This window comes from Cnephaeus nilssonii (genome assembly GCF_951640355.1).
Source record: "Cnephaeus nilssonii genome assembly, chromosome: 4".
NCBI classification, from domain to species: domain Eukaryota; kingdom Metazoa; phylum Chordata; class Mammalia; order Chiroptera; family Vespertilionidae; genus Cnephaeus; species Cnephaeus nilssonii.
Window position 1 is genome coordinate 32,942,032 of NC_137075.1, and position 65,610 is coordinate 33,007,641.

Consider the following 65,610-nt stretch of genomic DNA (forward strand, 5'->3'; position numbering starts at 1 on the left):
ACTGGCAGAGAATTAGAAGGGGTTGAACTCTCAACCTTTGAAATCTCTTAATACTTGCTGAGTGGTCAAGGAGCAAAGTAGAAAAGACTGCTGATTGAACTTTACCCCATTTGTTTTTTTGTTTTGTTTTTTAAAAAATTTTTTCTTTATTGATTAAGGTATTACATATGTATCCTTATCGCCCCATGGCCCCCACCCCCACCCCCCACCCCCACTCATGCCCTCACCCCCCTGTTGTCTGTGTCCATTGGTTAGGCTTATATGCATGCATACAAGTCCTTTGGTTGATTTCTCTCCCTTACCCCCACCCTCCCCTACCTTCCCTCTGAGGTTTGAACTTTACCCCATTTGGAAAAGCCTTTGCTACTATAGCTCAAACATCCATGTTTTAAAGAAGTATTTATTTTCCTAAAAAGTAAAAATATTTTGGAACATATTCCAAAAAAGTGAGGCCAAATTTCTGTACTTAGTGGTTAGCTTGGGGAATTTTTAGACCTGCTTTAAAATCAAGTACTTTTGCATAATGTATTTAATACAGGTGAAAAATGATTTTATTTTAGATTTATTGTGTTGTCTGTTGTATTCTTCTTGCTGTTTTTTCGAAGTACTTTACAGTTATAAATAGACATCATTGCTCTCACTCTTAAGGCAGCAATTTCTGGGTGAAATTATTCAGGGAAGCCAAGACACAATCTTAATATGGTTATAAATTAGTCATCCCTTAAGATCAACAACCTGTTCATGAACAGAGAGGCGCTGACAACTCCCCACCCCTTTCCGGTCTGCCTTTCAGGTAATTTATAGATGCAAAAAATATTGGAAGCTGTGAAAGGCCCCATTCTACCAGATTTTTGTGTCATTCTTTCCTGGGACCAAGGTGGGACAGTCATTTTATTCCTGTCTTGTCTAACATTAAACAAAAACTGTGAACAGTGGGACTATTACCTCTTCTTGGTGAGCTTGTTTCCACTATACTCTTCACAGTTCACAATCATACTAAAGGAACTTCTTTTCCATTACTTTTAATTCTTTCCATGTCCCACCCCTACTGGTGGATTTCCTCCTGCCTGCAGAAACTTGAAGATGATGTCCTTACAACGTTCTCTCCAGCACCCTCAAATGATCCAGACATAAATATTTCAGTGCCTTCGCCAGTGACTTTCAGAGGGCATGAAAGTGTCGGCACCAGTCCCTTATTTCTAAAGCTGTCTGATCTGTAGCGCAATACTAGCTATTGGATTCTCCCACAACGGCTGACACGGAGAAAAGGAGAAGATTACAAGGAGAACTATTTAAATTGAAAAGGAGGGAGGAGACGGAGGATGGAGAGGAATGGAAGAGAGAGGGCGGAGCTAGCTGAGCACATAAAATCGCACCAGGGGAGGAAGCACGTTTGTGTGTGCCCGAGCCACGCTCCCGCGACCAGGAGAGATGGGGCAGGCTGTGCCGTGAGCACGGAGATCAGAAGAGGGAAAACGAGGACAAGAAGACAAGCGAGACAGAGGAGGACATCTGGAAGAATCGGAAGGCAGAAGCCCAGGAGAGGAAAAGAAACCCGCAGCAGGTGGAAACAAGATCCAGAGCAAACCAGTCGGATCCACAGTTGTTTTCCTTCCAGAGAAGTGGCGGAGGATTGCCCTTTTCCCCTTCAGTTAGTGAACAGTACTTTTATCCTCCTCAAAGAAAAGGCTAAGGGGAGGCAAACACCTGTTTTCTTAAGGGGAGCGCTGAGGGAAATCCAGACTCTCTCTTCTTTAAGCGTCTGAAATAAGCCACTGCCTGGTATACATTGCAGAACCATCCTGTTTTCCGAAGATCTACATCCCTCCCAGGAGAATTCCAGCCGGAGTAGCTGGTACAGTTTTATTTTTTGTATTTAAATATCTATGTCTCTTCTTTCTCCTCCCTTTTAGCAACACTTTCCTTGTTCATAAGCACGAGTGACAAGGAAGTGTCAATGTAGAGTAGAAATATTTCCCATTTTCTCTTTTATCTGCCTGTGTCTTTTTAAGAGGGAAGGGGTGGTTCTTCTATTGGAAAAGGACATTTTAGTTGGAAAGGCTCGCTCTATAAATATATTCACACCCGTTCGCCTTTAGAAAGAGAGATATCTTTCGGAGGCTGAAATCCTACTGAGAACGATGGAAAAAGGAGCCAGGCACCGAACCAACGCTGAAAAGAACCTCCCAGGGGGGAGCCAGTCAGAGACTGGGTCCGGAGAGGGCGGGGTGGCCCTGAAGAAGGAGATCGGATTGGTCAGTGCTTGCGGCATCATTGTAGGTGAGTACAGCTCCCTCTCCCACCACCCTCTTCCCTCCCTTCCCCCCTGCCCCCCTTGGTGGTCCTCCTGCAGAAACTTAACCCTTCTGAAATACTATTTATGTTTCCTATTCTCTTAGAAAATGATTGTCAGTCACCTGTGCTGCAACCTACTCCTGGCTAGTGAAGGTTTGTCCAAACCAAGCTGAATAGTTTTGTCCGGTGCTCACAGAATAGAGAGGCAAATAGGGATCACACACCTGGCCGCTGGTCAGCGTTGCCTGGGAGCATGCTGAAAAAAATACGCCTTTGGGCTCCCCACGTGGAGGTTCCCATTCAGTAGGCTTCAGGTGGGGCCAGGGACCCTGAATCTTAACAAGCTTTGTGCAGCCATCTCCTCAGCAGACTCTGGACTCGCTTTTGAGGCATGTTAGTAGATACTTGGTTATTTTATGTTACATGAAACTACGGGCCTACAGGATGTGTAATAATAAAAATAGCTACGACGGCCGTCATAACGCTTTGCCTTTCTATAGCTTTTCCACTTTACGCACTTTGCGAAGTGAATGCGACAGGGCTCTTGTTCCCATTGCACAGATGAGGAAATAACTTACGCAAGAAGAGACAGGTTGCGTCTTTTTGTAAGTGTATAGTTTGCACTTTCTCTAGTTGCCTAGTGAAGTCCCCTGCCTCCTAAACCTGTGGGTTCTTTTTTTTTTTTAATTTTTGTGAGTTTATTTTAGCCAAACTGTCGACAATTGGCAGGAAACAGAATCTCAATGGATTGGGATATAGCCTGTGGGTTCTTGAAAGGAATTGGGAGTAACTAGAATGTGGAGTCAGAGAGGAACTGATGGGTGAAATGCACCCCAGCTTAGAGGCTTTGAAGGTGGGGAGCCTGGGTGTCCCAGAGAGTGCAGTGCAGGCCACTTCAACCCCCTAACTATACTCAGCAGGGCGTCCCAGGTGCAGCTTCATCTCTAGAAAACACACCCTCCTCTTTCCGAGAGGCTCTGGGTTTGGCTGGGCAATGGCGCTTTACTGTCGTCACTTCAGGGCGTGAGAGTTTCTCCTGCTGTCTTTGGCAGAGGGCTTTACTTCTCCCCATGGAAACGGGTGCGAGACAGACAAGCTGGGTATACTGCATCATCTTGTTGTTAATCGCCCCCCCCCCCAATTTATTTTTAGAGAGAGTGGAAGGGAGGGAGAGAGAGAGAAAGAAACATCAATGTGTTGTCTCCCCCCACCCCCCACCCCCACCCCACGCCTTGCCAAGTACGTGCCCTCCACCGGGATTCAAACCCAAGACCATTCGGTGCACGGGTCCATGCTCTAACCACTGGGCACACCTGCCAGGGCTCTCCAGAGTTCTTTTTGACGCCTCATTGTGCCATGGTGCCCACGAACCAATTTCTCTGGATGACCGGATGGTCCATTTATTAGCACAGAGACATTTTTGGCACCTGTGCAATAGTGACACTGGAGAACACCCTTGAAATAAAATAAAATCAGTACAGCATTCAGATAATCCTCTTCACCTCTACACCCAGACTTCAGTGATATTGTCATCTCCACCCTGCTTTTAAAATAGAATTCCACTTTATCTAATTCTCTGACTCTGGGAGGTTTTCCAGGTATCTACAGTTATAAGAAAAGCAATGTTATTTTAAAAATTATAGTCATGATCTGAATCTCTCATTACCCTTTCTTTGCCTCTCCTTAATCCCAATTGCTCTAAAAAATGAGATCAGCAAAGTACTCCATTTGTGCAGCACGTGCCAATTTATGTTATATAAATAGCAGAGCCTGTTACCTCAGTTGGACTGATAGGATTAAGCACTTTCCTCTCTTTGGGAAGGCTCTGATTCATACACAGATGTGCACACCCACATGCACACAGGCACAACTGCCTTCTTCCTGCCTCAGCTTTGCTCACCCACACGTACATATGTGGAGGTTTTCAAGGGCAGAGGATATTTTCCTGTATACTCAGATTGGTTTATCTCTTTCTTTAACATTTTTCTAAGACTATGAGAAATGTGAGTGTTTGGGTATAAAAAGTACAACTTGAGTGAATGTTGCTAACTGACTTATCCACAACCTCATGGATGGCAGTATGGTGAAAAGAGATGCCAGATGTGTGATTTCAGAGAAATCTGGCTATTTTTCCAAAGTGAGAGAATCCTTTTAGTTACTAGGCACTATTCTACATCTAAGCTAGGATGAGATGCAAATTTCCCTTTTAGGATGATATGGGGTCAAAATCCTTTCAATTGTTGAGTTACAAGTGTTCAAACAGCTGCCTTATCCTTCTCTGGAGGAGTTTCTGAGTGGATGATAGTTATTCAAGTTTTATCAAGACCAAATGCAAAAAATAAATGCATTTCCTACACAGAATTCAGTGTTCAACATCAACACTACAGAAGAAATAGAATTAGAAGGCAAAAAGAGAAAGGAAATTTCCTAAGTGAATCAGATAATGCAATATGTGAAAGTAGCAATTGTCTCAAGTCTATCTATCTCATACCCAATTGACTTAGAGGGATAAGTGAAAGTATATTTCATACAAGCTCATAAAACTTCATTCACAATCATCACTGATGACCTAAAGTACAGGGTGCCCCCCCCAAATCTATACACACTTTGAATGATTATATATAGTCAGTGTTTATTAACATTTAAGTGAGTTATCAGCTGTTAAAGTGTATGTATATTTTTTGGGACACCCTATAGAAATAACAGAATGGCAGATGCTATAGGAATATATAATGAACTAATAGAAGACTCATGCCCTAGAGTCTCTTAGGGAGATGAAATTCATATGCATTAAACAGAGAACATTGAACATGCATTATATAATTGAGTTGTGTAAGAGATGAAGGAAGGCAGTTAGGTGAATGGTGGAAGCACAAAGAGAGAGAGGGTCTCACCCAGAACTAGATTAAAAAGCATCTTGAAGGATGTGAAAAAGATGGAGTAGAGAAGATGATTTGGGGAGATTTTGTAGGTAAAGGGGCAATAACCAAACTGTTATTTTCTGGAGAAAAAAAACCTGAACTGTTACTTCTTATTCATCTCTGAGTCTTTAGTATTTAGCAGAGTGTCTGACACAGAACATTACTTAAATGATTATTGAATTTAATTGACTCTTGGACAAAAGTCTGAAGACAGTAATAAAAAGTGTTTATCTGAAGGGCTGTTGGGAAACTGGCTTGAAAATCTTTAAGATAGGAATAATTTCATCAACCTGGACATTTAGGTTGTCCCATTTTCTTTCTTTTTAATTCTCACCTGAGGCTATTTTTCCCCCCTATTGATTCTGGAGAGAGAGAGGAAAGAAACAAACATCGATGTGAGAGAAACATGGATCAGTTGCTTCCCATACATGCCTTGACTGGGGATTGAATCCAAAACCTGGGTATGTGCTCTCACCCGGAATCAAACTCACAACCCTTTGTTGCACTGGATGATGCTCTAACCACTGAGCACGCCAGCTAGGGCAGGTGGTACCATTTTCATTCTTTAACATCACCTTTGCCTTAAGCCCGTGGTCGGCAAACTGTGGCTCGCGAGCCACATGCGGCTCTTTGGCCCCTTGAGTGTGGCTCTTCCACAAAATACCACGGCCTGGGCGAGTCTATTTTGAAGAAGTGGCGTTAGAAGAAGTTTAAGTTTAAAAAATTTGGCTCTCAAAAGAAATTTCAATCGTTGTACTGTTGATATTTGGCTCTGTTGATTAATGAGTTTGCCAACCACTGCCTTAAGCTAAACAAGCTATTGCTCTCCATGTACTTGGTTAAGAAAACCTGTTGGCAATAGATGAACTTAGATTTCTCCATGAATGTAAAGAGAATGTGAAGGAGCAGCAAAATCCATTTATTAATTATACCAAAGCTACTGTTAATAGCTTCCATTATGAAACACTTATTATATGCCAGGTACTCATCCAATTACCTAACATGCATTATACATTACCTTATTTATCCCTCACAATAACCCTGAGGTAGACACTTATTAACCCTTCCTCCAGATAAGAAAATAGAGGTTCAGAGGGAGAAAGTCCCAAGGTGGTGAAGGTCACACAGCTGAAAAGTACGGAAGCCAAGATTCAAACCTAAAGCTTGTCTGAATCCTGAATCGAGCTTTTAAGCATTATTCTCCGCTATTTCTGTTTTTATGTCCTAAAAAGTGTGTTTTCCTTTAGACTCAGGGCAGACGTCCTTATCATTTCTATAGATGAAGCAGTTAGTGTTGTATTCCCAGTGAGGAAGTGTCCCAGGGTAAGGGGATGTTGGGCAATCAGCTGGGGTGGGAGAAGGTAGTATTCCTGGTGCAATCACAGGAAGACTTGGAGGGAGGTGTGTTGCTCAGCTACTACAGGATCTGGCCAGCACAGAAAACATTCCCGTGAACTCTCCCACAGGCTCATCATTCCTCTCACGACCAGCAGTCTTCCCATCAAAGAGAGGCCCAGAGTTCCTGGCTGTTTACATCATTTTATACCAGTTACATATTTAGGTACATGCTTAGAATCTAGGTCTGAAGGCCACCAGGCCAATTGCAGAGCCTAAAGAAAAATATTCATACTATGTTCGACCGTTCTGTTTTTAGTACAGTGTGTGTTTATGGGGGAACTTGATCTATTTGCTGCAGAGCAATACTGGATGTGGGTCTAGCTACTAGACCGCGGTCTCCCAACCAAAAAGATGTTTAAAAACAGTATTGATTGAGCTCTAACTAAGTGCTGCTTCCTGTGCTTTAAGCTCCGTATGTATATTACCTTATCTAATCCTGACCACAATCCCATGGAAGTAGATATTATAACTATCTCTATTTTAACTATGGGGAAGAGCTGGTAATTTGCCCAAGGTCACACAACTGATTACTGTGATGGTCTGACTCCATGGCCAAAGCTCTTAGCCATTCCCCATTTCTCACTGGTAACCAAGAGGGGAGGGAGAGAGGCTGGTGTGTATTGTGTGGTGGAAGAATGGACAATGGAGGATCATAACCTAGAGCAGTGATGGGCAACCTTTTGAGCTTGGTGTGTCAAACTTCGCCAAAAAACTGAGCATAACTCGGGTAGTGTGTCACTTTGAGGAAAAAACATTATTTTGCAAATGTTTCATCCTCAGGAGCAGCAAATATTTCATCCTCGGCATGCGGCCGCCTCAGTGGCCGCGCGTCATCAGAAATGGCTACGCGTGTCAGTGCTGACACGCGTGTCATAGGTTCGCCATCACTGACCTAGAGGTTGGAGTCTGGAAAGATCATGGATGTTTCTGATACGGAAAAATTTGGGGAAATTTTTTTGTCAATAAAAAAGTTTGGCTATAATTATAACCATACTGCAATGGCACTGGGCTAATTTGGAAAATTTTCAAGCCCAAAAGATTTTCAGACCCATGTGTTTTACACCACTTTAGAAGATTTTACATTTTAGAGTCTAATAGAATCTATTATGGTATATTAGCTTTCTAATCCCCAAAATGTCTATTGGATGTTAACCAGGGGGATGGAGTGTGAAAACTGCTTCTTGAGTTTTTACTTCAATTATTTTTTTTATACATGGAGAGATTAGGATTTGGTTCATTCAGGATGAAAACATGTTTAAAAATCTGATTGTTCTTAAAGGAAAGTCTGAGACAGAAGCCAACAAGGAGGCTTGTCAAAACAAACACATCTTGGTGGATAGAGAAAGGCTACACCCAACAGCGTAATCATAAGAAGTAGCTACCATTTGCTGAGCACTACTATGCATCAGACATGTAGTACCTGATCAGTGCTTTAAGCATAGTCTCATCTAATTCCATGAAATAAGTAGTGTTATTAAAAGGAAGGGTTTGAGTGAATAAGTAATTGGGCGAAGGCAGAGTCAGGATTCTCACCGAGGTCACTGAACTCTGAGGCTACTGGGCTTAACCAAAATGCTTCACAACCTGGAACTCTGGGTGGCTGGAGCCAGGAATCCTGTTACATGCTTCTTGCCCCCAGCAACTAGGGCACTCAAGGATCAATCTGTGGCCTACTACTCGCAGGGCTACAATATGTTCTCTCAAAAAGCAAAGTTATACAGATGAGTGACTAACAGGAGATGATAGGGCTGGGGAAAGTAAGTAGGAATCCAGCAGGTAAAAAATTGTGCCTATCTTCGTCCTCCTGAAAGCAAGAGATAAATCTCCCATGTGAAAGGTTACCTCCCTGCACCAGAAGGGGGAAGGACATTCTAATCACCTGAGACAAGGAATGTGGGGCTGAGAAATTTGTGCAAACCAACCCTTATCGTCCTAGTCACCTCTTTAACATTTACTATGCCTAGCCCAAACCCCTAGGCCTGGTCAATTCCTCACAAGTTTATTGTCCAAAAGGTATAAAAGCTCCCTGCTCTGGTCATTTCTTCAGGTCATTATTCTCTTGTCAAGGCTACCACGTACATAACAAAAATTAATACAATTTGTGTGTTTTTCTCCTGTTTTAAAAAAATGTGTCTAAGAAGCAGAACTAAACAGCCCATTTTATTTAGGAAAACCACAAAAACACCCGTACCCAGGTCAGATGACCTTCTTGGAGAGGCTGGCCCCATACAGTATATTACTTTTCTGAACCGGCTCCTTGAAGCAGCATAGAGGTTCAGGGCAGACTGGTTGGGGCTGCTCAGGTTGCCTGGCTACCAAGGTTTTCTGCTTTCCTCTGAGGGTTAATCCAGCAACATGGCTGCCTACTAAGAAATGCCTCAGGAATTTCTGTTGTTTTGTTGTTGTTACTGTTTGGAGTGGTGAGGGGGTGTTTAAAAAAAAAAAAAAGGCAGGCATGAGCAAATAATTTTAAGAATATATTCTTTTTTAAAAAATATATATATTTTATTGATTTTTTACAGAGAGGAAGAGAGAGGGATAGCGAGTTAGAAACATCGATGAGAGAGAAACATCGATCAGCTGCCTCCTGCACACCTCCTACTGGGGATGTGCCCGCAACCAAGGTACATGCCCTTGACCGGAATCGAACCCGGGACCCTTGAGTCCGCAGGCCGACGCTCTATCCACTGAGCCAAACCGGTTTCGGCAAGAATATATTCTGAGCTACCTAAAACAATAATAATTCAGGAGCAGGGCCCTAGAAACTGTTCCATTCCCGTTTTTAACTCCTGGTTGAGCATACAGAGCATCCTTGTTCCTCTCCCAGAACGTTCCTGTAGAGAAGTCACCCCCACCCGCTGGTGACCTGGAAATGGCAAGTTGCAGCCTGTTTCCTGGCACAGGGATGGGAGCTGCTGGTCATAGGACTCAAGATCTGTCCATAGTTTCACATTCAACAAGCCCTTTTTGAGCACATTATATGCGAGGCCCTGGGCTGCTAGGTTCAATTCCTGATCAGGGCACATGCCCAGTGTGCCGTCTCAATTCCCAGTGGGGTGTGTGCTGGGAAGCAGCTAATCAATGATTCTGATCATTGATGTTTCTATCTCTTCCTCTCCCTCTCTGAAATCAATAAAAAATATATTTTTAAAAGAAGTGAAATTATCCTTCAACTCTATTTTAAGCTGTTTTATTTATAGAAGAAATAAAGTGTGAGCCAGAAAGCTTTATCGATTATATTTCATCCCTCATTCTTTGTCACAGTCACAAGTCTTCCCATTGGTTTGCTCCCTGCTTTAAATATTCTCACCATTAGCAGTGACTTCCAGGGAGAAGGTTTTACAATATGCCTTAAAGTATTCAGGGCAACCTCACACTGAACTGTGAAGGCAGATTACCCAGAGGGAGTACCACTGATGCAGAAATATTTCTGTACTTTTCTCAACTATATATAGATTTTTAAAGGTGCCTTTTTGTACATCTTTGAAAGACATAAATGCTTTAGCTGCTTCTTTAGAGTACAATTCTGCCTAGGGTGTTTAGTAAGCAACTGATATAGGCAGATCAGGTTGCATTAGGGAAAAGGAGGCATTTGTTATGTGGGGCCTGATGCTGGAAGTAGAAAGCGTATAATTATTTTTTCCATAACTTGTGTCAGTGTGTTGTAGAAAGGGAGGAAACATCCATAATACAGTAGAGGAGGAAGGACTTTGGAGATGGTATTTGGTTTGTAAACTGCTTCCTTATGTACAAGCTTTTAACCTGGGACAAGTTGATTATCAATTTACTTACCTGTAAAATGGAAGTTTCTCGTGGAATATTAAAATAAAGCTGGTGTCCTATGGTATATGTTCAATATATATTAGTTTTTTTCCCTCTCCTTAAGCTCATCCTCCACCCCACCCCCACTCCTGGTTCAGAAATTTCTATTAGACTGCCCAGGTGAGGAAAACTGGCCAGTTCAGCCCAAGTGCGACCTGCTTATCAACCAGCCAATGCTTTTCCTCTCTGTTGATTTGAGTCAACTTACTAATCAGCATTCATCTTGTGCTTCTCCTTTTCCAGGAAGCTTTGTTTGAATAGCCCACGCCAGAGACCTTTTCCATTCCTAATGCAATGTCTTGTCATACTCGCAATTGATCTCATGCAACTTACACTCTACCTGGTCTACGTGGACAGCTCTGTGTCCACGTACATGTCTTCACTTCTCCACACAATTTCTTGATGACAGGGACTAAGTCTTACTCATTTTCACATACCCACATATTCAGCCTGGCACGTGGTAAGTGCTTAGAAAGTATTTGTTGAATAATAGTAGTCAGTCAAAAACAAATCATCCACTGGGGATATGTTTCCCAACAATGTTAATATGCTTAATGCTATTGAACTATACACTTAAAAATTATTAAGATGGTAAATTTAATGTTATATATTTTACCATAGTAAAAAAAGTTTCAGCTTAAAAACGAGTTATTCCCGTGAACAATACATTTTTGTGCTTGAAAAACAAACACCCACATTAGTGAAATTTAAATTTGAAAAGGACAATCGTGATTTTCCAGATGATGGCGTTGAGGCATGAAAGTGAAGCAGAGTTTCTCAACCTCGGCACTAGTACCTTTGGGGGCAGATACTTCTTTGTCATGGAGGGCTGTCCAGTGCATTGTAGGATGTTCAGCAGCATTCCTTGCCTCTACCTACTAGATTCCAGTAGGGACAGCCAAAAGTGTCTCCAGACATTGCCAACTGTCCCCTAGGGGTGGGAGAAAGATGCAGAATTGCCCCTGGATGCGAACCACTGAGGTAGACAAAGCCTTTCACGGTTGGCGCCTGGTTCCCCAACCAGACAGGGAGACGCTAGAGGCCAGATGTAAATCTTTAATGGACATATTTGAGGGCCCAGCACTCTTAGCCCCGCAGGCCAGGATGCCTGTCTTTCAGTGGTTGGTGGGTAGTGGCTGGCTCCCTCTATTTTGTTAAAAGTCCATGTGTGAACAAGTGCTTCCCAATTACCTTTTAAAGCAAGCATGTACAGAGTGGGTGTACAATAAATACTGCTTGAGATGTAATTACATGTTGGCTGCCCACCTGAGGCATCTAAAAATTATACCTAGACAAACAGACAAATGACTCAGAGGATACTTCATGGTCCTGGCTCTGCAGTGCTATTTTGGAGCCAAACCTCAGATTCTTCTAGGGATGGTCTCTATTCCCACTGCTATAAATCCTAGCATTTTGTAGAATATAAAGTGTTCCCACACAAATGTGATCTTTGATCCCCACAACAACCATGTGAGGTAGGCAGGGCAGAAACAATTTTTCCCACTCAGCAGATAAAGGAAAAAGTCAGGTCACATGGCATATGAGTGGCAAAGCAAGGATTCAATGGCTTCTCCGACTCTAAGTCTAGTGTCCTTTTCACTTTTCAGTAAGAAATTTTAGATAGCAGAGTCCTGCAGCACATTCCACATCTGTGTTCTGTAGTAGATGGCAACTCCTAGAGCATATGTCAGAGTCTTGACCTGCTCTCACCAGGGTGAGAGGCATGGTGAGCTTCCAGGCCTGCTGTCAGGATCAAAGGCTGGCTTCAACCTACTAGACCCTGCTTCCACACTGCTCCCCGAGTCCTGAAAGTCCTCAGATCCTCCCAGCCACTTTAAGGGAGAAGCGCAAAGAAGGTTCACCTCAGCTTTCTCTGGACGTTGTGAAAATAGACAGAACCTCCAAACCCTAGGAGGAGTTCTGGTTAGATTTCACGATTAGCATGAATTTGTAAGGAAGGCCAAAGCCTTTGGGATCTGAGGGTCTGTTGGGCATTAGAAGTCTGTAATTCCATGTCCCAGGAAATTATTTCATGGCTATAGCATTCCAGTGTGGACAGGCCTGGATGTGAGTAAAGCCTTTGATAGGAGTCACAGGTGGAGAAGTTAGGGGTTCTTCATAGCCAATGTAGACTTTCTCAATTCCAGCAATGTTTCTAGTGAAGACTTGCCCACTGATACAAATTGGCCCCCTTTTGATGGAGTGGTTTGCTTGGTTTTTCTTTCCCAGAACAAGCCAAAACGGGCCTCATTGTCTAGGCATCCTAGGACTCATTTCTCATTAAAGATCTGTGTGATAAGATGATTATTTTATTAATTGGGGTGGGTGAAAAAGGGGGTTAAAACCTGATCTCCAGTACCTTGGCTATACCAAATGGGTGGCCATCTCATTCTTGAATGGTTTTGTAGACACTGAGTCAAAGTGTAAAACAATGGAGAAAAAAAAATCCCATCTTAATAAACTTTCTTCCCACCTTTCATCAAGCAAGTTTCAGAGTCTAGGTGGAAGTCCTTTCCCAGTTTTCCTTTTTCAAAGCCACTCCAGAAAAATCTCCTTTAGACAGTGTCCAAGCTTAAAAGCCCTGCAGCTAAAGTGTGTGTTGTGCAATTTCTATAGGAGAGGCAACATGGGATAGTTGAGGAGATCCTGGGCCAGGAGTCCAAGGCCTTGGCCTCTCACCCAGGCTTTGCTACATATGCAGTATTTGACTTAGATCAAGTCTCCTCACCTCTCTGAACCTCAGTCTTTGAAAAGGAAGATAAGAATAATAGTACCTGACCTATGCACCTAAGAAAATACTTATGAGAGTCAAGCAAGGTAATGGATGTGAATGTTTTGTAAATCACCACTAAAGGTGGTATTGCAATAGAAGAAAGGAATCTGATCTGTGTTCCAATTTTGGGGGGGTTTGTTGTTATTAATTCTAACCCTAGGATATTTTTCCATTGAATTTTAGAGAGAGTGGAAGGGAGGGGGAGAGACGGAAAGAAATATTGATGTGAAAGAGACACATCAATTGGTTGCCTCCTACACACTCCCTGAGCAGGACCGGGGATCTAGCTAGCAACTGAGGTATGTGCCCTTGACCAGAATCGAACCCAGGGTCCTTCAGTCTGCAGGCTGACGCTCTATCCACTGAGCCAAACCGGCTAGAGCATGTGTTCCATTTTTTAAATAAGCATTTCCTGTGAACCATTCTCATTGCCTATAGAGTGGAACACACAAAACTATTTTCAGGAAAAAGCTTGAAGCTGGAACAGATTTAGGTTCTAATCCAGTTGTTACTAACTCACTCTATGATGTAGGCAAATAACTACCTGAGTCTGTTTCTTCATCCATAAAATAGGGATAATAATATCTTCCTCATTTTCCCCATTTGGAAAATGGGAATATAGTTGCTCTACTTTCTTCCCCTACAAATTGGAGATAGTAGTGATAGCCAGTCTATTCTGCTCAGAAGTGAAATAACTGTGTTGCTTTACTCATTTGCCTGCAATATACACTTGACATATTTCATGAGATTTGGAGGTTCCAAAGGAACAGGTATATTAAATTGCTCTGTGAGATAAGTTCTAGATTGATGTCAGACATCTTTCATTTGGTAAATATTTGTGGAGTGTCTACTAAGTGGCACTTCACAGGTGAGGGGAAGCAATATAGTTCCTTTTCTCATGGAGCTTACAGTCTAGTGGGGGAGATAAATATTAATCAAGGTATTACACTAAAAATTGATATAGTAGGCATTACTCTTGAGTAAAAGTAATATGAATATTCTTTCAGCTCCAGAACATAGCTGTGCTGTGAATGACATTCCTCCCCTTGCAGAAGCTCCAGAGGCCGCTAATGTGGAGGAAATGTTAACTGATTCTGGTTTTGTAGGTAGCGGCTTCATAGAATCTGGGAGAGGCATTCTTTTCCTTTCTGTTCCTTAGAATAAATTTAAAAAATTGTAAGCATTTATCATTGTAATTTTAATTTGGTCAAATTAATATTGTTGGAGGGAGGAGAGAGCCCAATTTGTATGAAATGAAGATTCTTATCTCAATGCTAACCTATTGCGACTCTCACCATCATTCCAGCAACTCCATGGAAAGACATGTTTGTTACCCAAGAATGCTGTAAGAGGAGGCAAGCAGTGGTCACCCCCTGCAATGGGCTGTTGGTGTTGCACATCCCACCTTCCAGCGGCTCCCTCCACAGGGGACGAGGGAAGGAGCACACACTCTAGAAATGTCAGTGCAAACCAGAGAACAGAAGTGCTTCTGATTCCCATTGCAGAATTTGTTTTCCAAGAACCCTTAGTAGAACATTAACATGCTTTATTCTTGAGAAGATGGGCTCTTTTCAATAACACCCATTCCCACTTCCTCCTTGCGACAGCCATTCCTGGCTCTGGGAAATGCCTAGTTGTTCCCTAACCTCCCTTTCAGCACTTTCAAGACCAAAGTCAAACCTGGTTTTGCTCTTGTAATGATTGCTTTTTTTAACCTCTTGAGCTAGTTTTTTAACCCGAGTTGTATTGCTCTCTTCTTGGCTGGCTTTGAAATGACCTACAGATCACTCTTCTGATAAATACCTGCTAAGCAAGGAATTTACTATCATCTTTCAGCGCTTGTTCTCAGTTCCCAGCAGCATATTTAATTCTGCATTTGATGGGTCACTTGACAGGGTGACCGAGTCTTGAGTCCCGGGATACTAGTGCCTTTTAGTCTCCATTAGCCCAACATTCCTGCAAAGCACAAATGCGGACTGTTTAGACACCTCTCCCCCCTCCCCCCATTACTCATTTCATGCTGCAATTTTTTAGTTTGTAAAGGGGCAGCTTATTTTGCATCCTAGAGGAATAGGACACTATTGTTTTTAGAATGTAAATCTTCTCTTCTCTTTCCCTTTGGCTGAAATAACTGGATGTATGACCTGGGATTAAAAATTGAATTTTGGTTTAGAAGTGAGATTCAGGACTGGATTGAGATTGAATTATGGCTGAGGTCTGAAAGACTGTTTTTGAAAGCTGAGCATAAAACTCTATACTCTGCATCTGGTTCAGCTAAGCACTAGTTCCACATCACTAGAGGGATATGGTGGGAATCTGAGATGTCCTCAGAACACTGTCAGATCCAACTGGCCTCATAATTACTCTGCATTTCTACCTGGATCCACCTAGCTTCTGCTTCCTCCTTCAGGCCTTTAGTGGTGTGGCTGGGGTGGGGTTCAAAGGTAGCTTTCAAAGCATCGGTTCAATAGACCCTGATCCCATCTTAAATCGTAAGAAGTAGACAAAAGGGAGTTTAGGAAGGAGCATGTAGTTGCTTCCTCCACACTCCTACTCCTCCTCTGTCCAATATACACATTCAGTCCTTGCTGCTGGCCTCACCTCTCTGGAGAAGCCCAGCCTCTTGGGGACAACAGAAGTGGGTTAATGGAAAAGTGCTGGGTTAAGTTTTTCCATTAAACTTAGAGACTGACTTCTACATCCAGTTTTACTTGTCAGTAGCTGTGGAATTTGGAGAAAACCACTTAGCCCCTCTTAGTTTCTTAGTTTGTAAAAATAGAGAAATACCTAGGTCCTGGGCAGATAACTCAGTTGGTTAGAGCATCTTCCCAATAAGCCAAGGTTTTGGGTTCAATCCCCGATCAGGGCGCATACAAGAAGCAACCAATGAATGCATAAATAAGTAGAACAACAAACAAATCTTTCTCTCTTTCTCTCTCTCCCCCTTCCTCTCTCTTTCTCTCTCTCTCAAATCAATAAATTAAAAAAATATTTAAACAACAAAATCTTGCTCACTTTATAAATAAATAAAATAAATAAAATTTCTTCCTCTTCCTGAATTTCATAATGTTGTTGTGAGGGTCACATGAAACAGTGGAGGAGAACGACCTTTGGAAGAATATAGTGCTGAGGCTTTCTACTGATTGCACGCCTATAAACCACTTCCAAATGACTAGGACTGTTTTTATAGGGTTTATTTCTATTTCTCACCAAGGGTGGAGCTGTCATGTTTAGGGTAGAGGCTAGCCTCCAGGAGTGCTATCCATGCTCATGGGTCTAGAAAACCCACAGTCATGGAGTGTGACCACACTCTGTCTCTTTGGCTTACTTTTTTTTAAAAAAATAAACTTTATTGATTTTTTACAGAGAGGAAGGGAGAGGGATAGAGAGTTAGAAACATCGATCAGCTGCCTCCTGCACACCTCCCACTGGGGATGTGCCCACAACCAAGGTACGTGCCCTTGACCGGAATCGAACCTGGGACCTTTCAGTCCGCAGGCCGACGTTCTATCCACTGAGCCAAACCGGTTTCAGCACTTCTTTTTTTTTTTTAATCCTCACCCAAGGAGTGAGGATATTTTTTCCATTGATAATTAAAGAAAGTGAAAGGGAGAGGGGAGGAGAGCAGAGAGAAAGAGAGAGGAGAGGGAGAGAAACATCAATGTGAGAGAGGTACATCGATTGGTTGCCTCCTACACGTGCCCCAACCTGGGACAGGGAATGAACCTAAAACCCAGGTATGTACCCTTGACCAGGAATCGAACTTGAGACCCTCTGGTGCACAGGCCCACGATCTAAGCTCTAACCACTGAGACATGTGGTCCAGGGTCCTTTGTCTCACTTTTGAAGCTAACTGACAGCTGGTCTCTGAGACAGCCCACTTTTCCAGCCCTGCCTTTTCCAGCCTTGGGTAGATCATGTGCAGCCCAGTGAGAGGGTCCTGAAGTTCAATACTTGCACTAGCACTTGTTACTGTGTGGACTTGGGCAATGCACTTGGTTTCCCTGAGAGTCAGTTTCCTTCTCTGTAACATGGGAGAAATGATATCTGACTCCATAGGTTTATCCTGACTAAAAAAAAGAAGACATGTAAAGTACCTGACCACGTTCCTGGTCTCTAAGTGCCTGTTGTCTGCTCCTCCTCCTCTGCTTCTAAGAAGAATTATTGCTAGACACATCTCCCTGAAGGTGTTTCACACAACCCAACAGTCAGTATTTTAGAATCAGCTCACAGATGAGGTCACCCTGCAAATGCTGGTCCTGCCACCTGTGCTGATGCTCCTGTCTCCCTGTTACCTTTGGTGCCCCATGCAGGGAACATCATTGGCTCTGGAATCTTCGTCTCGCCAAAGGGTGTGCTGGAGAATGCGGGCTCCGTGGGCCTCGCTCTGATCATCTGGATCGTGACGGGTCTTATTACAGCTGTGGGAGCCCTTTGCTATGCTGAGCTCGGGGTCACCATCCCCAAATCTGGAGGTGACTACTCCTACGTCAAGGACATCTTTGGAGGACTGGCTGGGTAAGAAGCTCTGTGGAGACCTAAGTGGTTTAGGAAGCCAAGGCCAGGGGTTTCCAGTGTGCTGAGGAGAGCTAGAGAATGGGATTCCTCTTTTGCCTCCATGCTTGCTAGTGAAGCCTTGTGTCCCCTTGATGCCCCTGAGAGTGACAGAGGAATCAGATTCTAGTTTTAATCGGCTGATCTTAGTGGGCAAGAGTCTTTGAGTGAGAGCAAATATGATAACTCTGACTGGAGATTTCAAGGAAAATCACTTCATAAAACAAAGCTCTTTTATCTTGACAAATGAGAGTGCCCACCTAAGAGACAGAGGTACTCTCTTCGCACATTACCTAGGATAATGGCCTCCTTCCAAGCCAGGCTCTGATCTTAAATTTCCTCAGCTTCTGCATCCCTGCTACCGAAGAACTCAACCCTCACCTGATGAGCCCAAGGATGTGGAGGACACTTCCCCCGCAGCACCTGCTCAGTGCCTCCCCTGGCAGTTGCATGTCCTGGCTTTTAAAATCCTGAGGTTGCAAATTTTATTTTCCACCATTGGATGCTGGGGGCCAAAATGGTAAAGAAGAGATACTGAAAGAAGAGGGAAGAGTTAAATAAAGCCAAGATGTGTGTTAGCACTAGTTAAAACTTAACTTCTCATCATTAAACCACTAGAGGCCTGGTACATGAAATTCATACACTTGGGGGAGGGTCCCTCAGCCCAGCCTGTGCCCTCTCATAGTCCAGGAGCCCTTGGGGGATGTCTGACTGACGGCGGGCCTAAGCCATCAGTCGGACATCCTTAGCGCTGCCATGGAGGCAGGAGAGGCTCCCGCCACTGCCACTGTGCTTGCCATTGCAGAGGGCTGGGTGTACTATTTCAGGGGCGGGGGGGGGGGGGAGGGGGGGGAGGGGCGGGGGGAGGACTGGGCTCCTCAGCATCTTGAAAACAAAAGGGAAATGCATCTCTTTAGCCCACCTGCCTCTCTTCTAATGCTGCCCTGTGACTTGCCCCAGGCTTTCCCTGATGACTTCTGAATACCTGCCATGCCTTTGGTGGGGGTGGAGGTGGAGGTCTCCATTGCTGTCTTGGGTCAAATCTTGTCCTATTCCCCCTTCAGGTTCCTGAGGCTATGGATTGCTGTGCTGGTGATTTACCCCACCAACCAAGCTGTCATCGCCCTCACCTTCTCCAACTACGTGCTACAGCCGCTCTTCCCCACCTGCTTTCCCCCGGAGTTTGGCCTCCGACTCCTGGCTGCCATCTGCCTACGTAAGTGCCATCTGCGCCATGCTCTCAGGGTGGTCTCTTTTAGCCTTCCTGGTGGTCTCCATACTTGCTTCTTCCTCTCCCTCTTTTTTTCCTTCCCTTTTTTATCTGCTCCCCCCCCCCCCCCATTACTCCCTCCTCCCATTTCCTACATGTGTGCTTTGGATTAATGAATTTTGCGTACAATTACCTGATGTTAAAAAAAAGAAGATATTTAAGTAGCTGCTCATAGGCATAGTAATTTTCATTGGCAGGGCTGTTTATACAAAGCACTTTCACTTATATGATCTGATAGGAGCAAATGACAAGTCCAGGAGCTAAGCTGGGCAGTATTATAATTTTCCTAGTACCGATAAGGAAATGGAGCCAAGAAGTGACTCACCCAAATGGCAGGTCCTGAGTGGAGCCCTGGTTTCCTGATTCCTTCTCTTTCTAGTACACACATTGTGTCCTGGAGGCTTCTGCTGATTGTAGGGAGATTTTTCTGGCATTGTCCACCTCTACCTCAACCTGCCAGCTCATATCTTTTTTTTTTTTTTAATTGATTTCAGAGAGGAAGGGAGAGGGAGAGAGAGAGAAATATTAATGATGAGAGAGAAAATATTAATGATGAGAGAGAATCACTGATGGGCTGCCTCCTGCACACTCCCACACTGGGGATCGAGCCCACAACCTGGGCATGTGCCCTGACAGGGAATGAACCGTGACCTCCTGGTTCATAGGTCGGTGCTCAACCACTGAGCCGTGCCAGCCGGGACCCACTCACATCTTAAAACTCTTTGGAAGGAGAGTTTAGATGTGTGAGTTGGGGCAAAATAAATTAATTTTGGTCCCTTGATAAATTTTATATCTAACTGGGAAGAAAAGTTATATAGACAGATTCTGTGGTTAGGATTCAAGTACAGTAAAAGTTCAAAGAAGGGGAAATATTTATGTGAGCTGGAATAGGTTAGAGAAGCTTTATAGAGAAGTTCTGCAACTTATATTTCTAGGAACTTTCAACATTTAATCTCTGATATCAGAAATCTCCGAGCCAGGCTGCTGGAGACTGCATCTCTCTACCACTTTCTAACTGCTATGAGTGCTTGGCAAAGTAACCTGCCTCACCCTACACAGGAGGGTGTGGTTGCAAGGATTGCATGAGACACTCGGGCACCTTGTAGCCCAACCATTAGTCAATGAAGGTGGTCAGTGAGGGTAGTCACTTGGTGGTTGCTTGCTAGCTAGATCTAGAGATAGAGAAGGTGGGGGAGGGGGAAGAGGATGTGGGAATGCAGGAAGAGTTGCTATTTCTGCCACCAGACAGGCTAATGGGGATTTGAAGGGGGACCACATGAGTGCTGGCCACTGCTATTTCAGTGTCTCGTGCACACAGACACGGCTTCCTTTTTCTGCTGATACTGCTAGTGTCTGAGACAAGAACCACCCTTACATTCCAACTAGAAATCAAGAATCTTGAGGCTGTTCAGTCCGTCCCTTAGGAGAGAAATCAGGCCACAGGGGGTAGTTCTCTGGGCAGCTGGACACTACACCTCCCTTTGCATTCCCCAAACCCACCCGAGGATAGGTGACATCTTAGGCAAAGACCTTCTGATCTGCTATAGCTTAGCGGATCCCCTCAGGCCAGAGAGGTACAAACCCTCCCAAGAGATAAAAATTGCTCCTGCCTGTAGCCCCGTTCCAGAAAGACAGGTTGTACACAGTCCCTTTGGCAGCCCACACCTCCCCTGGACACTGCCAGAACCAAACCAAGAGGAATTTAGAAACTCTAATGACAAAAATTATAAGATCCTCCCCTTTCCCGATTCCTGACATCAAAGGTTCAAGAAAGCTTATCTGGCCGGTCCTCTGCCTTCTACGTAGAACTGCAAAGACATTCTGACCAACTTAACAGTGGTCAGTCTTGCCCTCCAGAGATAGGAATTTTCCAATGTCCTCGAGATATGTGTTCAAATAATTTTCCACCTGCATAAACAGAAAAATGTTCTTAAACCCAAACTTATTCCTCCTTATTTCCTTGGGGGAAATGCAAAACAGCTCCTCACTTCACCTTGTGTGTCCCCCCCTGTCCCCCCCCCCCCCCCGCCGCTTACATCCAGATGTGAAAGCCATGTGGAGTCCCCAACTCCTCTCTCCACAGGGGTACACATGTGGACATAGCCGCACACCCATACTTCCTCACCAGACACTCCCAGATGCTTTGAGTCTGTGTGCAAAGATTTTGTTTTCTGGTTCATCAAATACTTTTTTTTTTTTTTTTTTGTAGCCCACTTTTACTGCCCCTCAAATCCTCCCTTAAGGTATCCAGTAAAATACATCAGAACCAGGCTGTTAGAAAGGCTTGGTGGATGCTACCTTTTATTAAATGCTGCTATCTTTATTCCAGCACCCCTCCCACCATCCTACAGCCTCACCCCATCCTCTCAGCAAGTGCCAGGCGAGTCAGCCGTGTAGAATAGGCCCAGTGTTCCTTGGCAGTAGAGCCGAGATCGGCCCAGTCCAGCTGTATTCTTAAGAGACGCAGTAGAGAGTTTGGGGGTGGCCTGAACGTACTGATATAAGAAGCGCTGCTTTCTGCTGTGTCATTTTGGCATGCTGCTGTGTAGTGGAGGGCATCAGGCTGAGGGAGCTGGAGGACAGGGCAGGGGCCCAGCAGGGAGCACCGGTGTGGCACAGCCCCTGGCTGGGGTTTGCTGTGTGAGGGAGGAGATGAGGTCAAATCTGGTTCCATGGAGCGTTTTTAAAATAGATCAGATGAAAAATGATGGTAGACGAACCAGATGGGGGTGGAGAGGCAGAAAGAACCTGCTGTAACTGGCTTGCCTGCTCCAAGTCTGGAGGGGGTGGGGAGGAGAGGAGAGGGAGAGAGAGAGAGAAGGAACTGCGGATTTGTATCATGCTTATGCAACTGCAGCTGCCACTTGGAGTTATTTTATGATTTAGGTCAAAGCTGATTATTCACTGCTGAGTCAGCAGAATGTTCCTAGCCACCAGCCAGTAAAAAAAGAAAGTATTTTATGTTTTAATTAAATGAAAAGCCTTTCTCCTTTCTCCAGAGCAAGCATATTAGTGAGAGGAGTTAGGAAGGGGCGGGGGGAGGAGGAACAGGAGGTATTAAAACTTGGTTTTGGTGCCTTCTTTTGTAATTTGTTTGAGGTTTTTTCTTTTTCTTTCTTTCTGTTTTACGTTTTAGTATTTCCTAAGTAAATAACTATATCCTCTAGGTAAAAGATGCTCCTCTTATCTTCACCCCTCTCCTCTGTCCAGTAGTCCTGGTAACAATGGATAGGTATCCTTACAGTTCTAAATAAAATGCATCTATCAATGTACCTATCTGGGTAAATAGACATCCATATTGATTGATTATTTCTGCAGCTTGATCTTTTATCAGTAGCTCTTTTGATTATTACCTGAGTTTCTGGTTATAAACAAAGTGGTCCCAGTGCCACAGAGGAGCACCGGTGTTCTGGGGTCCCCCATTTGAGCTTCTCGCTTCCTAACACTGGGTTTTCCTTTGGGATCTATTTGTTCTCCCCCCATCCCCCTCCTAGGGACCAGACCACCTTTCACTCAGGCAGCTTCCTGGCCTCCTTTCTCCCTTTTGGAGCTGGAGTCATGGCCAGTACCTGAAGTAAATTTGTTTTCTTCTTGTTCAAGTTCCCCTCTTCTCCCTTAATGCCTTGTGCTAACAAAGCTCCTTTTCCTTTCTGACCCTGAGGAGAACAGAGTACCCTTCATGGGTTTCACAAGTACAAATGCTTCTTATCTTGTTTTCTATCTCTCTACTGAGATTCCTAATAGATTCGTTTTCCAGGACTTCAGATTTTTTCTTCTTAGGGACTCACTGTGTGCGTTACTTTTAGCCCTGAGTTGCTCTGCAGTTCCTCTATAGAAAGGGTGGGTGACTCTCCAAGAAAGTTTCCAGGTGCTTGATGCAAGAAATTGTTATAGATAAACTGTGTGTGTTGGTTTGCATGCCTCTTACAAATTTACCCCTTGACATCAGAGGATTCAACAGTCTTTCCTAGCGTCTAAATCCCTTAATCTCCGTTCATTTTCCTTTGAGGCTTCATATTCTCGAGCCCCAAACTTCTCATCCCTGAGCGCTACAATATTGCCTCAGATGCCGGGGCAGTGCTGCCTTCTTGCCCTTCCCTCATCCCCAGAGGGTTCTTTGGGTGTCTCATCAGCCTTGTACACGTATGTGAATCCAGACAAATACAGAGTGAACTAGATTCGGTTCCCATATATCTAAGCCCCATTTTTTCTGTACATCTTCTAACTAGCCAACATTTAAAATATAAATCTCTTGGTTTTTCAAATCTCTTGGTTTTTACACAATGATCAATTTGACTAAAATCCCATTTTTATTATTATAATGCATTAAGATGAAAATTACTTTGTAAATGGACTTTCTAGAAGAAAAAAAGAAACTGCAAATCCATCATTTAATTATCATATTGAATTCCTACACTGAGTGGAGCTATGGCATTATTTATATAGTCTTGGGAGAAATTAAAGGTTAGTGAAGAGATTAGTGTACAAATAATTACAATACAAGTGATGACAAAAGCTGCTTCAAAGTTGGGAAAGAGCTCCAGCCGGTTTTGCTGAGTGGATAGAGCATCGGCCCACGGACTGAAGGGTCCCAGGTTTGATTCTGGTCAAGGGCACATACCTGGGTTGCAGGCTTGATCCCCGGCCTTGGTTGGGGTGTGTATGGGAGGCAACCAATCGATAAGTCTCTCTCACATTGATGTTTTTCTCTCTGTCTTTTCCCCTCCCTTCCACTCATTCTAAAACATCAATGGAAAAATATCGTTGGGTGAGGATTAACAACAAAAAACGTTGGGAGAGAATCCTTAGGGAAGGCTCCCAGGTTGAGCTAAATCTTGAAAGGCAAGTAGGTAGGCTGCAGATGGGCATAAAATAGAACAGCCAGATAGAGGGAAGGACACAGGCAAGACTTGGGGTCAAGCCCTAGCCGGTCTGACTCAGTGGATAGAGCGTTGGCCTGTGGACCAAGGTTCGATTCAGACCCAGGTTCAATTCTGGTCAAGGGCATGTACTTTGGTTGCAGGCTCCTCCCCAGCCTGGACCCTGGTCGGGGCTCATGCAGGAGGCAACCATTTGATGTGTTTCTCTCACATCAGTATTTCTCTCTGTCTTTCCCTCTCTCTTCCACTCTCTCTAAAAATCAATGGAAAATATCCTCAGGTGAGGATTAAAAAAAAACAAAACAAAATCTCTTGTATTTCCTAAGTAAGAAGAGCATAAAGGTGTCTTCGAAAAAGGAAAAGAAAAAAAAAGACTTGGGGTCAAGAAAGAAATGGCCTGTTGGAGAGAAGCAAGTACTTTTGAGTTGGTGGAGCCAAGGAGAGTGGCAGGAAATGAGGCTGAACAAGTGAGCAGGAACCAAACCTTGAAGGATCCTGTACATCATGTAGAAAAGAGCAGATTTCATTCAAGTGATGGGGAACCACTGAAGGATTTTGATCAGTAACATGATTAGGTTCACATCTGAGTGAAGAAGAGACCACGACCCTTGAAGCAGGGAGATGAGTTAGCAGACAAAGCATTTGTTTACTAGTAGGCCAGAGAGCGGTGGCCTAAAATAAAAACAAAGTTACAAGGGGGAAAAACAAAAAAGATTCAGGGGTAGAATCAGCTAGCCATGTTGATTGATTGATACTAAGAGGAGGGAATCTATTTTATCTACAAATCAAAATGAAATATGTTTTTTTTAATGAAATATGTTTTAACTAACTGTCTCCTGCATTTGTGATGAGCAATTATGCATTCTCTGTGTTTCTGCCTCCCATGTCCTCTCCAAAGCCCAGAGGAGCACTGAGTAAGTCTTTGGTTGGAAGTCTTCCTCAGGGTGGTTACATAAGGATGCTGCTCACAAGCCTGCTCTAGAGTAATGTAACTTAGACATGGGTTGGGACTCTCGGGAAGCGTTATATAAATGAAAATCACAATACTTTGTTCATTCAACAAATATTTATCAAAGGCCCAGGATGTGCTAGGTACTCTTCTTGGCACAGGGGATATAGCGATATACCAGAAAAATCTTCATTCTCATTTGCTGCAGCAGCAGAAAATTAAGCCTTTTCTCTTAAGTGTTTATTGAGTCCACTTATGTGTATTCTATAGTTACTGCAGGGTACAGAATCATTCAGTCATTATCAAATATTCAAATGTCTGTTCAGCTCCAGGCACTGTGTTAGGCAGGAGAATACTTAGGCATGCTCAGTCCAATGGATGATTATGACAAGTACATAGGGAATTTCAGTTCTAAGTAAGTTCCTCTAAGAGGACAACGTTCAGGGAGCTGGATGTAACAGAAATGGGGGTTCTCTGGGTTCTGGATAGCCACAGCATAGACTAGGAGGTAAGAACTGTAGATAGAAGTGAAGAGCCCATGGACCTCATGGGCCATGCTAGCGAGATTGAGCTTTACTCTAAGAGCAATGAGAAGGGATTCTAGGGCTTCAAACAGAGAATTGACATTATCATATTTATATTTTAAAAGAATCAAGGATGAAAGAGTAAAGGATGGATTGGAGAGGGGAATAAGATCAAAGGCAAGGAACCTGGCTGATGTGCTCAGTGGTTTAGCATCGACCCATGAACCAGGAAGTCACAGTTTGATTCCCAGTCAGGGCACAGGCCCAGGTTTTGGCCTTAATCCCCAGTAGAAGGAGTGCAGGAGGCAGCTAATCAGATTCTTTCTCATCATTGATGTTTCTCTCTCTCCCCTTTCCTTCCTCTCTCTGAAATCAATTTAAAAAAATTTAAAAAACATGTTTTTATTTATTTCAGAGAGGAAGGGAGAGGGAGAGAGAGATAGAAACATCGATGATGAGAGATGCATGCCCCCCACTGTCTTTGTCACCCTTTCTCTTCACCCTCTAATACTTAAAGATTCATTGCTAACACTTGAGGAAGACATCTCCTATGCTTTTGGACTCCATGCCTCTAATGGCAGAGTAAAGACCCAGTCAGTGCTATTTCACCTCCTCCCTGACCTATTCGGCCTCTGGAGTATTCCTTGTGCCTGTAGCCCTGGGAATGAAGATATCTCAGTTGCCCTCATTTTACATTTCTGTAGGAGTAATTCAATAGTTGAACAACTATTGGTATAGTGCTTTTTAGTTTCTATATCGTAGTAAGCAATTACAAAGAGGTCTTCTTCCCTTGAAATCCATTGGTGTTGGACACTTCTGCCCATTAGTCGAAATCCGATCTATTCTCAGATCAGGATTTAGCCAGTGGCTACCTGAGAAGTCGGGGCCTTCTTTTTAGTTTCAATATGCTTCAAGTCTGGTCCAGATCATCTCCTCTTTCCTGGCTTCCCATGGTGTCTCTTTTGGTCTCCAGTTTTTGCTCTCAAACTGGAATTCTTCTGTTCAAAGGGTGTACAGAGCCCAAGTCCTGGAAATTGGGGAACGAGGAGCTTATTCCTGAGAATAGGTCCACCCCTGCTTGGAAAAATAATAGAATCAGACTGAGGTGCCCTGAAATGGAGTTTTCCTGGCGTTCAGCTTTCACCAGTATGGAAACAACTTGCTGCCTTTTTAAAACCAGCCTAGAAGCTTAAATTCTCCACTGGCCTTTTGTTCCTGACTCTCAAGGATCACTCCTCTCCTCCCGCTCCCCCCACAGGAGACAGCACCTATGGTGTATGAACTCACCCATTAATTGTGTCTGATAAACTTTTAAGGGCTAACGTGACACACCAAATTCATATCAAATGCCCAAGAACATAAAATCAGAAGACTCACAGCAGTGAAGCCTAGTGGTACTGGGAGCTTTAGGGAACAGAAGAGAGGGCAAGATTTGTTTTGAGAGTTTAGCAAGCTTGAGCACAAGCTGTCCTTGGAATTGGGTTATAACTGGAGTTGACGTAAGAACATGTAGAGAATTTTTATTAAAATTTATTTGAGTTAAACAGAAGATGCACCTGGAAGCAAGACCTGAGAATAACAGTTTGCTATGTCTTTTATGCATTTAAGATTAAGGAGGGAATGTAAGGAAGATTACATGAAGGTGGGAGAGAGCAAGGCACGGGTTGGATTACAGGATAGTTAAGGTTATGTGTTCATGGTTTAGAAGCAGGGGTCTGAAAGGGTGGTCATGTATTAGAAGGAAGACTCTGAAAGGGGACATTTAAAAAGTGTGTAAACCTAGATGCACAGAAACAATGGACAGGGCTTGCTTAAGGCAAAGATAAGCCTTTTACTAAAGAAGTTACATGCCTGGGGCATGACTACTTATCATGACCTGCCCAGATAGAAATTTATGATCAGACCACCCTGCGGGGTTACTTTCCCCAGAATCCCTTTTTTCATCCACACTGTCCAGTCTTGGGAATTTTGCAGCCTGAGTTCAGGTTTATAGACCAGGTTTATAGACCATTTTACGTAAGAGACTTGAGCACCTGCAGATTTTGGTGGATGCTATCTGAGGATGAGAGTCAGACTAGCCCTCCCAAGCTCTGTGCAGACCCCTTCAGAACTCTTCCCATCCCCCTTGCTCCGAGTCTGGGAGGCATCAGCCCTGAGAATTGGGGCGTGAGATAACAGGAATTACCTTCAGGCCTGGGCTGGAACAGTAATGAATAGGATTAAAATGGGGCTCCCCAAGGTGGCATGGTGCACTATGTCTGTCTCCCTGCTTTTCGAGTGTCCCGTTTTTTTTCTCTCCTCCTCCACTTCAGCTCAGGAGCCTTGCTAAGCTCATGCTGGAGAGAGAACTATTCAGCTCTTGGAAAATGCTGAGCAGGGTGTTTGGGCTTCTTGGCTGAACTCAGTACTGGATGGTGATTCAGCAAAAGCTCCAGGTCCAGCAACTGGCACTTGCCACTGGAGGGATCAGGATAAAAGGGAAGGGGTAGGAGTAGGAGCTTAGCTGAAAATTCCAGGAAAAGCTGTGATTCAGGGTCTCCAAAGGCTCACAGCGTCGCTGCACCTCTCCTCCTCTGCCTTGTCATTGGAGGAGGCCCTTCCAGAAGGCTCAGCACAACTCCTCTTCTCAGAGGGGCTTCTGAGACTTCTCAACCGGTGTCCGTGTTTCCAGAAGAAAGGGGCTGGATGAGCAGGGCGAAATGTTACTGTAGTGTGGGTGATGGGCTAGGTCTATTTCAAAGCCTATTTATGGACCTCACAGAAGCCGGGAGCAAAGCTTAGTTTACAGGGAAGGGCTACTTGGATATTTTTGGTTGCTGTTGCTTTGTTTTGATAGATTTATCTTTCACCAATCAAATGATTTACGCGTACAATAATACTAACGTTTGTTTTTAGAGACTTGAGACTTTATAAGGCGGCTCCTCACCCCTTATGAAAACGTCTTGGCCCCAGGCGAGCAGGGAAGGATTTGTCCTCCAGCCTTTTTGAGGAAAGAGCTCGGGCTGGCCTGCATGGGCAGAACCGGAACCTTATCTGAGCCTTGGGCTCCGTGTTTTCTTTGCCTATCAGTGCCTTTTGGCAGCCGGCACTAGTTACCTCCTAGATCTGGAAACGGTTAGGCAAACCACCCAGAGCAGCCTTTCCACAATTAGAAACACGTGCCCAGTTCCTTCCGCGGGCAAGGGAGGCGGCCAAGGAGCCGGCCAGCCTATCGCAGGGCGGAGCGTCGCCACACCCCTTCCCCTCCCGGCCTCTCGGCTGGCTGGGTGCTCACCGCAGCTCCAGCGTGGGCGCCGGAGGGCTGCTCCGAGGGGCGCCAGCGCGCCCCTTTTGCTCCAGGTCCAGAGGGAGGGAGTCAGGGGGAGCTGGCCAGAGCGTGGCAGAAGGCAGAGAAGTGCACACCACGGCCAAAGGTGAGACAGACCTGCACTCTGCCAGGCACATAACCAGGTGAAACTTACTGCTGCTCCGGAGGGCTGAGGAGCTCCTTCCCGGAAAGGTGCTGATGTTGAAGTTACGGACAGGAACAGGCTGTTCTGAGTTCTACAGAGTGGTGTCACTAGCTTCCCTTTTCAGTAACTGCCTGCTTAGTACATTCCATCTTTCTTTTTTCTGTCCTGGCCCCTTCTCTCTCTATTCTGCACCTCAAGATCTCTCTCTGTCTCTCTCTCTCTCCTCCCCGCATATGTCCCTCTCCCCCTCTCTCTTCCCCCCTCCTTCCTTTCTTTCTTCTATTGTTTCTCATGCTCACTCTTCTCTCTTCTTCACCATCTGTCTTCACCCTTCCTACTGCCTGTTTTCTCTTTTCTGAAAAGACAAGGAGAAGCCTCGTTTTGGAAATTCTAAAGGAAAACAAGGCTTTCCAAATTCCCCCCAGCCCAGTCCTGAGAAAGGGGCAAGCCAGCAAGACCAAGAAATCCAAATGGAGTTCCCTGAGTTCCAGGGAACGTGTGACAATGACATTGACAAGGGCCCAGGGGAGTGGACACGAGGCAGAGAAACAAGTCTGCCTGTGAACAATTATTTTCTAAAGCCCTGAGGACAATGGACATGACTCCCTTGGTTTCTGAGGAGTAGTCATCTTAATCTCCCCTTCTTTGCTACATCTCATGTCCTGCTGCCCAGAGAGCAACCTGGTCAGTATCTTCAGGTAACAGACTCAGAGCCCCAAGTGGCACTGTCAGCAATGACCCTGGGTACCACTGACAAGACCAGGGTGTGGAAGAGTTGGGATGCTCATGTGGTGTGAAAATTTGCCAACTGGATCAGCACATTGCTGATCTCACGTTCACTGCCCACTTGTAGAGATCAACACCACTTCCCTCCACTTGGTGTCTTGCAAGGCAAGAGAGGGACTCCTTTGGGGTCCTGGTATATGCTGCCTGGTTGCTCTTTAAAAGCTTTTCTCTTTAAGGGTATGTAGTCATCCTGCTTCCTGGCCTATCTGTAGGGGGTTTGGCTCTGTATCAGTTTCCTATTGCTGCTAGAACAACTTACCACAAACTTAGTGGCTTAAAACTGCACAGATTTATTCTTACAGTTCTGGAGGCCAGAAGTCCTAAATTCAAGGTCAGCAAAGCTGTGTTCCTTCTGGAGGCTCTGCAGAGAATTGTTTCCTTGCCTTTTCCAGCTTCTAGAGGCCCCCTACATTCTTTGGCTCATGGCCGCTTCTTCCATCTCCAAAGTCAGCAGGATGGCATCTTCAAAGCTTTCTTTCTCCTTCTTTGATCTCTGTTTTGGTCATCATATCTCCTTTTCTAACCCTGACCCTCCTGCCTCCTTCTTAAAGGACTCATAATTACATTGGGGGGGGGAAATAATTACATTGGACCCAGTCAGATAATCCAAAATAATCTCCCCGTCTGAAGATCCTTAACTTAGTCACATTTGCAGAATTTCTTACATTATGTAAGGTAACATATTCACAGGATTAAGATGTTGACATTTCTGGGATGCCATTCTTCTGCCTGTCCCCATGAGTTCTGATGCTGTTGTCAGAGGGAAGAAGTAAATTAGAGGCTTCTGTGACTCCCCAGGGATCAGAGGCTGAGGCTCAGTGGTGAGATGGGGCCAGAGATGCCTTCTCTGCAGGAAACAGGCAGGAAACTCAGATCCCACCTCTCCTACTTGGCAGTGGAGAGGCCCTGGGCTCTGGGCAGGGCATGAGATTACCGGGGCTACTCTTGCCTGACTCATTTTTTTAATCCCTCCTGTCACCTTGACATTAGTCTTTTCAAACTGGGCTGATTAAAACCAACCCCTGACTTAAGCATCTTCTTGATAGTCTTTCCAACCTTTATTTTTTTTAAAGCCAGGAAACAAAGAAGAAAAAGCCCAAGAAATACAGATAAGCCTAGGTCTCCATGGGGACCTTTAGAGAAGCAGCAACTGCCCCCACAGTCAGATTACAATGAACAAGAACCAGAGTTTTATGTCTTTTTATTATTTTGTCCAGCTGGGCCAAAATTATAAAATTCTCCCTGTTGCTCGGGTCTCTCCCTCATATAGGAAGCACCTCTGATTCCCCTGGGCTGAGGTAGGGACTCCTCATGGACACCCGCTGGCTTCCACGAAGAGCTCTACCTTTACCACATTGTCTTGTGATCCTTTTAGCTCACCCATCTCCCCTCTTACGATGTCAACTTCCTAAGGTCAGGGACTTGAGTCTTATTTATAACTCCCCCACTTACTAAAGTGCCTAGCATGTGTAGGCCCTTTATAGATCACAACGGCATGGATGGATGGATGCATGGCTGGCGGACTAGCTGGATAGATGGAAGGATGGAAGGATGGGTGGATGGATGGATGGATGGATGGATGGATGGATGGATGGATGGACGGATGGATGGATAGATGGATGGATAGGTGGATGGATGGCTGACTAGCTGGTTAGATGGAAGGATAGAAGGATGGAAGGATGGAAGGATGGATGGATGGATGGATGGATGGATGGATGGATGGATGGATAGATGGATGGATGGATGGATGGATGAAAACCCTCACATTGCAAGCTGCAGTGGCCACTGGTCCCCATCTACATGTGGCTTCCCTGAGGTCACTGTATATACAGAATTCAGGATCTGTCTGAGAAGAGAGAGAAAACAGAGCCATCAGCAACAGAAAGGGATGCTGGATAGCAGACGGGCCGAGTCAGGAAGCCTGAGCAGGGCAGAGATTGGCAAGCACCTGGCAAGTGTTGCCTTCACTCACTGACCTTTCCTCTCTGGATGGAGGCTCAGGTTTCAGCTGCTGTGAGGGAAGCTGTCCTGTGGTACCAGGAGACTGAGAGTACCTTCTTTTCCTTTGGTCACATGCTGTGGTGGCCTAACTTCGGGTGAAAGGTCACCCAAGGCCTGCAGCCATTGTTCCAAGGAGATTAGTGTCACAGGCAGCCTGTCTCCCCACCTCATTCTCAGGAATTCTCTTTTTATTTCTGAAAGATCCCTGTAAAGGGGAAAAGTTAAATATTAGCCAAGGACTGGGTTCTTGTGAAGTTGTGGCGATAAGCAGGACAGAAGACACATACCTCAAATTTGTTTGACCAATGCCCCTTCTTTCAAACATCTCTGATCCTCCCAGGGTACTGTGGAGCTGGCCTTTTGAAGGAGTCTTCCTGGTTGCCTTAACAAGGAAATGATGTTGTGTTTTCTATCCCTGCACATGGGAAAACGGCCACATTCCCCTTCTGCTTAGTTGTCATGCTCTGTCCTTATTTCCCTCCATGAACTTTCTTGGCACATCCTTGCCCTCCCGCTCCTCCCATTGGTGGAGAATAATTTTCTTCTCTGCCCCTTGTTCTATAACCCTTACCTATCCCTGAGCCACATGCATGGGTTTTGTGTTCTAAACTTCCTTTCTTTCATAAATCAATCTCCTTTATTTTTTAGTCATTATTACTTATATCTGCTGAACTCCTGGGACCCAGGGGCCCAACCTCATCCCTAGCATGACTCAGAGCCCTAGGAAGAAACCCAGTTGCTTAGAGTGATTTGGGTTGGGTTGTCACGAGACATGTGATCCTGAAAACCTTATTGAATTGAGTAAGATAAACCAAATGTGTATTTATCAGGACATCCCAGTCCATCTGGAACATTCGAGTATTTACAAAATGCTCTCACTGTTCAGGCGCTTAAAATCCTTCCTCCAGCAGCATGTGTTGGTTCTCCTTATATGACACTCTCTTGGATAACAGCTCCATGAGGAGTTCAGAGCTTCTGCTCTTGAAGTCAAGTTTCCTCTTGCTCTTTGGCTCTGTGAAGCCAACTGAGGATTGTGTCTCCTTTTGATGAGCAGGGGGATTAGTGTGCATTGTGAAATGTGTAGACTGTGATGAGATTGGAGGGCTAATGAATTGAGACATTTTCTTTATTCAAGTATCAAATATTTGCTGAGTACCTACCAGCTGCAGGCATCAGTAATATGCCCTGGGATTAAAAACATGAAAAAGTCACAGTCCCCACCCTCCTAGTCTACAAGGAGACAGAGAAACAGAAACATTATAATATAAAGAAGTAAGTGCTCCCCTAACCGGTTTGGCTCAGTGGATAGAGCGTTGGCCTGCAGACTGAAGGGTCCCGGGTTCAATTCGAGTCAAGGGCATGTGCCTTGGTTGCAGGCACATCCCCAGTGGGGAATGTGCAGGAGGCAGCTCATCGATGTTTCTCTCTCATCGATGTTTCTAACTTTCTATCCCTCTCCCTTCCCCTCTCTAAAAAATCAATAAAAATTTTTTTTAAAAAAAGGAAGAAAGAAAGAAGTGCCAAAATTAAATATAAACAGAGTGGCCTGGCAGAACAGCAGAGGGACAAATTTTGGTCCTTGTCTATAAAATGCAGCTGATAAATCTTACTTAGCAGGCACATTGTCAGGAATAAGTAAAATAATGACTCACAGAACATGTGACATTTGAGCTGGATCTTGAAAGATGAGGAGTTTGCCAGGTAGAGACAGCACAAGGAAGAAGGTTACAGAAGAATAATGTCAGGTCCTTACTCTGCCAAAATGTTCTCAGAATCAAGGTTGGAAAATATTTGGAAAGTAAATGCACACTTTCAGGAAAAGCTATTGATAGAACTTGATCAGCTGTATATGTGAAATCAGGCCTGGATAGTGGCTTAAGGAAAGAGAAAGAATCTTGTGCTTTTACACATATGACTTGTACCCTTGGAGAACTAGGGGGCATCCTGGTCACTGTTTCAGAGGGAGAGGAAAAGGATTTTAACTTTTTCCCCTTTATTCTCAAGCACTTCATAACCAGCAGGAGGTTGATTGAGACTCCTGTTCCTGTATCACAGGGCTCCCGGGGCTTACTTAGGGACTGTGATGGTAAAACAGAGGGCCCCTCCATCGTAGCACTCAGCCTGAGCTCTCCTGCAGCCCTGGAGGTTACACATTCTTGGAATCTCTGTGAGAGCCTATGACTCTTAGGAAAAGAGGCAGATTAAAAGTCCCCCATGCGCCCCAAGAAGATATAGGGATATTGGGAAGAAACACAGGAAAACATGTTCAACATCATTAGTCACTAGGGAAAGGCAAGTCAAAACTATAACAACTAAGTGCCCATCAGCAGATGAGTGGATTAAAAACCTGTGGTACATCTACACAATGGAATACTATACTGCTATAAAAAAGGAGCCTAGCCAGTTTGGCTCAGTGGATAGAGCATCAGCCTGGGGACTGATGGGTCCCGGGTTCAATGCTGGTCAAGGGCACATGCCTGGGTTGCAGGCTCAATCCCCAGTAGGGGTTGTGCAGAAGGCAGCCGATCCATGATTCTCTCTCATCATTGATGTTTCTCTCTCTCTCTCCCTCTCCCTTCCTCTCTGAAATCAATAAAAATATATTTTTAAAAATAAAATAAATGAAAAAGAAGGAGTTCTTACCATTTGCAACAGCATGGATGGAACTGGAGAGCATTGCGCTAAGTGAAATAAGCCAGTCGGAGAACGATAAATATCACATGATTTCACTCATATGTGGGATATAATGATCAACATAAACTGATGAACAAAAATAGATCCAGAGACAAATGGCAGGGGAGGTGGGGGGGTTGGAGATCAACCAAAGGACTTGTATGCATGCATATTAGCTTAACCAATGGACACAGACACGGGGGTAATGGGGCTTTGCCCTCGGGGGTGGGAATGGCTTGGGGGGGGGAGCGTCAATGGGGGGAAAAGGAGACATATGTAAAACTTCAGACAATAAAAAAAAAAACTGTAACAAAATGCCACTTAAGCCGAAACCGGTTTGGCTCAGTGGATAGAGCATCGGTCTGCGGACTGAAGGGTCCCAGGTTCGATTCCGGTCAAAGGCATGTACATTGGTTGCGGGCACATCCCCAGTGGGGGGTGTGCAGGAGGCAGCTGGTCGATGTTTCTCTCTCATCGATGTTTCTAGCTCTCTATCCCTCTCCCTTCCTCTCTGTAAAAAATCAATAAAATATATATTTTTTTAAAAATGCCACTTAACACCTATTAGAATAGCAAGACTTTTAAAGCCGACAGTAGCAAATGCTGGCAAAGATGCAGAGCAATAGGATCTTGCACACATTGCTGTTGGAAATGCAAAATGATGCAGCCACTTTAGAAAAACAGTTTGGGAGTTTCTTACAAAGTCTGATAACATTTACCATGTAACCCAGAACCCCACTCCTGTGTATTTACTTGAGAGAAATGAAAACCCCATTCAAAGACTTCTACAATCTACTTAAAGATTTCTGTGCAAGTGTTCATAGCAGCTTTATTAATAATAACCCAAAATTGGGAGCAACCCTAATGTCCAGCAGCTGCCAAGTGGAAAATCAAACTGATACATTTATTCAACAGAATACTACTTGACAATAAAAAGGAACAAACGAATATATATAGCGACATGAATGGATCCCAAAAGCATAAGTGAAAGGAGCCAGACACGAGGCTACACATTGTATGATCCCATTTATGTGACATTCTGAACAAAGCAAAACTATAGGGTCAGGAATTAAATTAGTGATTGCCAGTAGGGGAAGGGACTGACGTCAAAGAAACACAACACACAAGAGAACTCATTGGAGTGTTGGAAATAGAAAGTGCGGTAGCGATTAAATAACTGAATACATTTGTCAACTCTCATCAAATTGTACACTTAAAAATGAATTGTATTCTATATGTGTAATGCCTTGATAACCCTAAGTAACAAACAATTCCCCTAAACCTCTGTTGCCCCAAAACCAGGCTCAGAAATATGACATCGAGGATCCCACCAGCTGCTCAGAACGCTCCTTGAATATACAATGGCTTGAAAACAAAACCTACAATGGTGCCCTGGTCAGCTGCTGATTTCCCCTCCAAAGCCAGTGTCCACTCTTCCATGCCTACTTCTGGCTCCCAGCCCCGGGCAGGGCATATTCTGACCAAGCTCTAATTTGTGGCATGTAATCCCCATTCATAACCCACTAACCTAGCCAAAGTTTCTGGACACTGGGGCTGAGCTTGCCGATTTGGCTCGTCTACTACAATTCCATCATTAGGAGCAAAGAGCATTTCTGCTCCTGTGCAGAGAGTGTCCTGCCGCTTCATTATGGTCCCCTGATGGTATGTTTGGGGTCTTTCATTTCAGTGCTCCTCACATGGGTCAACTGCTCCAGTGTGCGGTGGGCCACCAGGGTTCAAGATATTTTCACAGCTGGGAAGCTCCTGGCCCTGGCCCTGATCATCATCATGGGGGTTGTACAGATCTGCAAAGGTGAGTGTCATTGAAGCCACGGGGCCCTGCCCAACTTTCCACCCCTTGAATGTACACACTCCCTCATACTGTCTTTGGGTGAGTGCACACCCTGAGATTTCCCAATTCTGGCCTTAAGTGACTTCCCTTCCTCACTTGCTTGACAAAGGGGAAGAGAAACCATTTTCCACGGGAAGTAGAACGTGTCTTGCCTGTTAGCAGATTCAGTCTTCCCATGCTGACCTCATGACTCTGAAGACCCCAGATCTCTGGGCTCCTATTGCCCTCTCGCCCCAACCCCAGGGAAGCTACCTGCATCTCATATTGTTATCTTGTCCTTATCTTAAAATGGGGGGGAAAGAGGAGGAGATTTTATATGTTTTTAAATTACTCATAATCTCTACAAGAGAGAGCTCTACATTCCTGGGGCCCTTGCCAACATTCCCCACTGGATTTGGTCCTTTTCAAGCCTCAGTCTGTGTTTGGTTTCCATGGGATCCGGAGCACCACAAGGCTCTGCCCAGTGTCACTGCCTCCTGGAGAAAGTCAGATGACAAGCAGGAGACCTCCCATCTGCCCACAAGCCCCGAAGGCAGTGCGGGCGCCTGGATTTTCACTCCAGGAAACATAATTAAGGTTCTGCTATATAAAATGTCCATGATTACTTTAATAAGTTGGATTAAGTTCTTTAGCAGGTTATATTGTTTTCAGGAATTTAGACTTAAGGAAATCACTGTGCTATACTTTCAAAATAGAGTCCCTCCTAATCTGGCCCCAGTGCTTTCTCCTGATCACTCTGATCTCCTTATTGACTGTCCCAATGCCAGATTACAAACGAATAAGTAAAGTATGAGCAGTTACTCTGTGTCTCACTACAACCTCAGTCAGCAACCTTTCTGGAGGGACCTCTGTGTGCAGGACACTGCGCTAAAGGATGGGAAGGAAATGTATAAACTCTTGGCTGAGGTCCCTGTCCTCAGCAAATCTATGCCATGAAAAGGGAGACCGAACACACACCTTAGAGACAGATGGAGATTGACAAAGAAAGCGGAACAAGTTTGAGCTAATATAGCATTATGGAAGCTTGTGTTTGCATGTCTGTTGTTCTTGACGCTTTCTTCATGAAAATGTACAAATTTAAGTTTGAGGGAAAGTGCTCAGGAGACTGCCACGGGCCCTAATCCTGCCTCTCCAAATCCCAGCAGGCCAGCTCCCATTTACCCTGCTAGCCCCCCAAGTTACTTTGCCCTCCCGGTGACCTTCCCTTGGCCTTTCCTTCCAGGTACCTTTGCCTTGTAAAAAAAAAAAAAAAGGACATTCAGAACTATCCTTTGAATCTGAGCCCCCATTGAACTAATGGTTAACAGGTTTGGGAGGTCCTCAAGCCATATGTCCCTCCTCCTATCGGTCCCACTTCTCCAATTCATGAGGCTTACTGGAGACCAGACACAGAGCTGGATCATCCCTGCAGGGAGTGGTGGAGACCAGACCAGGGAGGCCAGTGGCTGCCAGGCCTCTGACTGGTCTCGCTGAGCAGCCTCCTGCCCCTTGTGTCCACAGGAGAATACTTCTGGCTGGAACCAAAGAATGCATTTGAGAATTTCCAGGAACCGAGCATTGGCCTCATTGCACTGGCTTTCCTTCAGGGCTCCTTTGCCTACGGAGGCTGGAACTTTCTTAATTACGTGACTGAGGAACTTGTTGATCCCTACAAGTGAGTTGAAATAGCCCAGCTCTTCCTTTCTCCCTGGGAAGGCCGAGGCACCTGCTACGGGAAAAAGGGAAACAGGTGTCCACTACCCAATTCTCCTCCCAGCCCCAATTCTGACCATGACCTGGTGTATCCTGAAGAAACAGTTCATTTCCCAGGAACTTAGACCACTTGCCACACAGTCTGCCAGGAGAAGAAAAATGACCCGGTGACTCTACCAGAGTAGGTTAAAGGCTGAAATGGTGCTGAGATAACACTACTGCCATAGAGAATGAAATGTGCCCTGAGTGGTTTCCAGGCATCTTACTCACCTTTTTGGGACAGGTGGGTCTTTGTGTCTTGAGGCAGGGGAAGGGGTGCATTGTGGAGATTCTGGTCAATGAAAAATCAATAGGCGCGGAATGTATTTCCAGCCTACGCTGTTTCATTTCCTTTAAATTATCATGCCCATATGGAGATAAATTCCTCTCCCCGCCCCTTCAAGAGGAGGAAACATCACAGAAGGCTGCAAGGTCAGCTTCATGCAGCAAAACAGAAGGCACTCCCTGGACCTCATGATGAGGCAGATGGTCCCAGGTGCCAGGCCTTCCTCCTCTCACCTCCTCTCCCTCTACAGGAACCTTCCCAGAGCCATCTTCATCTCCATCCCACTGGTCACATTTGTGTATGTCTTTGCCAATGTCGCTTATGTCACTGCAATGTCCCCCCAGGAGCTGCTGGCATCGAATGCAGTCGCTGTGGTAAGAAATCAAACTCACGGTCCCTCAAACCAGGAAGGTTGACATAGATTTGCCTGCTGAGCTACCCCTACTCCCTCCCCCCCCCCCCATCCATGGATTTGTGGAATTGGAAGTCATCCCAAGTCCTTAGGGCAGAAACCACACCTTCAAGTGCCCAGAAGCAAGCTGATGGCCACGCTGTACCTAGAAGAGCCACAATGGCAGAGCTGAGTAGTTACCACAGAGACTGTATGGCCTACAAAGCCGAATTATTTACCATCTGACCCTTCACAGCAAAAGTTTGCTGACTCCTGACCTAGGGCACTTTAAACTCTAAATGCGATGATTGTATAAAGGAGACAGGCTTCTCCCCAGAAAGATGCAGTCGTGCACAAGACATGCCATTTCTCTCTGCCTCCATTTGCACCTCAGGAAAGCATGCAGTCCGACTCCTGCACTCATCAGGGAAAAGTGTGTGCCAGTAAACGATTAGGAAGTAGGATGGGCTGTGCTCTTGGGGAAAGAGATCATGCGGGTCCAAAGCTTTGGGGTCCTTGATATCCAGGAAAGACCTCGGAGACGTGCTGCTCCCTCGCCTGGCTTCACCTGGGCCATGCTCTCTCCCTGCCAAACAGTGTCATCATTTGTCTCACTGACAACTCAGGGAAGAGGCCCTCCAGTGTCCCACAGCAGGGTGTTCCCAGACTGGCCTTCCCAGCAGGACAGCGATTTTAAACAACCACTCCCCACAATATGCTATAAATCAAGTGTGTACTTGTCTCAGAAACTATAGAAACACTGGTCCCCTGATATTTTATATTCCTTCCATACATGAAGACTAGTCTATACTTTCACCACCTTTTCTTTCTCAGTCTACATAATAGCCTCTTCTTATCATCCCCCCCAATATAATTTGTTTCTATGAATTTAGAAATTCTTACCCTATGAATTACAGATGGGAAAACTGAGGCTCAAAAATGAAGAACCTTGCTCAAGGTCTTATAGCTCCTAAATCTTGGGCTGAGATTGGAGCCCCAACCAGCCTGACTCACCAATGTACAATGTAGTGAGGCCTGGATTCACATGGCTGGTGTCCAGTCCTGGGTGTATAATCTTAGGCAATCTACTGAATTGCTTTGTGCCTCCATTTCTTCATCCATAAATCAAGGATAACAAGTGTTAGTTCATTATCAGCATTATTAATATTGTTGTTATTACCAAACACTGCTTCCTTCCGTTAGCTAGCCCAAAACAGTTATTGATTCCCTGCTGTGTAGGTGTCTCTGTGGGAAGTGTTGGCGTAGGATCGGGGACAGGGCACGAACACCATCCCTCCTCTCAGGAGCTTAGTTAGAGACTCGGTAAGGGTGGACCTGGGAGGGAGCATTCCTAGCAGTGATGCACAGGTGCAGAGATATAACCTCTCCTTTTCTGCTCATCCCTTGTTTTCGCTCATAGACTTTTGGAGAGAAGCTCCTGGGGGTCATGGCCTGGATCATGCCCATTTCTGTTGCCCTGTCCACATTTGGAGGAGTCAATGGGTCTCTCTTCACCTCCTCCCGGTGAGTGCTGTGCAGGTCCATTCAGGGCCAGGGGCCACACTGCTGTGCATATTGCTCTGTGTATATGTAGGGGGCTTGTCTCTGTCAGCAGGGTCTGTGTGAACACCTGGGCAGTGACCTTGCAGGGGGTGATTGCTCACGTGAGGGCATGTGTGTATCAGTGTAGACGCAGAGAGGTGTATGCTGCTCATGTGGTTACCTATGATGTATGTGCCTTCACATGGAGTGGTGAAAAGCCCCATCCCACCTCATTTCAGGAGGAGCAGGAGGCTGAGGAGGCCCGGCTGCCTGACGCAGTCCCAGGTCAGGGACTGCAATTGGTAGCAGGACTGTCTCCAGAGCCCCTTTTCCACCCTTCTGGAAACAGGCTGTGCTGGCTAGAAAGGAACCCCACTCTGGAAGGGATCAGGAGGGGCCTGTGCCTGGGGCCTCCGGGCTGGCCTCCCAGGAAAGTTCTGGGACCAGTCTACAGGTGGGATGGGATCATCTTTGAATGCCCCATGGGCACAGGCTCCTCTCTGCCCCACAGACAGGCAGCTGTGGGAGGTCTTCGAGTGGCCACCCCTGAGACTCGAGTGGACTCACTCATGTGAAGTGAGAGGGCTTGGAAAGAGTGAAAAGAAAGCATTTGTCTAAAGCTACATCCCTCATCCCTCATCCCTCTCAGGGAAGCCAGAAACTCAAGTGGGCCCAGGAGTCCCCATCTTCCACCTCCATATATCTGCTGAGAACAGCAGATGCTGCATAAATTCCATTAGTGTAGTTCAAGGGGTCTTCCCAGTGTTCTTAGAAAGCCCCTCTGCACCCGGGGCACAGTCCTACTCAAAAGATACAGCCAAAGGAGTAAGTCCCTGAGTTCAGCTGCTTCTAAAGCCACCCATCACTTCAGAGAGGAGTTCCCGTGAAGTGACAAAGGAGTGCCATGTTTTCAGGATCCAGGCAGGAAAAAGGGAGTGTGGGTATCCCCTGTTCCCCAGGACCCTATGACACATCCTGTGCGTGTTACACAGGAGCAGTGGCCACCTGGAGGCCCCAGCCAAGGGCGAGCGGTGGAGGAGCAATGACCCATGAGGCTCTCTGGGATCTATTGGAGGAGAGGGACTGGCTACAGTCACTTTAGAGTGGGGTTTGTCCCTCAGGCAGGCCAAGCAGTGGTCTGCGTGCATGTGGTACAGCTGTGTGTGCATGCAGGAGATGTGGCCTGGTGTGATCAGCCTCTGATTCAGAGGCACGGCTTACCCACCAGGCCTCCTCTGCTCATCTTCCAGTTCCTTCCTTCCTTTCTTCCTCCTCTTTCCCTCCTTCTCTCTTTCTCTTACTCTTTTGTGTTTTGGGGTATGGAGAAGATGATCCTTCCTGAGGAGTAGGAGTGTGTGTGGGTGTGTGTCATGCTTACTGTCGTTGTCTCCTCCGTTGTCAGCTAGCTGGGCAAGGATTGCTTCTTGTGGACTTGACGCCACTTACCAATGCTATTGGATCTGGACAACCCCACTTGGTCCTGGCTGCCTATGGAGGAGGGATCTGAATGTGGGACCCTGGCTATGTGCATGATGAGGCCCGCAGAGCACCTGGGACTCAGTTGGGTGCATGAGGCTGCATTGTAGAGGGCCAATGTCACGTGGTTGCATGAAACTAGTGACACTGGCCTAGGCATTTAATGATGGCAACTGATGGTGATGCATTTGGGTACTTGGGCCCATAATCGACTCCCACACTTCTGATGAGCTACTGTTTTTAGCTTCACTCTCCCCCATACACACATTACAAAGTAAATGACAGTTCTCTTCAGAACACCCAGTGTGCTGGTTCTATGCATTTCTGTCTCCATCACACCCACCCTTTCCTCTTTCACCTTAGGCACTCCTTTCCCTACAAAATCCTAGAAAAAAAGGAAAAGTGGCCCTAGCCAGTTTGGCTCAGTGGACAGAGTATTGGCCTACGGACTGAAGGGTCCTGGGTTCGATTCCGGTCAAGGGCACATGCCCAGGTTGCGGGCTCGATCCCCAGTGTGGGGTATTCAGGAGGCAGCCAATCAATGATTCTCTCTCATCACTGATGTTTCTCTCTCTCTCTCCCTCTCCCTTCCTCTAAGAAATCAATTTTAAAATAAAGTGGTATAAGTCACACTAATATGTAAATGACTCCTAATAGTTTATAGTATTCTCTTTTATTTCCAGAGAGGAAAGGGGAAGAAGGCCTGCTTTTTATGTTAAAATTCCTCTTTTTATAAATAACTCTAATACATCAATATCTTGATCTTAATATTATATTATAGTTTTGCAATATGTTATCAATGGGAGAAACTGGGTAAAGGATATGTAAGATTGCTCTATATTATTTCTTACAATTGCATGAAAATCTATAATTATCTATACTAATAAAAGGGTAATATGCTAATTAAACCAGACATCTTTTGGACAGATGTCCTTCCGGACGTCCTTCTGGACAAAGCCACGGTGGTGGGGGCTGAGGCAGAGGCTGTTAGGGGCAATCAGGCCTGCAGGGGAGGGCACTTAGGGGCAACCAGATCAGCAGGGGAGCAGTTAGGCGTCGATCAGGCTGGCAGGGGAGTGGTTAGGGGGTGATCAGGCTGGCAGGCAGGCAAGCAGTTGGGAGCCAGCAGTCCCAGATTGTGAGAGGGATGTCCAGCAGTTGGACATCCCCTGAGGAGTCCCAGATTGGAGAGGGTTCAGGTTGGGCTGAGGGACACCCCCACCTTTGCAAAAATTTCGTGCACTGGGCCTCTAATCTTAAAATAAAAAGTTTAATTTTTTTAAAGTTAAAATATAATGTTTATTCCAATTGTAAATTTTTTTGTCTATTTTAGAATTTTAAAATTGCTTCTATAACATCTAAGGAAGAAAATTTAAATTACTCATAATCCCACTACCTAGAAATAAATAGTTGGCATAATCATATATCTTTGTACATGCCCCATAAATAATTTTTCAATTAATTGGAATCATAAAGTATGAAATCATCTGCTTTTTTCATTTACCATTATATTGTGAGCATGTTTCATGTAACCAGGTTTTTTTGTTTGTTTGTTTGTTTTGGTTAATCCTCATCTGAGGATATTTTTCCACTGATTTTTAGAGAGAGTGTAAGAGAGAAGGAAAGACAGAGAGGAACATCTATTTGAGAGAAACACATGGATTGGTTGCCTCCTGCACGAGCCCCTACCAGAGCCCGGACAGGGGAGGAGCCTGCAACCAAGGTACATGCCCTTGACCAGAATCAAACCTGGGACCCATTGGTCCACAGACCGACACTCTTATCCGGTCAGCCTAACTGGCTTTGGGTGTAATCAGTTTCGTTTCTATAACATAGTTATGAATGCATAATATTCCATCCTATGGATATACCATAATGTTATCAATCTCCTACTTGTAGGCATTTAGGATATTTCCTTTTTTTTATTATCAGAATATCTTTGTATATGCACCTTTCACTAACTCTCTATTAATTTCCTTAGGATGGCTTTATGGGAATAGAATAAGTAGCTTAAAGATATAAATTTTTAGGTACAATTTACATACAATAAAATACACAGACCATAGATGTTCAGATGGATGAGTTTCAACAATTGTAGACAGACTTGTAGCCACCATCCACAAGCTCTAGGACATCTCCACATATCCCGAAGTACCCATGTGTACCTTTCTGGCCCACCACGCATTCCCACCGCAGAGATAACTACTTTCTGACTAGGATAAGAATGTTTTTAAGTCCTTCCTTGTACAGTTCAATCCCCATGTATTTTTTGAGGATACAGAAGGTACATTTTTTATGGGATTAAGGCCGTAGGCAAAGGAGAGAAGCACTCCCACAGCAGCACTCTAGCATGAAGAGAGACCCACAGAGTGACAGCACAATCATCAGTCACCCCAAGCCACCCAGGCCACACTCATGGTCTCCACACACCCAGGATCCATCCACTTATCCACGGGCTGTGTCCGGTTTGCCTGCATCTGCATTTGGGATTGTGGGTCCCGTGAATAGTGGGCTGGAGGATGTGCATGGGAAGGCGGTTATCTGTTTGGAGGGGTGATGCTCCTGCGTGGGCGGAGCGGGGGCATGGATGAGGGAGCCTGGTCTGGGGAGGGAGCTTCCTTTTGTAGTCCGAGGGCCGTCCCAGGCTGATCTGCTTTTCTCTCTGCCAGGCTGTTCTTTGCTGGAGCCAGGGAGGGCCACCTTCCCAGCGTGCTGGCCATGATCCATGTGAAGCGCTGCACCCCCATCCCAGCCTTGCTCTTCACAGTAAGGGCCCCTCCTTCTGCCAGCCCTACACACACCCTTCCCCTTGTGCTTGCTCTAAGCTGGGAGTTCACACTCCCATACACACCCCTGTAACCCTTCCTCTGTTTCTGGTTTCACTGGTCCCAGATAGTCTGGCACAGTGGTCGGCAAACTCATTAGTCAACAGAGCCAAATATCAACAGTACAACGATTGAAATTTCTTTTGAGAGCCGAATTTTTTAAACTTAAACTTCTTCTAACGCCACTTCTTCAAAATAGACTCGCCCAGGTCGTGGTATTTTGTGGAAGAGCCACACTCAAGGGGCCAAAGAGCCGCATGTGGCTCGCGAGCCACAGTTTGCCGACCACTGGTCTGGCAATTGTATGCACACGCTTTACTAATATCAAGAGATATAGCAAGGGAAGAACCTGAGTCGTGCAAGACTTTAAGGCTCTCAGGCCAGGTCATTTCCATTCTCCCATCTTTTGGGGTAAGAATGAAGTGACTTCCTCAAGTTGTTATAACCTCCCAAAGAAACGTATTTTTTGGCTCTCCTCTGCACCTGTTGCCCACAGGGTTGCCACGTTGTGCCTCTGCTCCCAGCTGATCACCACACACTCCCACCCCCCACCCCCATTGATCTTCTTGCCCCAGGAGGCTCTGTTAGTCTCTTGGGAAATATCACTGAAACAAATTCAGTGTTAAAAGTACACCAATAAGAAAAATAAAGAAAGGAAGACTGGTACACTGAAAATGGAGAAAAGGAAACCTGGGATGGGTGGGGGGAAATGGGAGTAAAATGACCCCAGAGTAGAATCCTCTAGAGCAGTGGTTCTCAACCTTTCTAATGCCACGACCCTTTAATACAGTTCCTCATGTTAGCGACCCACAGGTTTAGAACCGCTGCTGTAGAGCCTAAGACCATCGGAAAACACAGATATTTACATTACAATTCATTAACAGTAGCAAAATTACAGTTATGAAGTAGCAACGAAAATAATTTTATGGTTGGGGGTCACCACAACATGAGGAACTGTATGAAAGGGCCGTGGCATTAGGAAGGTTGAGAACCACTGCTTTAGAGAGAGCAAAAAAGAAGGAACAAAGATTTATCCCCATGAGCCTTATAAGTTCTTTTTTTTTTTCCTTCTGGATCCTGAATAAAATACTGGAAATTACTGTGGTCCACCAGAGAAGCTATTAGACTAGGATAGAGCTTCTGGGAGTCAAGGGCATTTGTTATATAACATTCGGGGGAATTTCAGAATGTTGGGCACAGGAAGAAGGTCATCACGATTGGTCAGTTGTGAAAAGTGGCTGGAGAAAACTCAATATTCCCAGCGGGCCACAGACTTTTTTCAGTTCAAGCCACTGGTGCAGCACCATAACTACAAGGCAAGTACAGTAAGAATCTGGCTTGTTTATTCATTAAAATCTTCTGAATTATTTTCACCTCAGATCTCACAGGAAAACTGAACCGTCTATTGGCCGTAACATATTAAGGGGCAGGTGAAGAACATTGTTCTGAGAGCCACTGAGATTATTTTGAAGTTGGAAAGTAGATTCTATCAAGAAAACTTCACAGGGATGTTATGAGGGTTAAACAAGTTACTATTTGTAGAATGTGAAGAATAGAGCCTGGCACCTAATAAGTGCTGTAACTGTTTATGATATTTAAAAAAGAAAGAAAAGGAAGGAAAAAATAAATTAGATGACTCAGACAGGAGAAGAGGATGATAAAGGCAAGATAAAGCCTTAATCTGCAGTCAACCATCTTCCCTACAATGATAAAGTGAAATTAATTAGAGATATACCCAAGGAAGAAATATAAGTCAGACTAGGGTGGACATGGAACCAGGTGCCATCTGTGTGGCCAATCCAGTTATTTTGGGCCAAATTCTATTCTGGTTGGTTAGTGCCCATGCCACACCAATAATTATTTTGATTATCATCCCTGCAGTCGAAAAGAACTTCCTGGCAATGAAGATGTTAGCAATGACCTGGGTTTCTAGGGGAGGTTATACACTTTCTGTTTTGAGACCTCCTTTATGAAAGGGCACCATCTGCCTGAAGCAAGGGCACAGTCCTGACCTATAAACAGCTCCAGTCTCTAAATCCCCTTTCTATCACTGACATGCTTCTCCCACTCCCCACAGTGCATCTCCACCCTGCTGATGCTGGTCACCAGCGACATATACACACTCATCAACTATGTGGGTTTCATCAACTATCTCTTCTACGGGGTCACAATTGCTGGACAGATCGTTCTTCGTTGGAAGAAGCCTGACATCCCCCGCCCCATCAAGGTGCGAAAACCTCCCCGTGAAGGTCCCCCCCACCCCCCGCCACCCCGCCCCATTCTGGTTCTAGCTGCAGCACAGATTTTTCAATCACCCTGTTCTCAGCTGCTGACCACAGATCATCTCTGTGATGGTAACAGACCCTTTGGGAAGCAGAGCCATGTGTGAATGGGACAGCCATTTCTTTCCTTTCTCTGCTGGGGATAGGACCAGAGCAAACTGCAGCTGAAAAGATGAGTTAGCTTAAATTCTATTTTCATGGAGTCATTCCTTTGTTTCCTGTGACTGTCTTAAACTCCACCTGATTGTGCAAGGCTCCTTTATCTCTCCAGTGTTTCCCTGGACCCTCTAGTCTGGCCAGTCTCCTCCTCCAGTCTAGTCTAGCTTGTCCCTCCAGATAGCTAGATCCACTTGTGATATGTTTCTATTCCAGAATGAGTTTCCTCCTCCCATCTGCCTATCCAAATTCTAACCATTTTCCACATAAGCTTCAAGCACCTCCTCCTCTTTGAAGCTTCCCAGTTTGCTCCAGCCATCCATGAGTGAGCCTTCCTTTTTAAACTACTGTGGCTCTACACAGAGTAGGGTACCCACTGAACCTATTCATACAAGAAATAACTTTGTGATGGAAATTACAAGATTGCTCAGAATGAAATATGCAATCGTGCTGTGGTATTTCTGCAAATTAGAAGAATAGAGTATAACCCTGAATTATTTGAACAATTCTATTTTGGAAACAGAGGGAGATTGGATGCTTCTAGAAGATTCTTCCAGCTGAGAATCAAGGGCTCTCCAAATCTCTGTTTTCCACTACCGCTTTTCTACCACTCTTAGAAAGCCTGCTAGAGGAAGAGGAGGTAGAAGAAGCCCATCTCCCCACCACATGCATTATCCCTGGCGGGAGAGGACATGGAGGAGAAAGGCAGTTGAATCTAGAGGCTTGATGAGGACTCCACTGGGAACTCCCACTTGTGGTTAACAAGAAGGAATGAAGCCCAGAGAGAGGTGCTTCTTTCTGAATAAAGTAAAGGCCCCAGACTTCTAAGACTATGCTAGGTTTCCTGATTTCTTGGGTCTTGGAAGATTTATCTTTTCGTATTGCTTGAGAGAAACAAATTGGGACTGATCCTGGAGAGGGATGGTTATTTTCCATGTGCCCAGATGAAGACCCAGCCTAGAAGTGGGTGAGGGGCAAGGAGTTGACTGACCCAGGTCATTTCCTCCTTGCCCCTCATTCATTTCTCCACCTCTCCTCCACCTTAGGATCTCAGCAAGCATATACCATACTAATGTACCAGCAAGCTTCCCAGCCCCCATGGGCTGCTCAGGCTGCCACAGGCACATGGCCTGGGTGACAAGGCCTTGATTGATCCTACCCAGGAGGGAGGAGATAGGCAGTGAGGATTGTTCCTTCCTTAGGTCCCCCCTCCTCTTCTGTCCCACAGCCCAAGTTCACCAACATCTGTTGACACAGCATTGCCCTATCAAAGCTCAGGGTGTGGGAGCCTCAGAGCTGAGTGAAGCCCAGCCTTTGTACTCAGGTGCTCCCTGAGGGTGAAGAAGAGGGAGGTTGCCCTGATCCTGGGGCCATGGGATCCACACAGCTAACCACGCCTCTGCTCCACAGATCAACCTGCTGTTCCCCATCGTCTACTTGCTGTTCTGGGCCTTCCTGCTGGTCTTCAGCCTGTGGTCGGAGCCCGTAGTGTGTGGCATTGGCCTGGCCATCATGCTGACAGGAGTGCCCGTCTATTTCCTGGGTGTCTATTGGGAACACAAGCCCAGCTGTTTCAATAACTTCATCAGTGAGTTGTTGAAGGCCCTGGGTGGCTAGAGAGCCTCCTGGTCTGGGACAGAGTGGTCAGCAGTCTGGCAGGAGGACTCCACCAGAATCAGGAGGCCAAGGCTGGGCCATGGAACTCTGGGGAAGGAGTTGGGGGCAGGAAAGGGCAGGTGCCTTCCCAGGTACCTCGAGGAGAGAACAACTGACATTTCCACACAGACTTGAAGCCTGCATGAATAGGCAACTTGATCGCTATCAAGAGCTGCCCTGGGCTGGGTGGAGACCAGTGGAGACCCTGGAATTGGTAGTCAGTGGGCAAGGGGATGGTGGAAAGCTGGGATCTTGCCCAGAGATACAGGAGGTGGGTGAGGGGCATCTCCTGGAGGGAGAATTCTCTGAAGGCAGGCGTGGCTCTGCCAAGGCAAAAGCCAGGACAGGAGAGCAGGGAAGAGCATGGTGGGACACTCGGCACTGACCTAGTTTTTGTGTCTCCTCTTCCCACAGAGTTGATAACCCTGGTGAGCCAGAAGATGTGTGTGGTCGTGTACCCCGATGTCGGAGGGAGCTCGGAGACAGAGATGATAAATGAGGACACGGAGGAGCAGTGGCAGCCCATCAACCAACCCGTTGCCTCCAAAGACAAGAACTCAGTGAAATAGCCCCAGCCTTGAGGACCCTCTCAGTTGCCTCCTCCCTCCTTCACCCCCTTTCTGCCCTCCTTCCTTGCCTGGGGCCCCCCAACACACACCCCTCTGCTTCTGTCAAGCAGGGGCAGGACCAGGGGGCGAGAAACTATAAACAAAGACACTGACATTTGTACCCAAAGAACCAGCCCGTCACCCCCAGAACCTGTGTGCCCAAAACCAGGGCTGCCCGTGTTCAGAGCTGTTAGAGGAGAATGGAGCTGCAGGAGCGCCCTACGGACCCTCCTCCCCGGCCCACACCCTGGTTGCCTCCTCAGGAGCCTGAGTTCAGTTCTGCCTCCCCTTTCCATTCTTGAGCCCATGGCCTCAGCTCTGAGAAAAGTGGCAGCAACAAGCAACAGTGAGTAGGTTGGGGAGGGACAGACTCAAGCAAATCTATCACCATTAAAAGCCATCTGGAGAGACCTGTATTCCCTCCCTTTACTAGGGATCCAATAAATCCCTCTGCCGTCTTCCCCACTCCTCCCCGCAAGTCTCTACCACTCCAGTGTCGGCTCCCTGTGCAGAGTAAGATTCCTCAGGACACTACTCCCACCACTACCACCCCCCTACTCAACCCCCCTAACCTCCCTCTGAGCTAAGGACCAATGAAGCAGGGGAACTGTCCCTCCCATGACCCCCAGCCAGGCCTGTAGAACAGATTGGGAAAGGCTCAGATTGCAGAAACCCAGCCCTGTCCCTGTCCCCTGCATCCTGCCCCCAACTGGGTGCCAAAGCTTCCTGAAGCCAGAAAGTTCTAATGACAACGCGGCTCAGCTCCTCCTCCCTCCCCACCCGCCTGAAGGAACAGTCACCCTGTCACCCAGCAGCTATGCTCCCAGCACATACCGCGCAGCCAACACTGCCTGCGCCCCCATCGTGCCCTTTTCCTCCTCTCTGGACCTTGGCTCCTGAACCTAGGACTGGGTGTGAAGGTTCCCCAAGCCCTTCAGGCCTGAAACCTGAGCCAAATCTGCCTTAAGTCACCTCCCATCCAAGAACTGGACCTAAAAATACTCCCTTATTTCTAACCTTCAGGGCAGACCTGGTATGAAAAGTTTTCCCAGGAGAGAGGGTGCTTTCCCCGTCTCCCCAGAGGTGCCATCTGGGGAGAAAGTATGTTCTGAAGGCCAGTTCCTCCCTCCTCCCCCAGCTCAAACAACCCTTCCCTCTTTCGGGTCTCACCACTGTCCTGCCTTTGGGCGGCCTCCAGGGCAGGGTGAGAAGGCAGTGGCCGAAGGTGCCCTCTGTGGAGGTCCTCAGGAAAGCCTGTGCCCAGGTGTGAGGCCTGACAGAGGCTGCCTCTCCCTGTGCTCCAAAGGAAGGAGATAGTGTTTGCCCTGGTCCTTGAGCCTTCCCACCACACCTGTTGTGCTAAGGACTAGGATCCTTTTATCCCCAAGCAGGAGTTCCCCCATGCCCCCAGTTCCCTATCCCTTCTGATTACACTGGAACACCTGGGAGCCCCTTCGGCCCACTCCTGTCTCCTAGCTTCCTGCCCAGTTGCCTGACCCTGTCCTGGTGAGATGCCAGGTTTGGTCTGAGTTATGGTCCCCCTGAGTGGACTCCAGGCAGACTGGGGCTGGCCCCTGGAGGGTCAGGGGACCATCCTCTTACTCCTTCTTCTCATTCCTCCAACCTCCTTCCCACCTTCAATTTATTGTTGTGTGTGTTTTTTTAAGTGGATGCCTTACTTTTTGGATAAATATTTTTGAAGCTGGCATATCTATTTCTTTTGGACTTTTTAATGTAAGGTTGTTTGGGGGAGCAGGGAGTTAGTTATATCTGGGTAATAATTTGCCTTTGAGTTGGTTTAGGTTTTAGAGGGTTGGTTGGTTGGTTGGTTGGTTGGTTGGTTGGTTGGTTGGTTTTGTGGAGGGCTTGGGATTTTTCCTTTTGATGTAATAAAATTTTTAATGGAAATGAAGTGGGTGGTGTTGATAATTCAATGACCTTCTGAGACAGAGTCTCCAGGCATTTCCTCTCTTCTTCAGGAGGTTGCCAGTTTCCTTCCAAGATGGCATTCCTGAAGGCCCTCGCTCTGTCCCAGGGACCCAATGTTAGGTCCCCTCTCATTTTGAATCAAAAACAGCCACCTCTCATTTTGAATCAAAAACCTTCTCTCGTTTCTTCTGTGAAGTCACGAAGTGTTATTAAGTTCTTGCTCTGCACACTGTGCTGAGAGCCTGCAGGCTAGCAGGCTGGGAAGAACCTCATCACTACCCAAGGTGGGAATGGGGGCACCAAGCTGAATGGAGGGAGGTGAAGGCAAAAGTGGTTCCCACAGCTTAGTCATCAAAGGCTTCTGGTGCCAGGACAGCCAGAGCCAAGTGAAAAAGGGACAGCCTGACCCTGTGGAGAGACACAGAGGGGGACTTAGGAGAGCACCCAGCTGAGTCCAAGGGGCTTGATGGGAGAGACTGGGAGATGAAGTGGGTTCTACTTAGCTGTACAGAGCCCCTTCTAGGTGGAAGACTGGGAGGGCTGGGACTAAGCCCAGTTGGACTAGGACAAAGGAAGAAGTGGTTACGGGAGGGACAAGGACCTCCTGATGCTTTGGGTTAATTGCTAGAGGAAGTTGATGGGATTAGACCCTGTCCTTGTTTGGAGTCCCTCCTTTGTGGGCAGCCCTCCCACTGCCTGTCCCGGGACGGCATTGTTCCAGAGCCAGCACTGCTGACAGACATGGGCAGGAGGGGAGGTGGGGGTGGAAGGGTGTTAAAACATCACCTTCTACCACCTTGGCCACTGTGAGGACACAGGCAGGCAAGATGCCTCCACTCCCTGTCCTGGCTGGTCCTAACACTCTGGTTATATGGCTGGTGTTCTTCTAGACTGAGGTTGGAGGCTTGCTATTAACAGGGGCACACACACTTGGCTCTGCGCCCCAGGTCAGCCACCAAACAGCTGTGTGTCCTTGGGCAAGTCATTTAACATATTTAGTACTTTTAGAGGAGGGGAGAAAAAGAGCATGGAATCTAATCTCACAGTGTTCCTCAATCTCCCAGCCCAAGGTTGTCCCAAAAGAGTGAGGGCACAACTGGACAGAGGCCAGTCTTCTGCAAGAGGCCCTTCTCCAAGCTTCACAGCCACCCTTTGAGACCCCTTCTTCCCCAAAAGACACTTTGCCTTTCCCTGAGTGGCCCAAGGTGTCCTCTATGTTGCCCCACTCTGGCAAGTCTAGACCTCGCCAACCCCCTCTTGCTCCATGGAGACACCTGTCCCTGGGGGCCCCCTGTCTCTCTGTAAGATGACACTTGCTGATCTTTTCAACCTGGTCAAAGGAGTAAATGTGGGTCTCCTCCTGAGCAACATGCATTTATTTTTAACCTGGGCTTTCACCTGTCTTAATCCTGTCAGTCACTTTAATGCTAGGAACTCAGATGCTCAGACCTTAGGGAACTTGGGAGACTTTTGGAGGTCACTGAAATCATAGCTGCTTAAGCATTCATTTATTAATATAGTCACAAACCAATTTTTGTGTGACTATATTAATTGTGTACAAGAATTTTGTTATATGCTGTGGAATAGTCAACTTATTCCTGAATTTTTCAAATCAGCACAGACTTCAAATATTTTGTTCCGTTTTCCTCATAAGAATATTCAGGCAGTGGGAGGGCTGCCCACAAAGGAGGGACTCCAAACAAGGACAGGGTCTAATACATGTCAATCCACCTGTTCTTAATTTTAATTCAAGCAATATGGTCATTACAGCTGAAGAGGTCCAAAAGATGTATCTGACCCTGCCCTCAAAGAGCAGATAGTCGGGGAGGAGAAGGCAAGAACACACATGGCAGCCCTGGCCAGGCAGCCCAATTGGGTAGAGCATCATCTCAATACCCTAAGGTTGCAGGTTTGATCCCCAGGGTACATACAAGAATCAACCAATGCCCTAGCGGCAGCGGTCGGCAAACCGCAGCTCGCGAGCCACATGCGGCTCTTTGGCCCCTTGAGTGTGGCTCTTCCACAAAATACCACGGCCTGGGCGAGTCTATTTTGAAGAAGTGGTGTTAGAAGAAGTTTAAGTTTAAAAAAATTTGGCTCTCAAAAGAAATTTCAATCGTTGTACTGTTGATCTTTGGCTCTGTTGACTAATGAGTTTGCCGACCACTGCCCTAGCCGGTGTAGCTCGGTTGGTTGAGTGGTGTGGCTCAGTTGGCTGAATGTCATCCATGCACCAAAAGGTCGATGGTTCAGTTCCCGGTCAGGGCACATGCCTGGCTTGTGGGCTCTATCCCCAGTGGGGGGCATGCAGGAGGCAGCTGGTTGATTGAAGTTTCTCTCTCCCTCTCCCTCTCCCTCTCCCTCTCTCTAAAAATCAATAGAAACATATTTTTAAAAGAACCAACCAATGAATGCATAAATAAGTGGAACAACAAATTGATGTTTTTCTCTCCCTCTATCTCCCTTCCACTCTCTCTAAAATCAATAAATTAAGTAATTAAATACAAAGAAAAGCACACACGTGGCACAGATGTGTGCCCTTCACAGCATCACTGACTGCCCACTGTGGCTGGACTCCAGCTGCTGCAGGCAGGGGCTGATCCTGCCAGATCCCCAGATCCCATGCAGTGTCTGGCACCTAAGTGTTCAAAAGCGCTTGTCAAATTAAAGCCTCAGATGAGGCTGCAGACAGTATCCCGTTAGGAGACACAGATAAACTGCAATGGGTGGTCAAAGGAAGGGCAGAAAGAGACTGAACATTACTTTCCTTGCGTTATCTTATTCAAAGTTTAATTAAACAACCTGATCAAGTAGGCATGACTACTGCCATTTGACAAGATTAAGTAACTTGTCCAAGGTCATGGAGCTGGTGACAAAGGCAGGATTTGAGTCGTTATCTCTGACACTTCCCCGATGTGCTCAACTGCCTCCCTGTCCGAAAGACTTGGTAAAAGAGGTGGCCTTTGAACTGAGGCAGGTTAGAGTCAGTAAGATAATACACATGCATTACTTCAGTGAATGCAAACAGGTAGCAACTGCAGGAGCAAAGAGAAAATGATTCTGCTGACCTAGGAGGCTTTCTTTCGGCTCCTGAACGATTATACAGAGCCCAGATATACCCGAGCCCTTGATTGGCTCCACCCTCCCCACCCTCCTTCCAGCCCAGCACCCACTCCTCCCCTGCCCAAACATCCAGAGCAGCTCTAGCCTGGCCATACCCCTCGGTTACTGGGAAACACTGATGTCAGTGAGCCAGCAATGTCAGCCACCAGCCTGGAAGGTGAGAGACCTGAGATCACTTATCTTCCCGGCAGAGCTGTGCGACTTTCTCATTTCCTGCGGGCTTTATTTGCACACCTCCCTGCTTCCTCCAGCGCCTGTTCGCTCACTGCTGATGCTCTCCCCCTCCCCCAGGGTGGCTGACTGAGCCAAAGAAGGCTCTCTGAGACACACAGTTCCCCCATTTCCCTGTCCCTTCTTGCTGAGGGTATCAAGAACTAACCCATTGCCCTTTCCCCCAAGATGAACGCAGCATGCTTGAATGACCTTGGGCAGCTCTGCTCATTTTCCTCATTTATAAGGCAACAATAAAAATACCATCTATCTTGCTTACCTTCCTATTTAACTCACAAGGAAACTGTCAGCATGAAAAAAGTGTATGTTTCAATGACTGAAAAAGCATAACACCAGAAAATGCCAGGCCTTCACGGTCATCGCTAGTATTTTCAAAGCTGGGGAAGGACAGAATTTCTCCTCATTGAGACAAGGCCCTATCAGCCTGTCCACTCTCCCAGTAAAGGCACCATAAGTCCTCATCCCAGCTGTGCTCCCTCTTCCTCCTCCCCCACAGACCCCCGTCTGTCTCTCGGGGTCAGGACTGTGGGAGACTGCCCTCTGTCGGCCACCTGATTCCTGACCACAGCAGCCCCTCAAGTCCAGATTTTGGGCCAACATTGCCACCTGATGGTTCACAGAGGCACTGCCGCCAAACGGAATTGGCTCAGCTGTGGTACCTGCTTGCTGTAGGGTCTGGAGAAACGGGGAGAAGGCAGAACAAATCTCCCCATATGGTTCCTGAGAGCTGTCTCTGGGATGCACGCAGATCTTCCCATGCCAGGTCAGGGCTTTTATTATTTTATTTTTAAAATATATTTTTATTGATTTCAGACTGGAAGGGAGAGGGAGAGAGAGAGAAAAACATCAATGATGAGAGGGAATCCTTGATTGGCTGCCTCCTGCAAGCCCCCTACTGGGGATTGAGCCTGCAAGCATGTGCCCTTGACCAGAATCGAACCTGGGACCGTTCAGTCCGAAGGCTGGCGCTCTACCCATTGAGCCAAACTGGCTAGGGCCAGGTCAGGGCTTTTATTTATTTTTAAAAATATATATATTTTTTAATATATTTTATTGATCTTTTATAGAGAGGAAGGGAGAGGGATAGAGAGTTAGAAACATCCATCAGCTGCCTCCTGCATACCCCCCACTGGGGATGTGCCCAAAACCAAGGTACATGGCCTTGACCGGGATCGAACCTGGGACCCTTTAGTCCACAGGCCAACGCTATATCCACTGAGCCAAACCGGCTAGGGCCAGGTCAGGGCTTTTAGAGAAAGCTCCTGGGGTGTTGTGGTGTTGGGAGGGAGGAAGAGGACACTAACTGGAGGGGTAACTTGTCTGACCTTTAAGCAGCTCTATTTGCATACTTCATTTTAGTGATTAATGCCACACCCATCCCTTCTGCATTTCCCCCACTGTGGCCTGGACCTATAAACCTTCTAGCTCCCCACAAGGCACTCCCAGCATTTGCTGGTGATAAAAGAGACAGTAACACACTTCTATGTGTCCTTCCTTTTCACTGAACTATCGTCCCTTTTACAGATATAATTCGACACATAAAAACAGGGACACAGCTGGTGCCTCTGCCAGAAAGGAGTGGGGAGTTCCCAGAGAAAAAGAAAAGGGAAGGGAGAAGGGACCTCCCATGAGACCAAAAGTACAGAGAGCAAGCCCTGAGCCTCTCCTCTTCAGGAGGAGCCCCAGGAAGAGGTGATAACAAAAGACAAGAGCCCCAGGAAGAGATGATGACAAAAGACAAGGCTTCTCAGGCCTCACAAGAGGAAGTGGTCCCAAGAGACGTGCATCGAGGTCAGAAAATGGCTATGCAGAAGGAAAGACAGCAAACCGAGCTGTGGAGAGTGCCTGAGCCCTGCAGCCAGGGCACAGGAAATGGGGCAGAGCCCCAGGTCCAGAGCAAGGCAGAGCTCCAGCCTGAGGCTCTGGCAGCACAGGGCAGCAGGAAAAGAGGCTCTGGAGCCACCAGGGGAGTGTGACAGTCCATTCTTGGGGCAGCAACCTGCCTGTGCCTGGGGCACAGGGTCCAAGTCCTGATCAGGAGCCTCAGCCAAGCCGGGCACTCAGGGCCGGTGCCAGGCTGCTAAAGCTAGCCACAGCTGGAAACATACGAGGGTTTGGGCTATTGCACAGACCTTGTGCAAAAACCTAGCGAATGAGCGGGCTCTGTGCCACCACACAGGCCCTGGGTATGACTCGGTCCCAGAACCTATCACTATTTCCTAAGCCCCTCAAACGCCCCCTGGCCTGCACCCAGGAGGATGCCCTGGGAGGTGGGGCTACAAAAGGAACTGACTGCCTCTGGGAGTGGGTGGAGCCCAGCCTTTTGGGGGACTGAGAGAGAGGTGTGTTGAGGGAGGAGCTCAGCCAAAACCGGGGGTCGGCACTGGAAGAGGGTGTTCTCTGTTCATTCTGGCTTGGCACCTCATTCTGCACAGAACGTTTTGGAAGTTGGAGGGAAGAGGACTCTCAGAGGGAGGTGTTGCCCTCAGCAAGGACGCTGGCGTGCCCTGGGCTCCGTGGGGACTGGGGCGGTGTGCCCAGAAGCACCAGCTCCTGGGCAGCTCAGAGCTCTGACTTGGATCCCGACCAAAGAGTGCCCAACCGCTAACTAGGCTGGGGGCCCCATTTCTCTAAGGCCCGCATCCCTCCCTCGGGGTGCGCCCTGCCCCTCCCTGAGTCACCCCAGGGAGAGAGGGGGGAAAAAAGGGAAGAGAAAAGCTGCATTGACTACAGAGGAAGGAAAAGGAAACAGAGGAGGGAGGAGAGAGGCCAGGCAGGAGTGGGTGACCGAGGAGCCCGAGAGGGCAGATCTAGGGCAAATCTAGGGCAGGGGGAGGTCGAGGAAGGGCAGACCGGGCACCCCAAGGTGCCCCAAGAGCAGGGCCCGGGGGCGGGGAGCCCAGGGGGCGGACCAGCCATGTCCCACGGGACCTACTACGAGTGCGAGCCCCGGGCTGGCCAGCAGCCACTCGAATTCTCAGGGGCCCGCGCGGGGCCTGGGGAGCTGGGGGACATGTGCGAGCACGAGGCCTCCATCGACCTCTCTGCCTACATCGAGTCTGGGGAGGAGCAGCTTCTCTCCGACCTCTTCGCGGTGAAGCCATCCCCGGAGGCCCGAGGCCTCAAGGGCTCCGGAGCCCCGGCTTTCCCCCACTACCTGCCACCTGACCCTCGGCCCTTCGCCTACCCCCCACACACCTTCGGCCCCGACAGGAAGGCGTTGGGACCTGGCATCTACAGCAGCCCGGGGAGCTACGACCCCAGGGCCGTGGCTGTGAAGGAGGAGCCTCGGGGCCCCGAGGGCGGCCGCGGGGCCAGCCGCAGCGGCTACAATCCTCTGCAGTACCAAGTGGCACACTGTGGGCAGACGGCCATGCACCTGCCCCCGGCTCTAGCAGCGCCCAGCCAGCCCCTGCGTGTCCTCAAGGTAAGAGCAGGTCAGTTCTCCTCCGTGCCTTCCCGGGGCTGGAGAGAGGCCCCTGTGGATGGGGGAACTCTGAGCTTCCTGCTTACGTTCTTAGCGAGTCTGTGCTTGGCGTTGCTTTGTGAAATTGACTCACCCCAAAGCTCTCTGCGCCCACCACCCAACCATGACCCTGCTTCCTTCTCTGCGGATCCACTCCCCCCCCTGAAGCCCAATGTCCTGCAGTCCCTGTGGCCAGCTGACCTGCCTGACCTCAGCCCCCCAGCTTCTCTGCTGCCCACCTCTCATTTCTCTGCCGCCTGCTTCTAGAAGAGGAAATGCTTGCTGATCACAGAATTGGAGACTCAGGATGGATTGAAGGAAAGTATCCTCAGAGAGTGTGGAGCATGAAAGGGGGTTTTCGTCAGAGCCAGGACCCTGTGCGTCCGGCAGGCAGAGGCTGCTCGGACTGGGACCCAGGAGCTGGCTCTGGAACCCGTATCCCTTTGAGGCCCCAGGGTGCTCTGGCTGCCGGCCTTGCTGCCCTGCCTCCACTCTGCTTCCTGGCCAGCCCTCACCTCTTGTCCCTCTCTGTGCCTTCCCCTCCAGGCCCCTATGGCTGCTGCCGCGCCCCCCTGCAGTCCCCTGCTGAAGGCTCCCTCTCCAGCGGGCCCCTCGCACAAGGGCAAGAAGGCGGTCAACAAAGACAGCCTGGAGTACCGGCTGCGGCGGGAGCGGAACAACATTGCCGTGCGCAAGAGTCGGGACAAGGCCAAGAGGCGCATTCTGGAGACGCAGCAGAAGGTACTGGAGTACATGGCAGAGAACGAGCGCCTCCGCAGCCGCGTGGAGCAGCTGACCCAGGAGCTGGACACCCTTCGAAACCTCTTCCGCCAGATCCCCGAGGCCGCCAACCTCATCAAGGGTGTGGGGGGTTGCAGCTGAGTCCGGCTGGTAGACTATGGGCACCTTACCCGCCCCCTCCCGCCCCCGCCTGACCCTGGGGACCCCTGCCCTGCTGGCGTCCTAGAGCCCCTCACAGGCCAAGCCTGAGACAGAAACCATGGACAAATGGCAGCAGGCGGCAAGGGCGGAGGGCAGGCCTCAGCATTATGATTCTGAAGCTGAATAAAAGTGCACGATGACTTGGTACTGGGGCTGTACACTGGGCCTGGGCCTGTGTGAGTGTGTGTGTGTGTGTGCGCCTCGGCCACGCAGAGGAAAGGCAGCAAATGGAGCTGTAGCAAGCGCCTGGGAATGCATGTGGCTAGTTCTGCATACCTCTTGCTTCCATGCCCAAGTGAATATTTGGGAATATTTCCAAATAATCAGCAGATACGCTGCCCACAGCTCTCCCCCAAAACACCACCTGGACAGACAGCGTGTCTGTCACTCTGTCTCCCCCCTCCGCCCCCGGCCCCCGTCCTCTGGACACTGAAGGCGCCCTCCTGCATCCTACAGGACCGAGAGCAGCCTCTGGTTACTGTCCTAACAGAGCTCTGTGGCTTGGAGGAAGACCTAGCACCACCCAGACCCTGCTGACCCAAGCCCTGCTCTCTGTCACCTGGAGGTATCACCCGGGAGCTGCTGCCCCAGGTGACCAAGGGGAAAATTCCAGATGACTCTGCTATACTTGTGGACGTTAGCTCTTGACCCAGGACTTAGTCTCTGCTCTCCAGATCCACAGCTCCAGTCTACCCCATTGACGTGTCCCCATGGCTCCCTCCCACCCGCTCCCATCTTTGTCCCTCATCCCCTGGGGCCCTAATGCATGAGCATCTGAGCGCTTAGGGGATGAATCCGTTGGGAAAGGTCTGGAGGCCTGTTTGTTTATGAGAAAATTGATCATGAGGAGGATGACCGTGAAACCCCGTGTCCAAAGTGTTTTCTTTTTCACAGAACTCTCACCTAAGACGCACAGTAGTACAGTGCTTGAGAGCCTCCATTTGAATTTAACCTCTGCTGCTTACGTAGCTGCGTGACCTCGAGCCAGCTACTTCTCTCCGTGCTGCAGTTTCCTCATCTGCAAAATGGGAGTAGGGCTAGCCCCCACCTCATAGTGCTGTTATGTTCATAGATGAACAGGGCCTGGGCCAGGGTCAGTGTGAACAGTTATTATTCCACTTTGCTAGAACTGACAGGACCTCAGAGATCTCATGTAAACTTCTCATTTTCTCAGGTAAGAAAACTGAGGCCTCAGAGACGGGAAGGGACTTAGAATCACACAATTGGTTAGAGGCAGAACCAAGATTAGCTCCATAAAATTATAGATCAAAAGAAGTGCTAGAAAAGACCTCAAGAGATCATCCAGTGGGCTTGGCCCTCAGAGAAGCAAGATAATGTGAGCCACATTTTATAGATAACGCGGTTGAGGGCATGAGAGACATTGTCCTAGCGCTCACTCAGTCCCTTTGCTGTCTCAGCACAGGCACCTGTCTCTCTACTCTGAGCTCACACCTCCCCTCAGAGGTATACAGCACATGGCAGGGCAACTGAATTCATTCATAAGTGATCAGGGGTGCCTGACAGAGACAGGGAGACACAATACAGGCTAGAGTCTCCTCTAGACCACCAATGACTGTAAGCCACTGCTGAGAAAGCCTGCATCAGACACCAAGGAAACACTCTGTGAGACGCAGAAAGGCTGGGGTCCGGATCCGCCCCGTTCTCCCTTTCTCCACATCCCCAGTGTCACAGCCTTCCCACATCTTGGGCATTCGTGGGCACCATGCCTGCCTTACCCAGGACTCATCCCTCTCCTGCCTTTGCCTTGGTGTCTCTCGAGCACCATCTCTCCTACATCTATGCCCTGGATCCCCTGTCCCAGGTCTGGTTTGGGCAGACAGATCTGAACTTCACCCACTGGAGCCGTCTGAGTTTGGAAGGGGGAGGTGCCAGTTTCTGTGAATGCCTGGGAGAATCCTGCACCTTCCTTTCAGCCCAGGGGGATGGGTTGCATAAGGGGGGTTTGTACAGAACACACTGAGTGACTCAACCTCCGGATTTCCTCCTCCCACCTCAAGACCACTGCCCCTTGACTTATTTTCAGGGTTCTGGGTGATGGGACCTGGGTTGCTTCACCATTAACCCCAGGCTTCTTTCCCACAGTTCTGAATTGTGTCTCCTCCCAGCCCCCAGCACCCTAGGGGCTCCTCGGGGTGGGTGGCTGGCACCAGGACTGGAGAAGCCCCACTGGGAGAGAAGGGAACACCCGGCCCAGTGTGACACAGAGTGCTGAGCACATCCCATCCTCTGTGGCAGGTCATATTCCAGGGGGAGACGACAGGTAGCCAGATGTCACACCTTTTAAAATTTCTTTTATTTTTTAAAGTGTATTTTTATTGATTTCGGAGAGGAAGGGAGAGGGAGAGATAGAAACATCATTGATGAGAGAGAATCATTGATCAGCTGTGTCCTGCATGCCCCCTACTGGATATTGAGCCCATAACCCAGGCATGTGCCCTGACCAGGAATTGAACAATGACCTCCTGATACAGAGGTGGATGCTCAACCACTGAGCCGGCGGCCAGGCTGTTTATTTATTTTTAGAGAGAGAGAGACAGACAGAGAGAAACACTGATCGATCAGTTGCCTCCCAAATGCATCCCAACGGGGTATCGAACCCGCAACCTAGTTATATGCCCCTACCAGGGATCAAACCCCAAACCTTTTGGTGTACAAGGATGATGCTCCGACCAACTGAGCCACCGGCCGGGGCCCGATGTCACACTTTTTGAATGAGGCTTTTAAGCTGACCTCAACGCGTTTGGGCCAAAGTAACACTTAACAAGTATTTATTGAGCATCTTTTCCGTGCCAGGCCCTTGCAAGGTGCCCAGAATACTGTGGTGAATAAGACAACCCCGCTCCCAGCTGAAGGGGTAGAAAGAAAAAGGCAACAAACCAATGTGCTGAGTGTCTTCCTCTGCCCCTCCTTGTCCATCTTGCCACATACCAGCTAAGACAGGAGAGTGAAGTGAGGTGCTTGTCCCCAACCCTTCCCAGGACAAGACAGGCACTCTTCACAGCGCCTTCTCACCGGATTCCTGCCCAAATGGCCTGTGGGGTGATGCCCCCCTGCTGCCACCAGGCCCACTTCACCACTCCTTGCCGCCTTCCCTTAATCCTGTTCGTTCTCACTTCTATAGAGCACCTTCATTAAATCCATTAATTACTCCATTTGCATATACCCATTGGGGAAACCAAATAAATAGATGGGGAAGCTATTTTAGCTGGAATGGTCAAGAAATGTCTCTCTTGCCCAGCCGGCGTGGCTCAGTGGTTGAGCGTCGACCTATAAATCAGGAGGTCAGGGTTTGATTCCCCGTCAGGGCACATGCCCGGGTTGCAGACTTGATCCTCAGTGTGGGGCTTATAGGAGGCAGCTGATCAATGATTCTCTCTCCTCATTGATGTTTCTATCTCTCTCTTCCTCTCCCTCCCTCTCTGAAATCAATAAAAAATATATTATAAGAAGAAAAAAAAAAAGCAAGGTCTCTCTTGGGAAGGAGACAGGAGTGGGTTGGAGGGGTGTTAATAGGTGGGGGGAAAGGAGAGAAATCTAAAGCATTCCTATGGCTTTAGAATCCACAGCCCGGACCCACTTTTCCTTCATGAGCATAGCTGGGGAGCAGGATGAAGTCCTGTCCTGAAAGATGGGATCTCAGGCCCCAGGGAAGCAGCAAGGAGGAAGGCTGTTTGGAGAGACGTCTGAGAGGGGGAAGCTGCCCAAGGTGAGCCTGCCAAGGTCAGTCGCGGTGGAGGCTGCTTGTGAAAGCCTCTCCCCCTGCTCCGTGCACACCTCCCCACCCCACCCCCCATGGATTGCCACATGCCTGGGCCCCCAGGGCCCCCATCCCAGTGTTGCAAGATCCCGGTTGGGGTTGTGGAGGTAGGAAGGGGCCTCTTCATCTCCACCCCCTCCCCTGTTCCAAGCCAGTGAGGGGACTACGGGATGGAGGGGGCTGCAGAGGAGATGCTGAGGCAACAAGAGCCAGGGCGGGCTGAGGGCCTGTGCCTCTCCTTTTCCACAGGCCGGTCACTTCCCGTCACCCTCGCCAGCCCCCAGCAGGCAGACCTCTCTCTCCTCTCAGTACTCAGCCCGGGCTGCTCCAAAGTAGCAATGGTCCACCTGGACGGGACTCCTGGTGGCCTCTCTCAGCTGCTCCGATAAGCAGGCCTGGCCTGGCCTCAGGAAAAACTTCAGTGGCACATAAAAAATTCCCCAAGGCTAACCCATGGAGAGATGGTGGGTATTTTCAGAGGAAATGCTTGCAACTGGCCACCAATTCTGACTTCAGGGAGCAGCAGAAGTATCCTAGGACTTGGGAAAAGGAAGGCTTCCTAATGGGGAGAGACCCACCTACAGAGCCTCCCCCTTCTCTTTTATAAATAGCGATCTGGGGTAGGTAGAGGCAAGCCGTACATAGATTGGGTCCGCTCCCCACGTCCCTCAAGCCAAGCTTTGCCCTCAACCCAGCCTCAAACTGTCCAACCCATTGCCCCCACACCTAGCACTGTCACCGCTGGCCAGGCCATCCAACCCTGCTGCAATCGGGACGGTTTGCAAAACGCCGGCTAGCTCCCGCTTTGTCACCATCTGAGGTTAGGACTGTACTCAGGAGATAAGCCCAGGCCCCACCCGCCTGTCCCGAGTGAGACTGCTGGCCTGCTGCAATCGGGACGGTTTGCAAAACCCCTGCTGGCTCCAGCTCTGTCACCATCTGAGGTTAGGGCTGCACCCCAAGATAAAGGCTAGCCCCGCCCACCAGCTCTGCCTTCAAACCTCCCAAGCAGCCTTACTCAGACCCAGAGGTCCTCTCCTCACCTCTTCTTCCCTCCATCCCTAGCCTCACCTTTGCTCATTTTCCTCATCACCATCTTCTCTCCTCATTCTCCATCCAGTCTCCTCACCCCCCATCTTCACCCTTCCTCCTCCCTCAGCTCCCTCCTGCCTTCTCACTACAGTCATTTGTCTGCCCCCAAATACTTAATAACATCTACTCCATACCAGGCACTTTGCTGGTTATGGGAGCTACGGGATAAACAGGGAGGACAGTCCTTGTCCTTGAGGGGCTTACAGATTCGTGAGGGGGACAGACGAACGGAATCTCACAAATAAATGTGTAACTCTAAATTGTGGACCGTGCTATGTGGCAAAAGTAAAAAGGTGACTGTAACAGATGTGTATAAGGGCTCTTGATTTGAAAGTGTCAGGAAAGGCTTCTTTGAGGAAGTAATATAAGTGGGTACCTAAAAGGTACGTAGGTGTCAGTCTGGCAAAAAAGTGGGGTTCCTAGCAGAAAGAGTCCTTCCCCGTCACTGACAGAGACTGGGGAGGGGCAGGCAGACTAGACCAAGGGGCGGGGGTGAGGTCAGAGAGGGGCTGAGACCACATCCTGCTCCAATCGATGGGATCCAGAGTACCAGAGGGAGGAAACACCTTCCAAAGGAAGATTATTTTCCCTCCTAATGAGACAAAAGGGATGGCAGCAGACACAGTTAGGTTAGTAGCAGGCAGAGGCTGACTTCTATCTCACGGTGGAAGAAGAGGTGACTGCAAGTGACTGAGCAGGAGGCTCAGAGGAGGAGGCTTGAAGACATACTAGTAAAATCCTAGTTGCCGAGGGTGGAAGAGGAAGCTGATTGCTGATATTTCTGACTTGGAAGCACACAACTAAAGTGGATGATGACAAATTTAGAGTGACAGCAGTCTGTTCTGGGGCGATTTCCTTCAGTTGTCCTTAGCGGCTCGGCAACAAATGGATCTTATCTGGGGCGGTGGGATGGACAGGACAGACTGGGACGGGGAGCTGAAGGCACTTACAAAACAGGGGTTTAGTGGTGGACCTGGAAGCTAAGGAGGACAGGAGAGATGAAAAGACAGGAAGGGCCAGTGGTTCTTCAATGAGTTCGTAGAACAGCTGCAATGAGCCGACTTGAGCAAACAGACCATAAGGAAAGGAGATCATATCAGAGTGGGATGATTGATTCGGTTATTTCATAGGTGCTACAGTTTCTGGTGATAAGGCTCTGGGCATGACTCTGGGAGTGGCTTGCTAAGGTGGAATTGAGAAGAGTGTCAGAGAAAAAAGGGTGAAAGAACTGGGAGGTCAGCATCCTAGATGATCAGCCCTATGGTTGATACACCACGTAGGACAACTGCTCTGCTCAGCCATCCTCTCTCCACCTCCCACATTGTCCAACATCCCACATCATCTTTCACCTCTGCCCCTTCCTCATCAACATCACTTCTCCTTATACCTATCTAACTTCCTAGCTCCATGCCCTTTCTCACCTTCATCCCCATCACTCTAACTTCCGTTCTCCTAACTCCACCCTCTCTCATCATAGCCTTCACCTTCTCCTTGCCCATGATCTCTCCTCATCTCCACCTTTTCTCTTTGGCCTCATCTTTCTCATCCTGTTCTTCTCATCACAGCCTTTTTTTTTTTTTTTTAAATATTTTTTATTGATTTTTTTGTTTTTGTTTTTCTTACAGACAGGAAGGGAGAAGCATAGAGAGTTAAAAACATCGGTGAGAGAGAAACATCGATCAGCTGCCTCCTGCCAGGCCCCCACTTTGGATGTGCCCGCAACCAAGGTACACGCCCTTGACCGGAATCGAACCTGGGACCCTTCAATCCGCAGGCCGACGCTCTATCCACTGAGCCAAACGGGTCAGGGCTCATCACACCTTTATTTCTCCTCCATGCTGTGCCCTTGAGAAGCACTACTGCATGATGGGTTAAAGCTTGTGCTCAGGAGACTACCTATGTGGGTTCAAATCCCACATTTTACCACCTACCTATGTTGACTAATT

The 65,610-nt window shown here is 47.4% G+C and overlaps 2 protein-coding genes across 3 annotated transcripts; both read left to right on the forward strand.

Annotated features, from left to right (window-relative positions):
• The first annotated feature begins 1,370 nt into the window (after positions 1 to 1,370).
• On the forward strand, positions 1,371 to 50,964 carry SLC7A8 (solute carrier family 7 member 8). Of its 2 annotated transcripts, XM_079768826.1 has the most exons (13): positions 1,371 to 1,651; positions 1,796 to 1,855; positions 2,100 to 2,280; positions 17,523 to 17,727; positions 18,828 to 18,979; positions 35,986 to 36,111; positions 37,651 to 37,804; positions 38,418 to 38,541; positions 39,979 to 40,082; positions 44,246 to 44,342; positions 46,479 to 46,628; positions 48,250 to 48,427; positions 48,910 to 50,963. In XM_079768826.1, exons 3-13 carry the CDS (start codon positions 2,142 to 2,144, stop codon positions 49,062 to 49,064), a joined length of 1,584 nt encoding a protein of 527 aa, XP_079624952.1. In that variant the 5' UTR covers positions 1,371 to 1,651; positions 1,796 to 1,855; positions 2,100 to 2,141; the 3' UTR covers positions 49,065 to 50,963. The 2 variants fall into 2 exon arrangements, with proteins under 2 accessions (XP_079624952.1, XP_079624953.1); XM_079768827.1 differs by lacking the exons at positions 1,371 to 1,651; positions 1,796 to 1,855; positions 2,100 to 2,280; positions 17,523 to 17,727; positions 18,828 to 18,979 and adding an exon at positions 28,659 to 28,799 and having other exon boundaries at positions 48,910 to 50,964.
• A 6,339-nt stretch (positions 50,965 to 57,303) lies between these two features.
• CEBPE (CCAAT enhancer binding protein epsilon) lies at positions 57,304 to 58,734 on the forward strand (the record flags this gene model as incomplete). The annotated part of the gene is made up of 2 exons (XM_079769505.1): positions 57,304 to 57,813; positions 58,399 to 58,734. 2 exons carry the CDS (start codon positions 57,304 to 57,306, stop codon positions 58,732 to 58,734), a joined length of 846 nt encoding a protein of 281 aa, XP_079625631.1.
• Between the last annotated feature and the right edge of the window lie 6,876 nt (positions 58,735 to 65,610).

Bases quoted from the DNA above. Each gene is read 5' to 3' on its own strand.
- SLC7A8 (XM_079768826.1), top strand. From the start codon at position 2,142: ATGGAAAAAGGAGCCAGGCACCGAACCAACGCTGAAAAGAACCTCCCA. The intron at 44,343-46,478 runs GTAAGGGCCCCT...CACTCCCCACAG, and splicing joins TCCCAGCCTTGCTCTTCACA to TGCATCTCCACCCTGCTGAT. The intron at 48,428-48,909 runs GTGAGTTGTTGA...CTCTTCCCACAG, and splicing joins CTGTTTCAATAACTTCATCA to AGTTGATAACCCTGGTGAGC.